The sequence below is a fragment of the Zingiber officinale genome, chromosome 6B, assembly GCF_018446385.1.
Source record: "Zingiber officinale cultivar Zhangliang chromosome 6B, Zo_v1.1, whole genome shotgun sequence".
Lineage (NCBI taxonomy): Eukaryota > Viridiplantae > Streptophyta > Magnoliopsida > Zingiberales > Zingiberaceae > Zingiber > Zingiber officinale.
Genome location: NC_055996.1, coordinates 30,557,929 through 30,630,017, shown reverse-complemented (window position 1 = coordinate 30,630,017; position 72,089 = coordinate 30,557,929). Strand labels below are relative to the sequence as shown.

The window sequence follows — 72,089 nt, the reverse complement described above, 5'->3', positions numbered from 1 at the left end:
AGCTATATATTATGAGGATGGGTCTCAAGGTTTGCCGAGTAATGTGCATATAGATGCAAAGCCAATACAATCTGATTTGCATGTCGTTGAAGCAAATTCCATTGAAGATATTGATATGGCTTTTAGCCAGCCTTTACATAGTACCAGCAATAAAGCCCCAGGAATTACTGAAGAAAGTCCAAGTGTGCCTATATCTTATGAGGTTGAGCCTCGAGATTCACCTAATCATGTGCATATGGATGCAGAGACAATGCAATCTGACCTGCATGTTATTGAAGCAAATTCCATTGAAGATATTGATGTGGCTTTTAGCCAGCTTTTACATAGTATTAGCAATAAGGCCCCAAGAATTACTGAAGAAAGTCCAAGTGTGCCTATATCTTATGAGGGTGAACCTCGAGATTCACCTAATAATGTGCATATGGATGCAAAGACAATGCAATCTGACCTACATGTTATTGAGGCAAATTCCATTGAAGATATTGATGTGGCTTTTAGCCAACTTTTATATGGTACCACCAGCAACAAGGCCTCCAAAATTACTGAAGAAAGTCCAAACTTGCCTATTTATCATGAGTCTCGAGATCCACCTGATAATGTGCATAAGGATGCAAAGACAATGCAATCTGACCTGCATATTATTGAGGCAAATTCCATTGAAGATATTGATGTGGCTTTTAGCCAACTTTTATATAGTGCCACTAGCAACAAGGCCTCCAAAATTACTGCAGAAAGTCCAAACTTGCCTATTTATTATGAGTCGTCTCGAGATCCACCTGATAATGTGCATATGGATGCAAAGATGATACAATCTGATATGCATGTTATTGAAGCAAATTCAATCGAAGATATTGATGTGGCTTTTTGCCAACTTTTATATAGTACCAGCAACATAGCCCCAAAAATTAGTGAAGAAAGTCCAAGTGTGCCTTTATATTATGGGGAGTCTAGAGAGTCACCTGATAATGTGTATATGGATGACCTGCATGTTATTGAAGCAAATTCAATAGAGGATATTGAACTGGCTTTTAGTCAGCTTTTATATAGTACCAACAACAAAGCCTCAGAAATTACTCAAGAAAGTCCAAGAATGTCAATGCATTATGAGTCTCAAGATAATGTGCTTATGGATGCAAAGCCAATACAATCTGATCTACATGTTATTGAAGCAAATTCCATTGAAGATATTGATGTGGCTTTTAACCAACTTTTACATAGTACCAGCAACAAAGCCCTAAAAGTTAGTGAAGAAGGTCCAAGCGTGCCTATCTATTTTAAGCAGTCTCAAGGTTCACACGATAATGTGCAGACGGATGCAAAGCCGATACAATCCGACCTGCATGTTGTCGAAGCAAATTCTATTGAAGATATTGATGTGGCTTTTGGCCAACTTTTGCATAGTACCAGCAACAAAGTCCAGGAAGTGCATACTGCTGATGACATTATTTTGAATTTAAAATAACCTTTTGCAACTGAAACTAGCTCAACCAGGGAGACTGGAAACGTTGGTGAAAAATCAGGAGATTAAGTATTGATAAAGTTTGCTGCCTGAAAAATAACAACACTTCGGAAGAAACAAGAAGAAGATTGAGGTTCTGTGTTTTTTTTTCCCATTGTTGAGTGTCAATTTTAATGTGTTTGTTTTACTTATCATTTTTTTTTTAAAAAAATTGTCAGTTAGTATATTAGATACGGCGTTGAAAGTTTTTGGGGTGTTCTTCGCCTTTACGATTATAATGCAGTTGTTTGCTTTATGTTTGTATTTGTTGGGTCCATAAATATGTTCTTATTCATCTCTTTATTGTTTGCTCATCATTGATTTAGTTAAGTTGTGAATATTACTTTCTACACATTAAATGCTAATATTTGTATTTACCTTTTTCTTTAATGAATGATATCGTTGCCCACAGGGTTTAGAGCTTAACTGATTCTTTTTATAATATTTTAATACCTATAGAAAAGTCAAAATAAGTAATGGAGGGTATCATTAGATTTCGTGCAGCTTCAGAAATCCACAAGATCTAAAATAATTGCAAGATCAGATCTCTAGGTTAATTATTAGATTTTGACCAAAGCCTATTGATGAACCTAGATAAGTCCGATTATATCTATTTTAGGTCCTATGCATTTTTAAGATTGCAAGGAGTCCAATAATGCCCTCCAATGCGTATTTCGGCTTCAGAACCGATGCGTATTTCGGCTTCTCTGAAGGTGTTAAAATATTATTTGAAGAATTAGCGAAAACCTAAATCATGTGGATTTGATATGATTCATATCAGGTCCACGAAGTTTAGAGTTTAGCTGATTTTTTCAATAACATTTTAATACCTCTAGGGAAGTTGAAATAAGCAATGGAGAACATCATTTGACTCTTTGCATTCTCAGAAATCTATAGGACCTGAAATAGTTACAATCTAAGGTTTCTAGGTCTATCAATGGACTTTGACCGAAATCTACTGATATACATAGATAGGTTCGATTGGACTTATTTCAGTTATGTGAATTTTTGAGGCTGCAAGAATATCAATGGTACCTTCCATTGCTTATTTTAGTTTCTCTAAAGGTGTTAAAATATTATTTGAAGAATTAGCGAAAATCTAAACCCCGTGGGTTTGATATGAAATCATATCAGGTCCACGTTGAGTCTGATATGATTCATATCAATGCTATAGGGTTTAGGATTTCACTGATTCTTCCAATAATATTTAAATAAGAAAAGCCTAAATAAGCAATGTAGAGTATCGTTAGACTTTTTGTAGCCTCAGAAATTCATAAGACGCAAAATAGTTGTAATTTAAGGTCTCTAGATCTATCAGTGAGTTTTAGTAAAAATCCACTGATCTTAGAGATCTTAGATTGCAACCATTTTTAATTTTGTAGATTTCTGAAGTTACAAAGAGTCCAATGGTGCAATTCATTGCTTATTTTGGCTTCTCTGGATGTGTTAAATGTTATCAAAATAATCAACTAAATCCTAAACTCCGTAGGTCTAATATGGAATATCAAGCTTACAACATCAGAAATCCACATGACTTGAAAATGGTTACAATATAAGGTCTCTAAGTCGATAGTGAGTTTTGACCGAAACCCACTAATGGATCTAGATAGATTTGATTAGACCTATTTCAGATCCTGTGGATTAATGGGGCTCCAAGAAGTCCACTGGCACCCTCCATTGCTTATTGTGCTTTCTACAAAGGTATTAAAATGTTATCGAAAGAATCAGCTAAACCTATATCAAGCCCAACATGGGCCTAATATGATTCCATATCAGGCTCACATGGTTTAAGGTTTAGCTGATTCTTTTGATAATATTTTAACACCACTTGAGAAGTTAACATAAGCAATAGAAGACACTGTTGGACTCCTTGCAACCTCATAAATCCATAGGACCTGAGTTGCAATCTAAGATCTTTAGGTCGATCAGTGGTTTTAACTAAAACCCACTAATGGACCTAGATAGGTCTAAGGCTGTAAGGAGTCTAGGTAAAAGTATCAAGACACTACGGTCTGATCGTGATGGCAAGTACCTCTCAGGAGAGTTTAGGAGTTACTTATCAGAGGTTGGGATTCAATCCCAATTGTCTGCACCTGGTATACCTCAACAGAATGGTGTGGCGAGTACTTGGTAGACCCACTTGAAGGTATTACGTCTATTAGGTACAAGTGGATTTTCAAAAAGAAAACTGACATGAATGATAATATAATTTCCTACAAAGCAAGATTGGTGGCAAAGGGTTATTGTCAAAGACAAGGGATTGACTATGACTAAATTTTCTCACTAGTAATTATGCTTAAATCCATTTCGATACTCCTGGCCATATCAGTTTATTATGATTATAAGATATGATAGATGAATGTAAAATATCTTTCCTTAATGGAAACCTACTTGACGACGTATATATGATACAACCCAAGGGTTTTACATCTATTAATAGAAATAAAGTATGCAAGCTTCAAAAGTCCATTATGGATTGAAGGCAAGCATCTAGGAGTTAGAATATTTATTTCGATGAAGTAATTAAAGAGTTTAATTTCTTACAAAATCCTGACGAACCTTGTGTATACCAAAAGGTTAGTGAGAGTATAGTCATATTCCTAATATTATATATTGATGACATATTTACTCATAGGATATGGCATGCACATTTTTATAGTCAGTTAAAGTTTGGTTGTCTAAGATATTTTCCATGAAAGACATGGGAGAAGCAACTTACATTCACGAGATGAAGATCTATAAAGATAAATTGAAAAAGTTGCTTGGTCTTTCACAGTCTATATATATAGAGAAAGTGCTGAAATGCTTTACCATGTATGAATCCAAGAAAGGTTTCATACCCATGATGCATGGAATTTATCTTTCAAAATCTATATGTCCATGCACAGAAGATGAGAGGATTTGCATGAATAAGATTCCCTATGAATCTGTGATAGGATTTATCATATATACTATGTTATGTACAAGCCCTAAGGTATTATATGCTTTGAGTGTCATGAGTAGATACCAGTCAAATCTAGAAATAAATCATTGGGCGGCTGTCAAGATAAGCCTTAAGTACATAAGATAAACTAAGAATATATTCTTGGTATATGGAGATGGTGATATGGTTATATACAGGTATACAGATGTCAGCTTCTAGACAGACAAGGATGACTTCAAGTCCTAGTTTGGATACATATTCACATTGAATCGAGGTGCAGTAGCTAGAAGAGTTCCAAGCAAGATACTATAGCAGATTCTACATATGAGATGAAATACATTGCAGTTGCAGAAGTAGCAAAGTAAGCGGTTTGGATCAAGAAGTTCATCACTGAACTAGGAGTGTTCTAACCATTGTTGAATCATTACTAGTCTACTACAACACTGGAGCTATTATGCATCCAAAGGAAGTCATGTCTCAGTAGCAATCCAAGCATGTGCTTCGCTGATATCATCTGATCAGGGAGATCATAATAGAAAAGAAATACAACTCGAACAAATTTTCATTGAAAGGAACATAGTGGATCCTTTCACAAAGGTTCTACCACAAAGCAAGTTTGAGAGTCATGTCCAGGCTTACGGATTATGACACCATAACAATTGACATTTGATTAAGTGAGAGTATGTTATGTTTGAGAGGTATCCTAAGGCAATCACCTTATGATTTTTACTATTTATTTTGATAAATATAGATTCACTATTTGAGTATATTTAGTTAAGTGTTTGAATGTTCTTAAACTCATTTACTGAATGTCCGCAATACAACTCATAGCATGAGAGAACTTGTAATTGGATCACAATTAGTGAGAGTATCTACATGTATAATTATGAAAGTATTAAAGCATTCCCTAGTCAATGAATTGATGTATTTGAACATCATTAATTCTGTGAGACTAGCATGTGTTATACTCTTTAGTCTAATTAAGCAGCTGCTACTCACTAGCTGGAGATATTGAGATGTCAAGAGTTGAACGTAGATGCTAGTTATGGTAACTAGTTTATTGAAGTGACCTGTTGTAAGACTTCATATGGTTCTCTACATATATGGATATGTCTATGAAGTACTTACAACAGTTCGAGTGCAAGTTTCCTTCGACTTGAGGTATTCAAGTCACCTTGATCATGGAGGCTTATACTTTGACATTTTAAGTAAAACATCACCTTGGAGATGTGAACCCTGGATGATTGGGTATAAGTCGAAGCGCTCGAAAGTATTTTGATAGTCCATAGAGGATTCACTGCTCCTGTGTGGAGACGTATACCCTATGACTACTTGTAGGGATTATTACTCAAAATCTTTACAAAACATCATATGTAAGAGTATGTGACTCTTAGACACATGTAGGAGTAATTTGAATCCACAGGATAAGGAAGTATTACTTGGGCTAGGTGTGACGTAGTTAATCTAGTAAGGATAGACACATAGACCATGTCCTAAACCGAGTGAGTATAAGACGAGTGAAAGGAATAAGGCATAACTCACTGTAGTTGTTGAAGGGTTCAAAACTAGTTTTAGAATCAATTGTGATTTTCTAGTTAATTGGGGATCATGATATACTACTAGGCGCTACCCATGATCGATCCATAATTAAATAGTTAATTATGGATGACCAAGATAAATCAGGAACCTATTGGGTCACACACACTATGAGTATCTAAAAGATATAAAACAAGTTTGAGAATTTAATTTTTAGATCAAGAGATAAGATATTTGGTTGGACCAGACAAAGGACAAATATAGAAGATATTTTGTTGAAACAGAAGTGAGAATGAAATACATCTCTTATGGAAGAGTTAGACCCTATTTGGCTTAGTAATGAACGAAATTGCTTTGGTATAAATCAAGTTGGTTTGTTTGTGAACCAAACCAAGAGGTTATTGGGCCAAATTTTGGTTAAAAAATTTGGGTCGGGTTTGGACTTTTTAATCTAACTCATCAAGAGAACCTATATATTGATATAGAAGGGAGACATTAATAACCCATTCATTATTCGTGAGTTTAGGTTTTTGCAAAACCTAGCCCCTCTCACTCCCTCTCTCTCTCCTCTCCTCTCCTCTCCTCTCTGTGTCACCACCCACCACAAGCTAAGAGAAAGAAGTTTTTCTTCCTCAAACTTTCATTTCTTCTTCCTTCTCTTGGATCACATCGTCTCCACACTTGGCTAGTACCAATCGGAGGCAAATCTTATTACTCACTGGAGTTGTCTTGAAGAACTCGGCGTAGATATGAATAAGGGCGAGGTTTGTAGATGTCACTAAAGTTGATGCCCTTTTCCCTACGCATCATCCGTAAGATATGCCTAGAATAATTATTATTTTTAAAATTTTATTTTACGATTATATCTGTGTGATTGTATCCTACATGCGTGTGGTGTGTTGTAATAAAATAGTTTTATTGTCATATTTTTGCTTCTGTTAAATGTTTTGCGAAACGTGTTAAGCACACACCGTATCAGGCATACCCCCAACCACAACTACACCAACAATCTTTTTCTTTTAAATGTAATGATAACCTAGGTTAAAGTTAGAAAAAAAATATGAAAAATAATAGTGAAATAAAATAATAGCATGAGAATTGTGTTATAATTTTTCTTGAAAAATAATAGCGAAATAAAATAACAGCATGAGACTTTAGTTATCTTATGATTTTTTCTTTAGTTAACTTAACCCATCATCCTCTCCTTTTTGACATTCATCAAAACATGCAAGTAGGAACAATAAATAGATATCTAAAATAACATATAAATATAATCCAAAAGCACTAGTAAATAAGCCAAATAGATAACGGAATCCATCACAAAGTACAAGCATATCCTAAATGTAACAAATCTACAATAAAGTCTAAGACTCATTAGTTGATCGGGGTGGAGGAGAGTGAATCAAACATAAGGCATGGATAATATCCTCCATCAGCTGATCCATCTGCTAAAATCTAGTAGTCGCCTCTGCACGGAGACTAGAAACCAACTGCTCGATGTGAGAGGAAGACTCCTCTAGTCTAGCAACTCGCTCCTCTAAGAATGGGGTAAGCGGAGGTGGGTTATAAGATGAAAGAGATGCAAATATGTCAGGGAATGTGAAGTCCGACATCTCCTCCTCTACTACTTCAACCGCCTCTTTGGCCTCGGCTGGGACAGCTGGCGGGATGCCCCCTCTCCAAGTCAGACCCCCCTGAGCAGCAACCTCTATATGGACTAATGATAACTTCCTTTGACCAAACACATCATACTCACTAAGTAGAGTGAGTGTGTCCTCAGTGACATCTACTCCTATGGCCAAAACATAGATGTCAACACGTGACAATAGGGCATATGGACTCGTTCCCTAGTAACAATACTAGATGCATAAATAATGTTTTGAAACATATGCAATTCAATGTCTATGTCCAACCTCTGGCATAATGCATAAAGAAAAAAAGAATGAGATGGATGTATCATAGCAACATTGCGAGATGTGATTGGCATGATACAGGCAGTAAGGACTTGATACAAAACATAATCTTGTGCCCTCAAGGAGAGGGATCTAAAGTCGATCACAGTAGATACCTTATTTTTCCAATAAAATACAAATGGATAGTATCCAAAGTAAAATAGGAATAGAGTGTGTCAAATGACATCTCCCTACTAGGGTAATAAAAAAAACGTACAAATAGACATCCTTAGTCCTAAGTGATCAACTAGTAGAGTAGGAGAAAAACTAAAATCTTTACCAGCTACTCTAGTAGAGCAGGTCAAATCATCTACCCTAACTATATTATTATAAAATTGGGCACATAGGGTTATATTGACTAACTGGTTATAGTAAACCAGTCAATTTAACCTGTAATATACGATAATCTCGATAATACTTGGATAATGACTCATAAAATAAGCCCTATTCATATATCTAGTTTTAAGGGATACATAATCTAAGAATCTTAGCATAAGATACTCGGTAGAAAATATATCATCAGTAGAAGGGATATCACTAGTAGAAGTCATAGGCGGAATAAGGATCCACTTTTTCCTAAACAAGCATATATTGAGAACAATCACACAAAAAACATTACTTTGAAGGAAAAAAATTGAGTGGAGGGATTATCCAGGAGACATGTTGCTAAAAACACATGAAAGGGGATTGAAAATATGGAGATTTATATAGGTAAGGCACCTTCATTCGAAGAGAACCAATGAAGAAGACGAAATGGCATTCGGCTCTATCTGAAGTTATTTTTGAATTGGAGACACCTCTGTTCAATGGAAAGCACCTTTAATCTCGGAACTGGGACACCTCCAGTGTTTGAAGGAGCCTTAGTCGTGTTCTGCTTGGAATTTTGCTGCCTCTATGGGAGGTGTCTTGGTTGTTCCAGGGTGCCTCGAATAGCCTAGCGATAGTTTTTACCGCTTTGATTGGGGGGGGGGGGGTCAATTAAGTTTACGTTAATTAAGTTTTAAGTTTTAACTTTAAGTTAATTAAGTTTCAAGTTTAAGTTAATTAAGTTTTATTGAGTTTAATTAAATTTAAATTTAACTTTAATTAAGGTTTTAATTAAATTTAATTGAACTTAATTAAAATTTTAATTTAGGTTTTAAATTAAGTTTAGATTAAATTATTCATCTCATCCGGTCTAAGTTTTTAACCAAGATAATCCTATAATTTTATGAGATGCTTAGTCAATTTTACTTGACAGATTGTTTGATTTTGTATTAGATTTAGGTTTAATCATCAGTTAGTTAAATATACATTTCAAAAATTGGTTTCCAAGCTGTGGCGAGACACAAGAGTCTTCTTGGATATCAGAGTAATGACCACTTCTATATAAAGTCTTTTAAAGAAATTATACATTTAAGCTTCCTATTAAAAATCTTTGGTCTAACTAGTATAAGTTGTGATGAGGTAGCTTTGATTAGTTCCACTTAGCTAAGTAGACTAAGTATGATACGCCTTATCCTACTTGACTTCCTAGACCAAGCTTTCCTAACATATTATCATCTCACCCCACCCTGGTACTATGTTAGACAAGAATCAAATTATTATTTCTGTTGGTGCAATATCCCTTAGGTCAAGGTTGACCTGGTTGACCAAGCTTGAGTCTTGGTTTGGATTTCGATGTTTGACAATGAAAGGTTGATTGCAGAAGAGTCAAGTAGGTCAAGGTTGACCGGATACTTGACTGTGGAAGTCCTGGTGAGTGAAGCCAGGCAGAAGGAAAATCCTGGTGAGTGAAGCCAGGTGAAAGACCTAGTGAGTGAAGCTAGGCAGTATGAAAGTCCTGGTGAGTGAAGCCAGGTGAAAGACCTAGTGAGTGAAGCTAGGCAGATTGAAAACCCTAATGAGTGAAGCTAGGTGAAAGTCCAAGTAGGTCAAGAGAGTGACCGGATACTTGGCATGAAAGAAAAGTCCAAGTGGGTCAAAGGGATTGACCGGACACTTGGTGAGGGAGTCCTAGCAGGTCAAGGGAGTGACTAGATGCTAGGCATGACGTACCAACAGGTTAAGGTTGACCGGATGTTGGTTTGGGAGGTTTGGGACTTGGTTTTGGGCAAAATCCAAGTGCTGGATCGATCAGTGGATCAATCCAGACCTTTCCCAGCAAACAGAAAGCCTCTGGATCGATCAGTGGATCGATCCAGAGGTCTCAATCGATCAGTGGATCGATTGGGACGCTGTTGCTTCGCGCGATAAGCGCTGGATCGATCGTGGATCGATCCAGACGTTTTTCCAGAGCACAGAGGCGCTCTGGATCGATCCGTGGATCAATCCAAAGCCTCCCCGATCGATTGGGAATAATCGAATCGATTGGGATCCGACTGTTGCATCGTATTTGAGCCGCAGGCGAGCGTTGTCTTCGGCATCTCTTCACAGATTCATTTCAGATCTTCACCAGCTCCTCCACAGCTCTTCTCAAGCTCGAGATCGCCAGTTCTTGAAGGTTCTTGGAGGCTCTTCCAAGTCAAGAGGCGGATCAAAGCAAGAAGAAGAAACTAGGGTTAGGGTTTGTGCACTCATTGTAAGCTTGTATTTATTTACTACCCTTTCTTCTTCTTGTATTGAGTCTTGTAGGGCATCTCCGCCCTTGGTAGTTACCATAAAGGAGAGTTTCATTAGTGGAGGGTGCGTGCGTTGTGTGGATCCTTGGATTAGTCACCTCCCTTGGAGGTGGATACCAAGTAAAATCCAAGTGTTAGCGTGTTTGTATTTGTTTCTTTGTATTTCCGCTGTGCATCCTTGAAGAAACAAGCAACGCCAAGCACCGAGCACGCGACGAGCTATTCACCCCCCCTTCTAGCTCACTTTTGGTCCTAACAAGTGGTATCAGAGCAAGGTTGCTTTTCACCGGAATCATCGCCGGAAGGGTCAAGCATAACAAGAGAAGCTAGAGGGTGAAGAAGTTGAAGCAAATTGTCAAAGTCAAAGAAATTCAAAAGCTCAACTTCTACAATGGAATTCCGAGATCGGCTCGGGTTTGACACGAGGGTGGCTCCACCATACACTTCCACGAGCTTCGATTCTTGGAAATCAAGAATCGAAAATTTTCTTATGATGGAGATAGAGCAATGATTTGCTCTAATGGAAGGATTTGAAGCTCCAACAAACTCCAAGGGAAAGCTTCTCAAGAAAAGCAAATGGAGCTCGGAGCAAATTCAAAGAAGCGAGGCAAATGATAAAGTGACCAAGCTCTTGGTAAATTTATTGCCAAGGAACATTTTGGCTCAAATTGGAGAGTTTGAAGATGCCAAGGAGCTTTGGAGCAAGTTGGCAAAGATACATGAGATCCCCTCCACTGTACCAAATCAAGGAGAATCCAAAGAGGGCGACTCAATGAATCAAGATCAAGAGGAGGACTCCGAAGTTGAGAGATGCTCAACTTCCGAAGAAGAAGTCCAAGAAGAAGCTTTATCCTCAAAGGAGTGCAATCAAAAGAGCAAGGAAGTAGTATATTCCTTGTTTCATGTACAAGAGGATGAAGAAGAAGGTGAAGCCTCCACCTCTAGGATTGAGGGGGAGCAATCTTCATTGACACCGGATCAAGAACAAGAAGAATCCTCCACATCCGGGTCAAGAGAAGAAGAGGATGAAGAAGCTTCCACCTCCACAAGTCAAGCAAAATCAAATGGAGGAGTATCAAGTTTGGATCAAGAGGAAGCTTCTACCTCCAGATCCAAAGGAAAAGATGCCACCCCTACAAGAAAAGATATAAATATTTCAATTAATAATAAAAATCATATTATATGCTTTGAATGTAGGGAACATGGGCACTACAAGAGCAAGTGTCCCAAATTGGCCAAGAAAAAGGGCCAAATGACACAAAAAGGCAAGGAGAAGCTCAAGAAGACCATCCCCGGAACAAAGAAGAGCAAGGAGCACATTGTGTGCTTTTTGTGCAACCAAAAGGGGCATTACCGAAGTCAATGCCCCAAGGGGAAGAAGATGGTCAAGGCTCAAGGAGGCATTAGTCAAGGGGGAGCCTCCAAGGTAAAGAAGAAGGTAACATTTATTGAGCCAACCCCTTTAAGTTATGGTAAAAAGCATGATAATTCTAATTTTTATCATTTTAATGCAATTTACAATAAGAATAGAAAGCATGAGGGCATTAAGGAAAAGCATGTGGCCCTACATGCCAAGACTACCCAACCTAAGGTTAGGAAGGTAGATAGACAGTTGGGCAAGAACACTAAGGATAATAGATACAAGCCCAAGAATAAAAATGCTTATGGATCAAATGAAAAATCAAATACTAAGGACTTAGTGAGGGAAAATCAAGTCTTGAGGTCAAGACTTGATAAATTAGAAAAGACCCTAAAACGATTGGAAAATGTCCTATTAGGGCAAAACAAGCATAACCTAGGTTTAGGGGTACAAAAGCCATCCAATGGCCATAGAGGTTTGGGATACAAACCCAAAGCTAAAAAGGATGTGCCTAGTTATCATAGGGTTCCATATAGTTATGGAACAAACCCTAAGTCTAGAGGTCAAGTCAAGGATACAAGGGAAGATATCCCTAGAAGTATCTTTGCAACCAAAGTGACTAAGACTTCTAAGAAGTCTAAGAAAGTCACTAACAAGGTCACAAGGGAGGCTATCCTTAGGGTTGACTTAGAAAATGTGACCAAGGCTTCTAAGAAGACCAACAAGGTCACTAGGAAGACATCTAGGGAAGTTATCCCTAGTGAGTACCTAGAACATCCAAGGAGCACCAATAGGTTTTGGGTTCCTAGGAGCATCTTCTCTACCCCATAGATGGGTTAGAGAGTGTCAACTCCGATTAGAAGGGTAGTTAACCCAACTTTGAGGAAATTGACACTCAAGGAGCATTTTCAAGGTTTTTGTTAACCTTTGAAAATGAAATGGAATTATTAGTTACTCTTTGGTAGAGTAAAATGTGTTAAAATTGAAGATATTGATTTTAATCTTAAATGGCACATATTGGGAAATTCATAAGAACTACCAAGTTGGGATTTTGGTATGTTCTTAGGGAATTGAAGGCATTTTAAGTCTTAATTTAAAAGTGCTACTCTTGTGGAAAAATGAAATATGTCAACATTTGAGGAATATGCTTAATTTCAATTGGCATAAATTAATCAAGAGAATTAGAAATGCCAATTTAGGTTTTGACATTTTCTTGAAGCACTTATGGGCAATCTAAAGTTTAATTTTAAGTTAGCTAAGTTTAAGGACACCTAGATAGGTAATCTAGGTATTTTATTAATGCTAAATCTTGCCATGATTGTTTGCTCATTATATGTCATGACATCACATTTGGTTTTGTATTTTGCATTCATTCCTTTATTATGAAAAATACAAAAATACCATGTCATGTCATACATACATCATGTAGTTATAGGAATCTTTCTTTTGAAAGCTATTTTATTTTGATGTATGCCAATAGCATTATCATGCATTATATTTATTTCCTTATAAATAAGGACAAATGGCATTCATATACAAGTTTTCCAACAAGTGGTATTATACACAAGTTGTTTCAAGTGGTATTTATACACAAGTGAAATCAACTAGCAACATCCTTTGTGGATGTCTACCACTCAAAATGCCTAGATAGATATGCATGATCCCTAGAATAGGGCAAAACCAAAATCTCACATCTCACAAGGACTATAAGGTGACTTGTATGTGTTTTAGTGCATATTAGATACAAGTGAGATGTTAGGATGATGAACAAAACTCAAGATGTTGATTTAGTGCATTCGTTTGAGTTTTTTTAAGTTCATCAAAACACATAGTTATGTGTTTTCCCATCATTGGGAAAGCTAATGTACAAGTCATGTGCATTAAGCCCAAGGAACATGGTGGGATATTGGTTTGAAAATGTTTTCAAAATGATTTTGGAAAACCTTGGTGAAGGCTATCTTTTGATAGTAATCACCATTGAATAGTTAGACACAAACTTGAAGAAAACACTAAAGTTTTTGTAAGTTTTCAAGTTTGTGTCAATATTTGAAAATATGAAGTATTTTCATAGAAAACTATTTTTCCTTGATAGTATATGCCCTAAATAATGCCTACACAAATTTCATGATTTTTGGATTTTTGTAGAATTTTCTAGGGGTTTCTGAAGTTGGCTGATTTTGAAATTCAGCAACTATCAGAGCTCCGATCGATCCATGAATCGATTGGAGTGCCTGAATCGATCCGTGGATCGATTCAGAAGGCAAGTCTCCCGCGAGCAGAAGCTCGCTGGATCGATCAGCCGATCGATCCAGGAAGTCTGAATCGATCAGTGGATCGATTCAGAAAGGTTCAATCGATTGGAACCCAACTCCAATCGATCCAAGTTGCTGATTTTGGCTCGGAAAGCCTGATTTCAGCATCTTTAAACCTATTTTAGTCTAGGTAACCTTTCCAAACCCCTAAAAATACATTTGTATACATAAAAAGGGTGTTTTCATGTGAAAACAAGGATGGATTGGTTAAGGAAGGCTAAGTTAAAGTTTAGGTTGAGGTTTGTTTCAGATTTTGAATATTTTGAACCTCAAAACTTCTACAATTGAGTTTTCTAAAGTTTTAGGGATTCCAGGTCATTGTTGGTGCAATGACAGAAGTTACCACCATGTCTTTAGGGGGAGGTACTCTTTAAAGACATGAAAATTATTTTTCATGAACCTTGAAAGGTGGTTAACCTTCTGTTTGAAAATGCTCAAGGTTGAGCGTTTGAACTTAAATGGGGAGTGGATAACCTCATTGTTCAACTGGTTTCCAGTGGATAATGCTCAAGGATGGGCATTTGCCTACATTGAGGAAGAAATGTAGGGTTAAGGATAAATGAAGGGTATGGGACTTTCATTTAGGTCATTGGACTTTGTTAATGCTCAAGGGTGAGCATTGGTGATAATGAAGGGTATGGAACCTTCATTATCGTGTTGATCACAACGAGTAAAGTTGTGAACAACGATGGCAACTCTTCAGGGGGAGAGTTTTCAACAAGTGGATTTGTTGATGTGTGCCCAAGAATGGGGCATGGGTTGATGTGTGCCAATAGGGGGAGAATGAAAGGACTTATGAAAGGGGGAAAGTTAGGCTTTCATTACCTAGAGGGAGTTTGCCCTCTTAGGGGGAGAATGAAGAGCTTAACTTATGTGTTCATTACCTAGTGGCATGAAGAAGGAGGCTATGGGATTAGCCTAACTTACATGTGGTATTGTAAGTGTTATTGTTGTATTGTCAAACATCAAAAAAGGGGAGATTGTTGGTGCAATATCCCTTAGGCCAAGGTTGACCTGGTTGACCAAGCTTGAGTCTTGGTTTGGATTTCGATGTTTGACAATGAAAGGTTGATTGCAGAAGAGTCAAGTAGGTCAAGGTTGACCGGATACTTGACTGTGGAAGTCCTGGTGAGTGAAGCCAGGCAGAAGGAAAATCCTGGTGAGTGAAGCCAGGTGAAAGACCTAGTGAGTGAAGCTAGGCAGTATGAAAGTCCTGGTGAGTGAAGCCAGGTGAAAGACCTAGTGAGTGAAGCTAGGCAGATTGAAAACCCTAGTGAGTGAAGCTAGGTGAAAGTCCAAGTAGGTCAAGAGAGTGACCGGATACTTGGCATGAAATAAAAGTCCAAGTGGGTCAAAGGGATTACCGTACACTTGGTGAGGGAGTCCTAGCAGGTCAAGGGAGTGACTAGCTGCTAGGCATGACGTACCAACATGTTAAGGTTGACCGGATGTTGGTTTGGGAGGTTTGGGACTTGGTTTTGGGCAAAAACCAAGTGCTGGATCGATCAGTGGATCAATCCAGGCTCTGGATCGATCAGTGGATCGATCCAGACCTTTCCCAGCGAACAGAAAGCCTCTGGATCGATCAGTGGATCGATCCAGAGGTCTCAATCGATCAGTGGATCGATTGGGACGCTGCTGCTTCGCGCGATAAGCGCTGGATCGATCCGTGGATCGATCCAGGCATTTTTCCAGAGCACAGAGGCGCTCTGGATCGATCCGTGGATCGATCCAAAGCCTCCCCGATCGATTGGGAATAATCGAATCGATTGGGATCCGACCGTTGCGTCGTATTTCAGCCGCAGGCGAGCGTTGTCTTCGGCATCTCTTCACAGATTCATTTCAGATCTTCATCAGCTCCTCCACAGCTCTTCTCAAGCTCGAGATCGCCAGTTCTTGAAGGTTCTTGGAGGCTCTTCCAAGTCAAGAGGCGGATCAAAGCAAGAAGAAGAAACTAGGGTTAGGGTTTGTGCACTCATTGTAAGCTTGTAAGCTTGTATTTTTTTACTACCCTTTCTTCTTCTTGTATTGAGTCTTGTAGGGCTTCTCCGCCCTTGGTAGTTACCATAAAGGAGAGTTTCATTAGTGGAGGGTGCGTGCGTTGTGTGGATTCTTGGATTAGTCACCTCCCTTGGAGGTGGATACCAAGTAAAATCCAAGTGTTAGCGTGTTTGTATTTGTTTCTTTGTATTTTCGCTGCGCATCCTTGAAGAAACAAGCAACGCCAAGCACCGAGCACGCGACGAGCTATTCACCCCCCCCCCTTCTAGTTCACTTTTGGTCCTAACAATTTCTTCAATCTATCCTTACTCAAATGGGTAGGTTGTGTTTTTGACGTTCCAACTATTTTGGTATCTCTCCCTGAATTATAGAATCTTTGTTTTGTATTTAAGTAATGAATTTCACTTATAGGTACATAGTATTGATTTTATCCTATTTACTTGGCTAGGTAAGCTTTTAGAACTCATGCTATTTGTTTCTTATTTTGACTAACAAGTGAAATAAATATTTTATTAGTTGAGTTGGATTTGTATTTGAGTATGGACTTGTTGTATGCATCTCTTTGGAATCCAACTATCATATCTAGATACTTGGATCTTATAGTGAATTTTTTAGAAGTTCTATAAATTTTTCAGCTTCACATTTCAATATTTAATTTTCGTCCTCCAGTTTTGCAACTTGAGTTGAGTTTCCATATTGAATTTGTTAAGTTGAGGAGTCTAAGTTAAGTTGTTCCTTAAGATCTTAATTTTTTTTAAGGAGCAATTTAACTTGTTTTTAGAATTAGTTAATGTTTTATTTAAATATGCAATTATTTAAAAAAAAATTATAGTGAAAATAAGTTCTACCTTATTGGAAACTTCATAAACCGGTATAGATCCGTGACTTGATTCATACTCGGACTCATCTGCTTGGTCTAAATCATTTTTCGACTAGGGTTTGGTTGCCATCAGCATGAGATGGCTTGTATGCTTTGGTTCTTCAGCATCTGATTCTTTCGAAGAAGACTGGTCTCAGGTGGTTTTGAGCACCTTCTTGCCTTCTTGAGCTTGTCTTCTTTCATATTTGAACACTCGTACTTGAAATGACCTTTTTTGTTACAGCCAAAGCAGGTGATGTTTGCCTTTGCATTGTTGGTTGTAGACTTAATCATCTTCTGTAGGTCATTCTTGGTGAAGTTCTTTTTCTTCTTAGTAAACATCTTTCTTACCAGGTTCAGTAGTTGTCTTCTTCATCTGATTCTAAGTCAAACTCAATACTTGGCTCCGATTTGGTTTTGTCTTTCATCTTCACCTCCTTGGAAGAACCTGCAAGGAAAGCTATATTGGTGCAATTTGTACTACTAATCAAACTTAGGTTTTGATATATGACAAAAGGTTAAAGTTAGATAGTGTATGTCATACCCCGAGAGTATATTTGTCTGCCAAATCGGACGATACCCCCTAATGACAATATAGGAAATAATCAATATCAAACCATCTAAAGCTAACACAAACACTAAAGCGATATAAAATCACTAAGTTATTAAAAGTTGATGTATATATGTATGCATATATATGAGATCATACTAAACTACACAAGATAAAAGTCATATTATTCTATCAAAAAAACTGATATAGTAAGAAAACTATAAACACAAGCATCAAGAAAATAAACCAAGCAACTCAACAGAAATCTAAACTCTAGTGGAACCGACAACCAAGACTTCTGAGTGACACAACATATCCTCTATCTACTAACCCGAAAGTCAAAGGAAAAGTAAGGTGTAGTAAGTATAATAACTCAGTGAGTATAAGAAGATAGTATATAATACTATATATAAGGAAATCAAATGATGTAGTCTCAGATAATAATACTTAATACAAAAGTCTAGTATAATCATCTGCTAACCAAAATCATAAACAACTACATAATTCTCCACTAATCTATACAACTAATAAATTGGGAGTACATACAGTACATTTAAATCCTGCACAAATAAATACACAACCAACATAAAACAAGCTTTGACTATAGGAGAAATGTTCTACCACAAATGGCCTTGTGGGTAGTCAGGGTAAGTAAATATTCAGTTTGCGGTTGAACTCGCTACCACATAAAATCTCATGGGCAGACATAGTATATACATAACTATCCAGCTATGGGCTACACTCAAACTCGTTATCACGAATATCTCATGGCCAGTTGTCTGTATCATGATCACTGACGACTCTCTCAACCACAAATGAGATATAGTGGTTGATAGAATATACCAATAAAATAATAAACAGAAAGTGAATAATTACATCCAATATAACATTCTATAACCTCACTTCAGTCTAACCTCACTAGCGTATAAGCATGAGAATAAATAACAAGCAAAGGTCAATAGGATATTCGATATCTTACACTACGATATAATCTTACTAATATGTATATGCACGAGCCTATATAACAAAAAAAAAGATCTAGTAGAATCCTCGAGATCCTATACTACGGTATAATCTTACTAATATGTAGGCATGAGCCAACATAACAAGTAAAGGTCTAGTATGATATTCGATATCCTACATTACGATATAATCTTACTAATATGTATATGCATGAGCCAACATAACAAACAAATGTTTAGTAGGATACTCAATATCCTACACTATGGCATAATCTTACTAATATATAGGCATGAATTTACATAACAAGCAAAGGTCTAGTAGGATACTTGACATCCTACACTATGGTATGATCTTACTAAAGTATAGACATGAGCTTAAATAACAGACAAAGGTCTAGTAGGATACTCAATATCCTACACTATGGTATGTTAGCATTAGTACAAAGGCATGAATAAATATCAAGCTAGTAACCTAGTTCAATATTTTATAGCTATGCTATGGTCTAGTATCACTAGCATGAAAGTACAAGCATAAATGACCAGAATTAGCATGGATAACAATGAGACTATATGGATATTAAAATAAACTAAAATAAGTGCAAGTCAAAACGGTCAACTCAAGGAATACATAGAGTGGAGTCAAGATAACATCAGTAACTATTACATACTAAATATAGATAATAAAATCATGAACTAAGATCAAAGAAACTATAGAGGTCAACGCAGAAACTACCCACCTCTAATGTAGAGTGCCCTATCTGTCTTCAAGTCCAAAGGTCATATCGAGCTCAAATCCTACTAGCATATGATATTAAGTCAATCTAAATATTAAAGTAATTCTATTAAAATTCTAGTTAACTATCAAGTTAACTCATTACATGAATTAATCTTACTTCATTACACTTATTAATAATTATTGATTAATCACTTAATTATTTTTTATTACCTTTAATTAATCACATTTTGTTTAATTAATCAAATAAACTCTACTTAACAATCTGATTAATCTATGGAATAAATCAAATAATTCAATGTTCATTAATAAACTCTAATTATCTTATCTTATCCAACGATGACTGTGGGAATCAGCCGATGATGGGGTCATCAGTGTAAGGAACAGAGAGGGGGCAATGATCAGAGCAAATGTGCAACACGTGTATGTCGCTTGCGCTTAGGAAGGTAACGAAAAGATAGTGGTGGTCTAAAGGTCGGGCAGTGGCGGCACTGATGCACCAACACACCAACAGCCATAGAAGGTTGCTTCGTCATGGATAGAGTAGGTGACGACCTAAGGCAGTTGGGAAGGGCACACAACATCACAACGGATGATGTGCGTGCAACAGCCACACGGCGTTGCGACAACGCGATAGTGGGCTTCTACGACGGCGTGCACTATGAACATGAATTCATCGAGAGGAAGTGGCGTAGAGGAGCGACTTGCGGTCAATGAGGAAAGGGTGTAGTTGTTGGTGCGGGAAGCATCCGACGATCGAACTCGTGTTTTGATAACGGCAAAGAATTCGAAGTTAAGATGTTTTTTAGTCTAACAAGCCTACTTGAGGATTTCAGGAAAGTCCTAGCTGCGGTTAGGCAAAGGGAAAACCCTAGAGGGCGGTAACCCTAGGTCATAGGGGGTGGTAACCCTATGCGGAAAGTCTTGGCAGGTCGATGGCTTCAGGCAAAAGTCCTAGGGGGTGGTAACCCTAGGTGAAAAGTCCTGGTGTCGCGAACTAGGTGAAAGACTGGACTAGCCGGGGAAGCGGATGTCCAGCAGAAAGTCCGGAAGTATCGAGTGCTGAGCAAAAGTCCAGTCGATCTGGAGGATCGACTGGCAACAGGTAAATCTCCTGAGTGGAGTAGGTGAGGACGCGTTCCCCGCAGAGGGAACAGTAGGCGTCGGGTCGACCTAGGGCTTCCGGCTGGAAATCCAAAGTCAGACTCGGACAATCCGAAGACTATCAATTATTATTTACTGTGTTTTATCAGATTCTAACACTGTCTTGCAGGGTATTTTGCTCGGACTAACCTTTGTTTGCAGGTGAGGAGCCTGCTGGAAAAAGGCTGTCCAGGCGCCCGGGATGGATCCGGGCGCCCGGAGGTCCGGGCGCTCGGGACCAAACTTTATCCCTACCGCGACTTCGCCACGTGGAGCATCCTGGTTGGTTGGCCACGTCACACTCCAGGTGCCCGGAAGGGATCCAGGCGCCCGGAACCGCATATAAAAGGAGGGTTGAGGTGCAGCTTCAAAGAACAACGAATTCTAAGTGATCTTTCATCAACACGCTGCTCCAAAAGATGCTCCGAAGTGCTACTACAAGTGCCCGACGACCCGAAGCTTCAGAATTAGCATTTCTTGTTGTCGGTATAATTTTTTATAGCTTTTATTTGTACTCATAATTGTAATCCTTTAACGAGCTTATAGTTGTTGCCCACCGGAAGCGATCAAGGATCGCGGGCCTTCGAGTAGGAGTCGACTTAGGCTCCGAACGAAGTAAAATCGATCTGTCTCTTTGTGTTGTCTCTTTATTTTATTTCCTCTTATTCCGCTGCACGTTTTAACTCCTATAATTTTTCGATAATCGAACGAAATAGCCACGAGCGCTATTCACCCCCCCTCTAGCGCTTCTCGATCCAACAATTGGTATCAGAGCGGGGTTGTCTTGAATCAGTGCAACCACTATTCGAGACAAGTTTTTCGTGGTTTTGTTCGGAGTCGATTAGAATTTAGCCTCATAGCTATATTCTAATCTCTTTTTACGAATCGATTTTCTGCTAAAAGCTGGTCAATACCACTTGAGCCTGTTATTTTTTCTTCCTCCCGCACTACTAATCCAAGACTTAGTCTTGGAATAGATCTTGTTGTTTCTATTTTTTTAGATCTAAATGGCCCAACAAGAAGGATTTAGCACCGTTCGTCCCCTATTATTTTCCGGAGAAGACTTCGGATATTGGAAGGGGCGAATGGAAATTTATCTAAAGATCCAGTTCGACACCTGGATGATCGTCAAAACAGGATTACAACTACCAACTGGTACAGACGGTAAGCCTACATCCTGTGAAAACTGGGAGCCAGCATTTATCAAAAAGGTAGAAGCCGACGCCAAAGCCACCTGCACAATCCAGTGCGGCCTTACCAAAGAAGAGCTCAACAGAGTCGGTCCATTCTCCTCCGCAAAGGAACTATGGGAGAAACTGATCGAACTACACGAGGGCACCTCAGAAACCAAGGTGAGTAAACGTGATTTGTTACTAAATAAACTATATAATTTGAAAATGCAGGAAGGTGAGACGGCAAGCTCTTTGCACGCCCGAATTCAAGATATCCTGAATTCTCTACATGGAATCGGGCAGAAGGTAGAAAACAGAGATATAATAAGGTATGCCCTTAACTCATTCCCTAGGAGTACACTATGGGCATCAATGGTAGATGCCTATAAAGTCTCTAAGGATTTGTCCTCCTTGAAATTAGACGAATTATTTAGTGAATTCGAACTCCATGAACAAACTAATGCACAGCCATCCGAGAAAGGGATTGCTTTGGTTGCAGGAACGAATCGAACACGGGAATCAAGAGGACGGCGAAAAATTGAATCGGAATCAGAAGATGAACTGACCAGCGAACTTGTGAATCTTGTAAAGAAGCTCTACAAGAAGAAGAAGGGCTTCAACAAGAAAGATCTAAAGAAGGCAGTCCAATCCAGGGAGGCCCAACAAAACTCAAAGGTAAAGTTCGAAGTCACATGTTACGGGTGCAACCAGAAAGGGCATATCAAGGCCAACTGTCCCAACCAAAAGGAGGCCAAAAAGCAAAGAAGAAAGAAGGCCCTAAAGGCAACCTGGGACGAATCTTCTTCAGAGGACGAAGACGATGAACTCGACCAAACGAGTTTACTCGCATTGATGGCCCGGGACCAGATCATCGAATCCGAAAGCGAGTCAGAAGCCGACTCCGAGCAAAGTCACGGATCCGCATCCGTTTCCGAAGGGCCAGACTCCGCTGTAAGTATTCCTAGGCTTAATAATTTAGTCAATTATTTACTTCGCAAATTAGCCAAGTCAAATTTGAAAATTAAGTCACTTTTAAAAGAAGTAACCATTCTTAAAGGAGTAACTAACTCAAAATCTTTAACTGAAGATTCAACTCAAGTACAACAACTTGAGAAAGAAAATTCAAATCTGAAAAATCAGTTAAATGATTTAAAAATTACTTTAGAAAAGTTCTCTCTGGGCTCCAAGAATTTGGATCTAATTCTTGGGACACAAAGAGCCGTCTACAATAGAACTGGGCTAGGATATAAAAGTAAAAAGAAATATAAATCTTATTTATCCTTAATAAACAAACAAAGTAGTAAATCAGTCCAAGCATGGGTCCCCAAGTCCAAATTGATAAATCAAATTGGACTTGGCCAATACTGGGTTCCGAAGGATCAAATATACTTCCTCGACAGACCATATCGAGGCCGTGATCCAGGGAAAGCTAAAATGAAAACGATCGTAAGTTAAAATTCGAAATTAAATTAAAAATCTAAAATCAAATTCAAAATTCAAAATTCGAAATTAAATTAAAAATCTAAAATCAAACTCAAAATTCAAAATTCGAAATTAAATTAAAAATCTAAAATCAAATTCAAAATTCAAAATTAAATTAAAAATCTAAAATCAAATTCAAAATTCAAAATTTGAAATTAAATTAAAAATCTAAAATCAAATTCAAAATTCAAAATTCGAAATTAAATTAAAAATCTAAAATCAAATTAAAAATTCAAAATTAAATTAAAAATTTAAAATCTAGAATCAAATTCAAAATTCTAAAATTCAAAATTAAATTAAAAATTTAAAATTAAAAAATTAAACAAATCAAAATTATAAATGAAAAATAGAAGGAGGGTCCAAACTAGCTGGCACCTCCAACTGAACTACCCGACAGGGTAACTGAACCTAATTTACCCGGAATGGGTAAAACAAGAATGGATTACCCGGCAGGGTAGTTAAGGTTAGATTAAAACGGGATAAGTTTAACTTGAACCACAGTACTGGTGAAGTTTTTGGATGATAGTACGTTAGGGAAACTTGGGCATCGCATGTCTAGGAAGATATGGCTTCGACCTGGTGCATTTGGCCAAGTGGAACTGACCGAAGCTACCCTTAAATGGATCCTAACTAGTTAGACCAAGTTTTAGTATTAAGTTCAATGGGTAGGACTATTTGGAAAACCTCGAAGGCATGGTTACTTTAATGAGCTCCTTGTGACTCACCATAGCCCAGAAGTTTATCCAAAGAATGCTTACTTGTTGAATCCAAAGCTAAACCTGAATCTAATACAAGACTAAACAAAACCCTTAAATTGAACCTCAATTCATCTCACAAAAAATTATAGGATTCTCTGATTGAGAAATTAGATCGGGTGAGATGACTAAGTAATTTAAAAACTTAAATTTCATTTCAAAACTATTTTAAAAAAAAACTTATATTTCAAAATTATTTTAAACTTAAATTTCAAAATTACTTTAAAAACTTAAATTTCAAAATTATTTTAAACTTAAATTTCAAAATTATTTTAAAAACTTAAATTTCAAAATTATTTTAAAAACTTAAATTTCAAAACTATTTTAAAAAACTTAAATTTCAAAATTATTTTAAAAAAAAAAACTTAAATTTCAAAATTATTTTAAAAAACTTAAATTTCAAAATTATTTAAACTTAAATTTCAAAATTATTTTAAAAACTTAAATTTCAAAATTACTTTAAAAACTTAAATTTCAAAATTATGTTAAAAACTTAAATTTCAAAATTATTTTAAAAACTTAAATTTCAAAATTATTTTAAACTTAAATTTCAAAATTATTTTAAAAACTTAAATTTTAAAATTACTTTAAAAACTTAAATTTCAAAATTATTTTAAAAACTTAAATTTCAAAATTATTTTAAACTTAAATTTCAAAATTATTTTAAAAACTTAAATTTCAAAATTATTTTAAACTTAAATTTCAAAATTATTTTAAAAACTTAAATTTCAAAATTATTTTAATAACTTAAATTTCAAAATTATTTTAAAAACTTAAATTTCAAAATTACTTTTTAAACTTAAATTTCAAAATTATTTCAAACTTAAATTTCAAAATTATTTCAAACTTAAATTTCAAAATTATTTTAAACTTAAATTTCAAAATTATTTCAAACTTAAATTTCAAAATTATTTTAAACTTAAATTTCAAAATTATTTTAAACTTAAATTTCAAAATTATTTCAAACTTAAATTTCAAAATTATTTTAAATTTCAAAATTATTTTAAAAACTTAAATGTCAAAATTATTTCAAACTTAAATTCCAAAATTATTTTAAACTTAAATTTCAAAATTATTTTTATCTTGAATACAATAGAATAGAAAATTTAAGGAGACAACAAACATAGTGTCTGCTTCAATCATGCTATCTTTAATCCATTAAAAAGAAACCAATTCAACTACTTCATGTGTAGGAATTGGATCAATGGATGTTGGATAGTGGATGCTCCAGACATATGACTGGAGACAAGTTGAAGTTTACCAAACTCAAGTACAAGAGTCTAGGATCAGTTGCATTCGGCAACAACGGTAAACTTAAAGTAATCGGAAAAGGTAATATTGAACTTAGTTCCGATTTCGTTATTCGAAATGTTTTATTGGTTGATAATTTTAACTTTAATTTACTAAGTATAAGTCAATTGTGTGACAGCGGATATCTAGTTAATTTCGATAAATCTGGATGTCTAGTTAAAAATATTGAAAATCCAGAAATTAGACTTAAGGGACTTAGGAAAAATAACATCTACACAATTAATTTATCAATATCCTCTATAAAGTGTCTTCTGACATAACAAGAGGAAACCCAACTGTGGCACAGAAGGCTGGGTCACACACACACAAGACTTATTTCAAGAATAAGTCAAAATGGTCTAGTTAGAGGTTTGCCCAAATTAAAATTTATTGAAAATTCAATCTGTGATGCATGTCAAAAAGGAAAACAAACCAAGTCAACCCATAAGTCAACTAACCTAGAAAGATCCAACACCATACTTGAGCTCCTTCACCTTGATCTATTTGATTCACATGGAGCCAAATCACTAAACAAGAACCAATATTGCTTAGTAATAATTGATGACTACTCCAGGTACACTTGGGTAAAATTTCTAAAAATAAAAGATGAAACCTATGAAATATTTAGTAATTTTTGCAACTTAACGGAAAATGAAAAAGATACTAAAATTAAAAGAATAAGAAGTGATCATGGAGGGGAATTTGAAAATCATAAGTTCACCCAATTTTGTAAAATAAATGGATACCAACATGAATTTTCATGTCCTAGAACCCCCCAACAAAATGGACTAGTAGAACGTAAAAATAGAACACTACAAGAAGCCGCTAGGACAATGTTAAACGAATATGAGTTAAGTCACCAATTTTGGGCTGAAGCAATAAATACGGCAAATTATATTCAAAACAGAATTTTAATAAACAAATATCACAACAAAACACCGTATGAACTCTACTATCATAAAATTCCCAATCTAAATTATTTAAAAGTATTTGGTTGTAAAGTTCACATTTTAAATACTAAAGATTACTTAGGAAAATTTACACCCAAATCTAACCAAGGAATATTCTTAGGATACTCCTCTACCAGTAGAGCCTTTAGAGTATATAATCAAAATACATTGAAAGTTGAAGAAACAACTAATGTAATATTTGATGAAGAAAACAACTTACCTAATATAAATGCAAATATTAACACTAATCCAAGAGATGTAGATGATGATGAAATCCAAACTAATCTTAATGAGTCTGAAGAACCAGTTTCTGACTCACAAATAAGACCAACTAGAATAAGCACCTCTCACCCACCTGACCAAATATTGGGTGACCCAAACCTAGGAGTCAGAACTAGATCGTCCTATAGAAACCTTAGTCAGATTGCTCTAATTTCTAAAATTGAACCTAAAACTATAGAAGAAGCCCTGCCTGATCCTGATTGGATCATTGCAATGCAGGAAGAATTAGCCCAATTTGAGAGAAACCAAGTCTGGGACCTTGTACCTAAACCCATAGATAAATCAATAATAGATACTAAATGGGCTTTTAGGAATAAGTTAGATGATCACGGTGATATAGTAAGAAACAAGGCAAGATTAGTAGCCAAAGGGTTTAGTCAAGTCGAAGGCCTAGACTATGATGAAACCTATGCTCCAGTAGCTAGACTAGAGTCCATTAGGATGTTATTAGCTTATGCAGCCAATAAAGGATTCAAATTGTACCAAATGGACGTTAAGTCAGCTTTTTTAAATGGTTTTATCAAGGAAGAAGTCTACGTAAGCCAACCTCCAGGGTTTGAAGACATAGACTACCCTAATCACGTTTTTAAATTAAAAAAGGCACTATATGGACTAAAACAAGCCCCTAGAGCATGGTATGAAAGATTATCTAATTACTTAATATCCAAAGAATTTAACCAAGGACAAATTGATCCTACTTTGTTCGTGAAAACTATAGGAAAAGACATCTTTATAGCCCAAATCTATGTTGATGACATAATTTTTGGCTCAACTAACTCAAAATTCCCAAAAGAATTTATTAAGTTAATGGAAAGTGAATTTGAAATGAGCATGGTTGGGGAACTCAACTTTTTCTTAGGCTTACAAATAAAACAAACCAAAGATGGAATCTACATTTATCAAACTAAGTATGCTAAGGAGTTAATCAAAAAATTCAGCATGGAAAACTCAAAAATTATAAATACTCCAATGGCAACCAACATAAACATTGACTCTGACCCCGAAGGAAAACCTGTAGACCAAAAATACTATAGGAGTGCCATAGGGAGTTTACTTTATCTAACTGCAAGTCGACCTGACATACTGTTTGCAGTAGGTATGTGTGCAAGATACCAATCCTGTGCAAAAGAGTCACACCTAACATATGTTAAAAGAATACTGAGATATATTAAAGGAACTCTAAATGTAGGACTTTGGTATCCAAGAACTTGCACTTTTGACCTTTATGGTTATTTTGATTCAGACTATGCCGGGTGCAAGCTAGACAGAAAAAGTACAAGTGGTGGCTGCCAGATTCTAGGTCAGTGCCTAGTAAGTTGGTCAAGCAGAAAACAACATTGTGTTGCTCTATCCACTACAGAAGCTGAATACATAGCTCTAGGAGAATGTGCATCTCAATTGTTATGGATGATGCATACACTAAAAGACTATCAACTAGACTATAAAAATACTAAAATCTTTATTGATAATATCAGCTCAATTAATCTGACCAAAAATCCTATACACCACTCTAGGACCAAACACATAGAGGTAAAACATCACTTTGTAAGGGATCATGTAGCTAAAGGTGAAATTGCACTCAACCACGTTGAGTCCAAATCAAACCTAGCTGACATTTTTACAAAACCCTTACCTGAACTTGAGTTCAGTGGACTTAGAAGGCAAATAGGAATGTGTTGGGTAGAATAGATATCTTACTACTATTATTTTGTTTTTAACTTCTAGGTAAAACAGTTTTTAAAACTCCAATTTTACTAGACTTTCAAAAATTGGGTTTAGTCTAGGATTTCCCCCTAGATATCATGTTCCCCTAGAATTAAGCCAGAGCATCTCACAAAACAACTAGGTTTACCTTGATTGTGATTGAAAAACATAGAATGGCGTGAGATGCATAGGGTATAGCCTGGACTCAAGAATGCTTATATCTGTGCATCAATATGAGTCTGGGCGTTAAATATGCAATAAACATTAATCAAGTTAAAGTTCTCCAGCTCTAGTCAAGTCTATCTGGACCTAAATAACTTAACTTGACTAACCTGGTAAAAGCTATTGTCCTATAGACAATCAGCAAGTAGCTAAAGGTTAGACAGTTGGCAAAGGATACTCAATTTCTTTTTTAAGAATGTTTTGTTCTCTATGGCTCTGATACCTAATATATAAACATGACTTGTGCTTGGACTTAAGGACCAACTGAACTTAAAAGAATAATCTTGTTCTAAAAACTTAAATTCCAATTGACCTTAAAACTTCCAAACTCTGTTGAATATTGCTAACTTTAATCATGTACAACTCTTTATACATTGCCCATTTTTTTAATTATGGCAAAGGGGGAGAGTAGCAAAAATGTAAACATAAAAAAATTCAAGTTAAAAATTAAGGGGGAGCAAAAATTAAGGGGGAGCCAAAGTTAAGGGGGAGTATATAGGACAAAATTTACTTTAGTTACTTTGTTCATCTATACTTAGCAAAATTTTGCCTGTGTTTAAAATGACTATCTATTCGCTTGTTTACTTAACTTCGAATTTGTGTTGCCATAATCAAAAAGGGGGAGATTGTTGGTGCGGGAAGCATCCGACGATCGAACTCGTGTTTTGATAACGGCAAAGAATTCGAAGTTAAGATGTTTTTTAGTCTAACAAGCCTACTTGAGGATTTCAGGAAAGTCCTAGCTGCGGTTAGGCAAAGGGAAAACCCTAGGGGGCGGTAACCCTAGGTCATAGGGGGTGGTAACCCTATGCGGAAAGTCTTGGCAGGTCGATGGCTTCAGGCAAAAGTCCTAGGGGGTGGTAACCCTAGGTGAAAAGTCCTGGTGTCGCGAACCAGGTGAAAGACTGGACTAGCCGGGAAGCGGATGTCCAGCAGAAAGTCCGGAAGCATCGAGTGCTGAGCAAAAGTCCAGTCGATCTGGAGGATCGACTGGCAACAGGTAAATCTCCTGAGTGGAGTAGGTGAGGACGCGTTCCCCGCAGAGGGAACAGTAGGCGTCGGGTCGACCTAGGGCTTCCGGCTGGAAATCCAAAGTCAGACTCGGACAGTCCGAAGACTGTCAATTATTACTTACTGTGTTTTATCAGATTCTAACACTGTCTTGCAGGGTATTTTGCTCGGACTAACCTTTGTTTGTGAGGGCGCCCGGAGGTCCGGGCGCCCGGAGGTCCGGGCGCCCGGAACAGGTCCGGGAGCCCGGGACCAAACTTTATCCCTGCCGCGACTTCGCCACGTGGAGCATCCTGGTTGGTTGGCCACGTCACACTCCAGGCGCCCGGAAGGGATCCAGGCGCCCGGAACCGCATATAAAAGGAGGGTTGAGGTGCAGCTTCAAAGAACAATGAATTCTAAGTGATCTTTCATCAACACGCTGCTCTAAAGACGCTCCGAAGTGCTACTACAAGTGCCCGACGACCCGAAGCTTCAGAATTAGCATTTCTTGTTGTCGGTATAATTTTTTATAGCTTTTATTTGTACTCATAATTGTAATCCTTTAACGAGCTTATAGTTGTTGCCCACCGGAAGCGATCAAGGATCGCGGGCCTTCGAGTAGGAGTCGACTTAGGCTCCGAACGAAGTAAAATCGACCTGTCTCTTTGTGTTGTCTCTTTATTTTATTTCCGCTTATTCCGCTGCACGTTTTAACTCCTATAATTTTCCGATAATCGAACGAAATAGCCACGAGCGCTATTCACCCCCCCTCTAGCGCTTCTCGATCCAACAGTAGTGTCAGTGTGGCCTTGCACACATCCATGAAGGAGCAGTGTCGGCTGTTCGGCGACACAAGTCTTTCTAGTAGCGAAAACATTGCGTGTGCATGGGCAAAGCAACGTCGACAGTCAGTGAGGTTTCGACTGGTGACGGTTGACACGGGGCGATGGCGAGCAGCGCATCTGGGTTGCGTGATGTGTCACGTGAAAGAAACGAACAATAGTGACCAAAGTTAACTTACAGTTTGATAATCCCACCTTAGCTTATATACTTAATCAACTTTCATTTTAATTGGGTAATCTAAACAGACTTTATTTCTGACCCCTTTATCCACATGAAATATAAAATGATTCATTTAATATCTAGAAAAAAATTCAGTAATTTCTATTAATTTGTATAAATTTCTTTGCTTATTAATTATCAATTATTGTGTTATTATTTTCCTAAATAAATTCATTTATATCAATTTTTTAACCATTTCCTTATTATCTTTGGTATCCACTAATAAAAATTTGATCCCTAAATTTACTTCTCAAATTGTAATACTAATATATTCTCATCTAAGGGTAACAACTAAGCAGGATACCCCTATACTAGTCCATTCTAATACCATGGGAGATCCTAACTGTTAGGAATAGGATTTTCTTATAAGTATATGCTGATCTATTCTAAAGTAGATAATTACTACTCTATGGGTTATGAGCCCATCTGCTTCCCCTATACCTATATTATCGTCTAGCTAACTGTTGTGGGTAAAATTTACTAGGTGTAAATGATCTTCTCGTTGACTTCGAAGTTCATCTTACATGCTCAAAGTAAGTCATTCAATTAGTGAATGGTTGTTGGAAACTGCACCAAGTGATCCAAAGAGTCAGTCTAACATCCTTTTTATTCGATCATAATTAAAAGCTTATGCATCCTCTGTTTTACCTACCTTACAAAGTCCATCAATCATCTCAGTATATGTCGACATTTCAGAACAAACTCTCTAACATTTTGGAGAGAACTTTCAAAGCAAGATCGAGGTTTATCCTTAAATAACCTATCAATAGGGGAGTGGTATATATATACACCAGGAATATAACCATTTTGAGACGTTCTAACAAATACCTCCTGTGCATCATCAAGTTTGCCAACTTTGCAAAACCCATTAATGAGGGCATCATAAACAATCTGATTAGTCTCACAACCAGCAGATGACTTTGCATTGAGTAAATCACGAGCCTCAGCTACTTTATGAGCTTTACATAAGCCATCAACCAATGCACCATATGTGAAAACATTTGGCTCCAAGATTTCATTGATTCCATCATTAAAGTAATTATCAGTAATTTTCTCCTCACAATTTCCTCTCATCTTGGCATAGATATGACAAGAACTATCAATCAATGTAGTGTATGTGATGATGTTTGGAATATAATCCATGCTAATCATGCTCTTGAAAAGTTCATTATCCTTGGAGACTTGTTTTGTTTTCAAATAAGCATGTATAAGTGCAATATAAGTCACTACATTTGGGGTACAACCATTTATCTGCATTTCATTGAACCATATACTAGCCTGTTTATTAGTCCCACCTTGCAAAAAGTGTCAATTAAAATTGTATATGCATAAACATCAGGCACAACACCATTCTTCTTCATTTCTTGAAATAAAAGGAAAGCCGCCTCTAATTTACTTGTTTGGTAAAGAACATCAATAATCTTTGTGTATGTGCTAGAATCAAGAGCAAATCCCTCTCTCATCATCTCCTTTATAATCTGAAATGCCTTATCAAATTTCCCCATATGACAAAGGCATTGTGTAAAATTGCCTACATTTATTTTGTTTAGCACAAATCCTCATTCAGCATCTTCTCATATGCATGTTTTGCCAACTCTAGCAATTCAGAAGTTAGGAACTCTTTATTTCCACATATTCCCCCAATAAATATGTTATAGGTCACATAGCTTGGTCAACAACCACAAGCAATCATCTTCTTTAGTAGCTTATATGAATAAGCATAGTGTCTTATAGAACAGAATCCGTGCATTATAGAATTAAATAAAGATGGACTTGGATTACAACCCTAAGTAATCATCATTTTAATAATTCTTTTACTCCAGCCAACCTGCTTCTTCTTGAGAAACCCTGACAGCAATGTCCTAACAACATTAGGGACACACGAATTAGACCTCATCTTATGAAGGAAAGAAATGACTTCCCTACAATCTCAACAAAATTCCTACAGCCAACTACTCAAATTGCACACTCCCCACCAATGTTCTAATTTTGTTAATCACTCTACAATATCGTTTACACTAACTCAGCATCATCAGCAATCATCAAAACTACTCTCTATAAATAATTCAATCTAAAATATCTTCAACTTATAACACTCATGCTATTAACTGCGGAAAGCACTCTAAAACAGAGCTTCCCTTAATTAGACATTATCTATCAGACTCACGCCGAATAGTATGTAACGTCTAAAACTATATAATCACAAACACAAAACTATTCTACATACACTACATGCAAGGACACTAAGACAGTACAAGATCATAACTTCACCATAATTCAACTCATCACTCCATAGCAATTTCTGCTTGTTCTTCTTATCTGTGACTCTAGCACTATAAACCAAGCTACCTCTCGTCATTATAGAAGCCATCAACAAACAATATATATTTCCTTGCTCGATAGTCGATTGCAGCATGATAAGTAACCAACCAATCTGTGCCAAAAAGAATGTCAAATTCTATCATTTTTTCTAGTACCTGTAGTTCAAACGACTACCAAGGTCCAAGGGGTAACCCTTAACTTTGTGACTAGATGTCAGTGTCTACTATGTGGCATCACTACAACTTTCATAATCTTACACATAATGTTCTCCAATAAATGCCGACAAAGGGTCAAACATTTTGATCTGAATATATATTTCCCAACCTTAGGTGAATGAATATATGGTCAAGGTCTTGAGCTACTTGGTAAGGCCACATCTAACGAGTTGACTAAACTCTGTCTTGAAATCCATTGCATTATGGTCGGATCTCATAGGTGTTAAACAATTAACACCACATTCTCTACATTCTTGCGGGTCATATATCCTGCCCCCAGGGTCATGGTGCCGCGGTAGGACATCCAGGTTATCTCCCAGGCACTCGCGGTTCGAACCCTAGCTACGGCGTATTTGCAGGAATTTTCCGTCCAAATGGGGAGTGTAATCAAAGGATGTTGGGTTTCTGGGCAGGCCGCCGCGTGCGCTTCCCGATTTATCCTAATGGTCGGTGAGAAACTTCCGTGGGACCAGACCGGTCACCCCCAGAGATAGTCAATGAGGCTAACTGGATTATCATTTTTTTTTTGCGGGTCATATATCCCAATGTATCATCGAGGTTATCTAAACATGTACAATTGGCCCATGAGTCAAAATCTTCCATAGGATATCGTTAGGTGAGTTGACTAATCATCACTTTGTAAACCATTATGTTGTGATTCCTCCACTTATGACGACCTATACAAAAGGAGGTAGAGTAGTACCATCTCTCAAACATTAGATGTACCTTCTAAGTTATCTAACCATGTACGAGCGGTCGATAGGCAAAATTCTCATGGAATAGGATATATCAATCCTCTATTGACTGGGATAGTATGAGTATGCACTTCTTGTCCATTACCCAAATGGTAGTGGCAAGAATGGTATGGTTGTTGGTATTTCCTGATACTATGCTCCTTGATCTTCAATAGGTTGTTGACAGGCCAAACCTCTACTTTCTAACTCGATATCAGTTGGTGCCACAGAAGAATCTACATCCTTTGCATCAGTACGGATCATAAGTGTCAACTGGTCGCGTCCATGGTCGACCCCGACCACGATTGTAAATAAGACTTACTCACTAAGTATCACCATGTAAGAAATGAATAAATGAGTACCCAATAGACATGTATAGAAACAACTACACCATCCAACATAATTGAAGAGTCTAACAGTAAACCGATCAAAGTAATGAACCCAAAAGGTAAGATAACCACTAAAGATATACCTTATTCTCCTATAGCTCAGAGATGTTCTTTGGCTTACCTGGCATCCCAAACTTGGGAAATCGTAAATTGAAACAAGATGCAAATCCTAAAACACAGCCTATAATCAAAATTGAACCATGCTATGATACTAATAAAATTATCACGTCCCAAGGATATACTTATCCACTAAATCAGACGGTACTCCTAGTGATAATATATGAAATGATTGATATCAAACCATCTAAAGCTAACACAAATACAAAAGCAATATAAAATAACTAAGTTATTAAAGTTGATGCGTATATGTATGCATATATATGAGATCATACTAAACTACACAAGATAAAAGTCATATTATTCTATCAAAAAAAACTGATACAGTAGGAAAACTACAAACACAAGCATCGAGAAAATAAACCAAGCAACTCAACAGAAATCTAAACTCGAGTGGAACCGACAATCAGTACCTTTGAGTGACACAACATATCCTCTAACTGCTAACCCGAAAGTCAAAGGAAAAGTAAGGTGTAGTGAGTATAATAACTCAATGAGTATAAGAAGATAGTGCATGATACTAGGCGATGGTCTGAGGCAGCTTGGAAGGGTGCACAACGTCATTACGGATGACGTGAGTGTAGCGGCGATGCAGCGATGCAACTTTATGGCAACGTAACAGTCAGCTGCTACGACGGTGTGCACTGCGAACGTGAGTTCATCTAGAGGAAACGACACAGAGGAGCGACTTGTAGTGAACGAGGAATGGGCACAACGCTGGTGCGAACTTGCACACCTCGATGAAGGAGCAGTGCAAGTTGTTGGGTGGCACTAGTCTTTCTAGCAACGAAAACGTCGTATGCTCATGAGTAGAGCTGCACCTACAATCAGTGAGGTTTCGACTAGGCGATGGCCGGCACGCGACAGTGGTGGCGGTAGTGAGTAGTGCATGCGGGTCACGCAATGTGTCGCGTGAAATAGATGAATAGTAGGGTAGAAATTAACTTAGGGGTTGATAACCCAACCTTAATTTATATATAGTTAATCAACTTCCACTTTAGTTGGATAATCTAAACAAACGTTATATCTTACCCCTTTATCCTCATAAAATATAAAATGATTCATTTAAAATTTAGAAAAATTCCAATAATTTATATTAATTCATATAAATTTATTTGATTATTAATTATCAATTAATGTGGTATTATTTTCCTAGATAAATTCATTTATATCAACCTTTTAATCATTTTCCTTATTTTCCTTGGTGTGTGTAGCGTATCATACATTGTATGTTCTAAATCTATTTATCAAGTGTGTAGGACTGAAAGATGTGATGAGACCTAACACTAAGTTGAAGTCCAGTTTGGTTTGGGAGGCCTAATAACTAGCAGGAAGACCAGATAGGTTGATATATGATTGGACGTCCAGTTGGATCTGTGGGGCTTGACAACTGCTAAAGTCTAGATGAGGAATTTGACATGAAGTCTTGATGGATCTTGTCAAGTAAGTCTACAATGGTAAGTAAGATAAGCACTAAAGGAGAGTGATCCAGTGAGGATGAGTCCTAGTGGGACAGTAGGTGTTGGTCCAGCTTAGATCTATTTTCAAAGTTTTAATTGAGATCATGAATAGATCCTGGTCTTTGTAAGACAAGATTTAATTAATAATTTTATTTTTATTACGCTAACTCTGTTTTACATGATACTTTTGTTATTTGGACTAACTCTATTTTGCAAGAGCTAAAATGCATAACTCAACCTTGGATGAACATGCTTGAGGTGCCTCGGAGCTATGGAGAGGCACCTCGGAGCTTAGTGGAGGTGCCCTGGACATGATGGAGGTGCCCTCGCATGGATGAACTTTGGGGATAGAAGTTCGCTGAGCGAAGGCACTCGGGAGAGCATTGGAGGCGCCTCAGAGTGCATTAGAGGTGCCTTAGAGCCATTGAAGGCACCCTTGTGTGGAAAGAAACCGAAGACCTCGGATCAGATAAGCGCCATTGGAGGCACCCTGACCCATTGGAGGCGCCTCCAATGGTGTATAAAAGAGTGTCTTAGGCCAACAAAAAAAGACAACTCTTACATGAACTATTGTGATCATTTCTGTTGCTTCATTACCACTTTGCTATGCTTGATTACTTCAGTCAGAACGACACCGAATTTGAGCCACGATCTTCAACCACAAAAGTCAGTATAATTTAAAGTTGTACTTTCATATTCATTAATTGCATAGGAAAGTGTAGGGTCTTATATTTTCATTAAATCTTGTATTAGATTTTGTGAATAATAGTGAATTATCCATCAGAAAGGTCTAAAGGGTCTGGGTCTTGGAATAGCAGTCGTCGAAAGCTCTGAAACAAATAAATCAGTGTGTTTTGCTTTCTCTTCTTTCTTACTTAACTATTTTGATTTCTGCTGCACACTTATTTTTTAATGTTCGGAGAAGAAAGATTTTTAAAATCACATGATTCACCCCTCTCTTACGTGCACACAATTCAACAAGTGGTATTAGAGGAAGGTTCACCTTGAATTGGTGTAACCACCAATCAAGTAGGGGATTTTTCTTATTATTTTTTGCTTTGCTTTTGTTCAATTTTGAATTTTTTGATCTAATTCAGATTGGTGCAATCACCTCTTCAGATAATATTTCTCGCTTTCTTTTGTGAAATACTTGAAATTAGTGTAACACTAAATGAGTCATTCTTTTCTATTTTATTCCCTCCCACACTACTATTTCAAGACCTAGTCTTGGGACTTTTTCTCTCAGTTTCTTTTTGTGTGTGCAAGTTCTTTCCTAATGCCCAAAGTGAAGGCTGCAACATTGCTCAACCTCCAATCTTCAGCGGGGATGATTTCCCTTACTGGAAGAAAAGAATGGAGGTATACTTGAAGACAAACATTGACTAGTGATTTTCAATCCGATGAGGATGCATGGTGCCAATTGATGATGCAACTAAATTCCCTCTTAATCCGGAAAACTGGAACCCAGAAATGAAGAAGACTCAAGTTGATTCAAAAGCTCTGAACACCCTTCAATGTGGACTGACCAAGGAAGAACTCAACTAGGTCAGATCGTTCGAGAACACAAAGGAACTCTCGGATAAGTTGAACTAACTACATGACGACACAAGTGATGCTAAGGTAATGAAACATGATTTGTTATTAAATAATTTATTTAATATTAAAATACAGGATAGAGAGACAACAACTCAACTACATGCAAGGATTAAAGACATCCTGAATGGACTTCATTTGATAGGTCATCAACTAGAAAATAGGGACGTCATAAGGTAAGCCTTAAACTCTTTTCCTTGAAATGCACCGTGGGCATCTATAGTAGATGCCTTTAATGTTTCAAAGAATTTGAATAAATTAAAATTAGATGAGTTATTTTATAAACTTGAACTCCATGAATAGACTAACTCAAATCAGGTCGAGAAGGGTATAATGTTTCTTGCAGGTTCGACAAAGGAGGAGAAAATAAGAACCCAAACCAAGCCTGAATTAGAAGATGAATCTAATTCAGAATCAGATGAAGAACAACTAATGAACCTAATAAGGAAAATGTTCACTAGAAAGAAAAAGAACTTCACCAATAATGATATCTAGAAAATGATCAAGTCGACATCCAATGATGCAAAGATAAACATCACATGCTTTGGATGCAACAAGAAGGTACACTTCATACACAAATATCTAAATCTAAAGGAAGATAAGTCGAAGAAGATGAAAAGGAAGAAAGTCCTATAAGCCACCTGGGACGAATTTATAGGTCATGTGTAGACCGGCTAGGGGGGGTGAATAGCATCCTGTAATTAAATTTACTAATTCTCTTGCTTCTCACTTAACAAGGATACATGCACATTAATTAGACAAAAAATAACATAAAATAAAAAAAAAAGAATAAGAGGTTTTTACTTAGTTACAGCCTAGGTGGTTGTTAGTTCAAAACTTTAAAAGTTCTATTAAAAATCTCCTTCTGACGGAGTAACCTCTTACAACAATTAAATATACAAAAAATGGAAAGCAGTAAACAATAGAAGAGAGTGTATATGGAAATCCAGGTTCACAACTCTATTTATAGCTCTCCTAGTCGAACTGACCGTTTAGGATCAGTTATCATGATCTGAAGTTTATTGGTCAACTGATCCTTTTGATCAGTCGATTGAACCTCTTGAACCTAGCCGACTTTAGTCAAGATTTAGCTTTTGTTTGGATAATTCATTATTCGATCGATCGAACCTTTTTATCAGTCAACCGACCCCCCCGAACTTCGTTCGCTTCCATTGCACTAAATTCAAATCTCTGAGCGTAAACTGGAGAAGATGATAAATAGTAGATGTGTGCACACGTGTAATGGAAAACGTATCTGGCCAATGGAGAGGACCCTCCTTTTATACTACCTCTGATAACCTCCACGATAATAAGGTGACAAAGAATATCTGATGCCAAAATATATTAGGTAATGGAAGATGCATAGTTATCCTCCGAGAAATCTTCTGTTACATGTATATGAACAATCTTTTATAATCTTTGCAATAAATAAGGTGGCTAAGAATGTCAGATGTCATGTACTGGTAGATGTATAGCCACCCTCATATATAGGAAGGTTCCATCGTAGATATATGTTATAGTAGCGGAACATTCCCTGACAAGTAATTATTATTCTCTGCTAGGTTGTTATGACTTCCTGACAATATTGTCTCCTGGAGGCAATCCGATCAGTCTGGTGTATGATGGTAGGTTAGCATATAAGAAGGGGGGAGCTTGGCCCCATAGATCCGTCTGGCACTTTAGGCCGATCGACCATATACTAAGTGTCCTGGCACTGAGGAATAGGGAACTATGCCTTATAAATCTGACTAGCCCTTGGGCCGAACAAACGACCATATGATGAGAATTGCCTTAATGCTGAGAGATAGGGACCTAGGCCTTGTAAACCCGACCGACCCTTGGGCTGACCGGCCATATGCTGATAGTTGTTATAATGCTGAGAGATAGGGAACTGTACCTACAACCTGATTAGCCCTTGGGCCGATCGGCCATATGCTGAGAGTTGTATTGTAAAAGCGGGGAGTTGGGCCCGTATGCCCTATCGTTGCGGGAGTTGACTAGGTTTATCCTGTGTATCTTGGCACTGAGGTGTGGAGGGCTGAGGCCCTTAAGTTCAACCGACTCCATACTGAATGCCTAAGCGTTGAGAAGTGAGGAGCTGAGTTTCGGTGAGAGTGACTCGTCCATCTACTTATATTTTGACCCTGATTGTCATCCCACCCTAGCTTTCACCGCCGCCTCACGTACCTTGACCTTAACCACCACCTCCCATTGGGTCCGCTCATAACATACCATATCATTATTGTTAATACATACTTACTTAATCCTATTGTATTTAATATTTAAATATCAATCAGAGTGGCGCAGCGAAAGCGTGGTGGGCCCATAACCCACAGGTCCCAAGATCGAAATTTGGTTCTGATAAATTTTTTTTTACTTAAAAATAATTTGAAATTTTTTACAATTAAAATAGTAGATAAATTTAAAGAAAGTTTAGAGTTAGCTTGTGAAAAGGAGTGTTATGAATTGATTTTCATAACCATTTTATTTTACAAAGTAAATTTTCATAAAATTAATTTCTCGGGAGTACAAAATTAATTCAAATGAAAAATTATTTTTCAAATATATTAAACTTGGCACTAAGTTTTTCAAATTATAAAAATCATGCATTAATTTTCTCAAGATGCTCCATTTTTTTTTTGTCTCTCTAACTAATTAAAAAAAACTGGCACTTAGGAATAGGGAACTATGCCCTATAAATCAGACTAGCCCTTGGGCCGACCAAACGATCATTTGATGAGAATTGCCATAATGCTGATAGATAAGGGACCTAGGCCTTGTAAACTAGACCGACCCTTGGGCCGACCGGCCATATGCTGATAGTTACCGTAATGCTGAGAGATAGGGAACTGTACCTATAACCTGATTAGCCCTTGGGCCGATCAGTCATATGCTGAGAGTTGTATTGTAGAAGCGGGGAGTTGGGCCTGTATGCCCTACCATTGTGGGAGCTGACTAGGTTTATCCTGTTTATCTTGGCACTGGGGTGTGGAGGGCTGAGGCCCGTAAGTTTGACAGGCTCCATACTGAATGCCTTAGCATTGAGGAGTGTTTCGAAGAGAGTGACTCGTCCATCTACTTATATTTTGACCCTGATTGTCATCTCACCCTGACTTTCACCGCCGCCTCACGTAACTTGACCTTAACCACCACCTCCCATTGGGTCCACTCATAACATACCATATCATTATTGTTAATACATACTGACTTAATCCTATTGTATTTAATATTTAAATATTAATCAGAGTGGCGCAGCGGAAGTATGGTGGGCCCATAACCCACAGGTTCTAAGATAGAAACTTAGCTCTGATATTTTTTTTTTACTTAAAAAAAAATTTGAACTTTTTTACAATTAAAATAGTAGATAAATTTAAAGAAAGTTTAGAGTTAGCTCGTGAAAAGGAGTTTTATTAATTGATTTTCATAACCATTTTATTTTACAAAGTAAATTTTCATAAAATTAATTTCTCGGGAGTACAAAATTAATTCATATGAAAAATTATTTTTCGAATATATTAAACTTGGCACTAAGTTTTTCAAATTATAAAAATCATGCATTAATTTTCTCAAGATGCTCCGTTTTTTTTTGTCTCTCTAACTAATAAAAAAAAATGGCACTGTGGAATAGGGAACTATGCCTTATAAATCTGACTAGCCCTTGGGCCGAACAAACGACCATATGATGAGAATTGCCTTAATGCTGAGAGATAGGGACCTAGGCCTTGTAAACCCGACCGACCCTTGGGCTGACCGGCCATATGCTGATAGTTGTTGTAATGCTGAGAGATAGGGAACTGTACCTACAACTTGATTAGCCCTTGGGCCGATCGGCCATATGCTGAGAGTTGTATTGTAGAAGCGGGGAGTAGGGCCCGTACGCCCTATCGTTGTGGGAGCTGACTAGGTTTATCCTGCATATCTTGGCACTGAGGTGTGGGGGCTAAGGCTCTTAAGTTTGACCAGCTCCATACTGAATGCCTTAGCGTTGAGGAGTGAGGAGCTGAGTTTCGGTGAGAGTGACTCGTCCATCTACTTATATTTTGACCTTGATTGTCATCTCACCCTGACTTTCATCGCCGCCTCATGTACCTTGACCTTAACAACCAACTCCCATTGGGTCCACTCATAACATACCATATCATTATTGTTAACACATACTTACTTAATCCTATTGTATTTAATATTTAAATATCAATTAGAGTGGCGCAGCAGAAGCGTGGTGGGCCCATAACCCACAGGTCCCAAGATTGAAACTTGGCTCTGATAATTTTTTTTTACTTAAAAATAATTTGAACTTTTTTACAATTAAAATAGTAGATAAATTTAAAGAAAGTTTAGAGTTAGCTTGTGAAAAGGAGTGTTATGAATTGATTTTCATAACCATTTTATTTTACAAAGTAAATTTTCATAAAATTAATTTCTCGGGAGTACAAAATTAACTCAAATGAAAAATTATTTTTCGAATATATTAAACTTGGCACTAAGTTTTTCAAATTATAAAAATCATGCATTAAGTTTCTCAAGACGCTCCATTTTTTTTTGTCTCTCTAACTAATTAAAAAAAACTGGCACTGAGGAATAGGGAACTATGCCCTATAAATCTGACTAGCCCTTGGGCCGACCAAACGATCATTTGATGAGAATTGCCTTAATGCTGATAGATAAGGGACCTAGGCCTTGTAAACCCGACCGGCCCTTGGGCCGACCGGCCATATGCTGATAGTTACCGTAATGCTGAGAGATAGGGAACTGTACCTATAACCTGATTAGCCCTTGGGCCGATCGGTCATATGCTGAGAGTTGTTTTGTTGAAGCGGGGAGTTGGGCCCGTATGCCCTACTGTTTTGGGAGTTGACTAGGTTTATCCTGTGTATCTTGGCACTGAGGTGTGGAGGGCTGAGGCCCTTAAGTTTGACCGGCTCCATACTGAATGCCTTAGCATTGAGGAGTGTTTCGAAGAGAGTGACTCATCCATCTACTTATATTTTGACCCTGATTGTCATCTCACCCTGACTTTCACCGCCGCCTCACGTAACTTGACCTTATCCACCACCTCCCATTGGGTCCACTCATAACATACCATATCATTATTGTTAATACATACTTACTTAATCCTATTGTATTTAATATTTAAATATCAATCAGAGTGGCGCAGCGGAAGCGTGGTGGGCCCATAACCCACAGGTTCTAAGATCGAAACTTGGCTCTGATATTTTTTTTTTTACTTAAAAAAAATTTGAACTTTTTTTCATTTAAAATAGTAGATAAATTTAAAGAAAGTTTAGAGTTTGCTTGTGAAAAGGAGTGTTATGAATTGATTTTCATAACCATTTTATTTTACAAAGTATATTTTCATAAAATTAATTTCTCGGGAGTACAAAATTAATTCAAATGAAAAATTATTTTTCGAATATATTAAACTTGGCACTAAGTTTTTCAAATTATAAAAATCATGCATTAATTTTCTCAAGATGCTCCATTTTTTTTTGTCTCTCTAATTAATAAAAAAAAATGACACTGTGGAATAGGGAACCATGCCTTATAAATCTGACTAGCCCTTGGGCCGACCAAATGACCATATGATGAGAATTGCCTTAATGCTGAGAGATAGGGACCTAGACCTTGTAAACCCGACAGACCCTTGGGTCGACCGACCATATGCTGATAGTTGCCGTAATGCTTAGAGATAGGGAACTGTACCTACAACCTGATTAGCCCTTGGGCCGATCGGCCATATGCTGAGAGTTGTATTGTAGAAGCGGGGAGTTGGGCCGTATGCCCTATCGTGGTGGGAGCTGACTAGGTTTATCCTGTGTATCTTGGCACTGAGGTGTGGAGGGCTAAGGCCCTTAAGTTTGACCGGCTCCATACTGAATGCCTTAGCGTTGAGGAGTGAGGAGCTGAGTTTCGGTGAGAGTGACTCGTCCATCTACTTATATTTTGACCCTGATTGTCATCTCACCCTGACTTTCACCGCCGCCTCATGTACCATGACCTTAACAACCACCACCCATTGGGTCCACTCATAACATACCATATCATTATTGTTAACACATACTTACTTAATCCTATTGTATTTAATATTTAAATATTAATCAGAGTGGCGCAGCGGAAGCGTGGTGGGCCCATAACCCACAGGTCCCAAGATCGAAACTTGGCTCTGATAAATTTTTTTTACTTAAAAATAATATAAACTTTTTTACAATTAAAATAGTAGATAAATTTAAAGAAAGTTTAGAGTTAGCTTGTGAAAAGGAGTGTTATGAATTGATTTTCATTACCATTTTATTTTAAAATGTAAATTTTCATAAAATTAATTTCTCGGGAGTACAAAATTAATTAAAATGAAAAATTATTTTTCGAATATATTAAACTTAACACTAAGTTTTTCAAATTATAAAAATCATGCATTAATTTTCTAAAGATGCTCCATTTTTTTTTGTCTCTCTAACTAATAAAAAAAAAAAGGCACTGAGGAATAGGGAACTATGCCCTATAAATCTGACTAGCCCTTGGGCCGACCAAACGACCATATGATGAGAATTGCCTTAATGCTGAGAGATAGGGACCTAGGCCTTATAAACCCGACCGGCCCTTGGGTCGTCCGACCATATGCTGATAGTTGCCGTAATGCTTAGAGATAGGGAACTGTACCACAACCTGATTAGCCCTTGGGTCGATCGACCATATGCTGAGAGTTGTATTGTAGAAGCAGGGAGTTAGGCCCGTATTCCCTACTGTTGCGGGAGGTGACTAGGTTTATCCTGTGTATCTTGGCACTGAGGTGTGGAGGGCTGAGGCCCTTAAGTTCGACCGACTCTATACTGAATGCCTTAGCGATGAGGAGTGAGGAGCTGAGTTTCGATGAGAGTGACTCGTCCATCTATTTATCTTTTGATTCTGATTGTCATCTCACCCTGACTTTCACCACCGCCTCAAGTACCTTGACCTTAACCACCACCTCCCATTGGGTCCACTCATAACATACCATATCATTATTGTTAATACATACTTACTTAATTCAATTGTATTTAATATTTAAATATCAATCAGAGTGGCGCAGCGGAAGCGTGGTGGGCCCATAATCCATAGGTCCCAAGATTGAAACTTGGCTCTGATATTTTTTTTTTACTTAAAAATAATTTGAACTTTTTTACAATTAAAATAGTAGATAAATTTAAAGAAAGTTTAGAGTTAGCTTGTGAAAAGGAGTGTTATGAATTGATTTTCATAACCATTTTATTTTACAAAGTATATTTTCATAAAATTAATTTCTCGGAAGTACAAAATTAATTCAAATGAAAAATTATTTTTCGAATATATTAAACTTGGCATTAAGTTTTTCAAATTATAAAAATCATGCATTAATTTTCTCAAGATGCTCCGTTTTTTTTTTGTCTCTCTAACTAATAAAAAAAAATGGCACTATGGAATAGGGAACTATGCCCTATAAATCTGACTAGCCCTTGGGCCGACCAAACGACCATATGTTGAGAATTGCCTTAATGCTGAGAGATAGGGACCTATGCCTTGTAAACCCAACCGGCCCTTGGGCCGACCGGCCATATGCTGATAGTTGCCATAATGCTGAGAGATAGGGAACTGTACCTACAACCTGATTAGCCCTTGGGCCGATCGACCATATGCTGAGAGTTGTATTGTAGAAGCGGGGAGTTGGGCCCTTATGCCCTATCGTTGTGGGAGCTGACTAGATTTATCCTGTGTATCTTGGCACTGAGGTGTGGAGGGCTAAGGCCCTTAAGTTTGACCGTCTCCATACTGAATGCCTTAGCGTTGAGGAGTGAGGAGCTTAGTTTCGTTGAGAGTGACTCGTCCATCTACTTATATTTTGACCCTGATTGTCATCTCACCCTAACTTTCACCGCCGCCTCACGTACCTTGACCTTAACAACCACCTCCCATTGGTTCCACTCATAACATACCATATCATTATTGTTAACACATACTTACTTAATCCTATTGTATTTAATATTCAAATATCAATCAGAGTGGCGCAGCGGAAGCGTGGTGGGCCCATAACCCACAGGTCCCAAGATCGAAACTTGGCTCTGATAATTTTTTTTTACTAAAAATAATTTGAACTTTTTTACAATTAAAATAGTAGATAAATTTAAAGAAAGTTTAGAGTTATCTTGTGAAAAGGAGTGTTATGAATTGATTTTCATAACCATTTTATTTTACAAAGTAAATTTTCATAAAATTAATTTCTCGGGAGTACAAAATTAATTCAAATGAAAAATTATTTTTCGAATACATTTAACTTAGCACTAAGTTTTTGAAATTTTAAAAATCATGCATTAATTTTCTCAAGATGCTCCATTTTTTTTTTTTGTCTCTCTAACTAATAAAAAAAAATGGCACTGAGGAATAGGGAACTATGCCCTATAAATCTGACTAGCCTTTGGGCCGACCAAACGACACTATCATGGGAATTGCCTTAATGCTGAGAGACAGGGACCTAGGCCTTGTAAACCCGACCGACCCTTGGGTCGACCAGCCCTTGGGTCGACTGGCCATATGCTGATAGTTGCCGTAATGCTTAGAGATAGGGAACTGTCCTACAACCAGATTAGCCCTTGGGTCGATCGGCCATATGCTGAGAGTTATATTGTAGAAGCGGGGAGTTGGGCCCGTATTCCCTACCGTTGTGGGAGCTGACTTGGTTTATCCTGTGTATCTTGGCAATGAGGTGTGGAGGGCTGAGGCCCTTAAGTTCGACCGGCTCCATACTGAATGCCTTAGTGTTGAGGAGTGAGGAGCTGAGTTTCGATGAGAGTGAATCGCCCGTCTACTTATATTTTGACCCTGATTGTCATCTCACCCTGACTTTCACCGCCGCCTCACGGACCTTGACCTTAACAACCACCTCACATTGGGTCCACTCATAACATACCATATCATTATTGATAATACATACTTACTTAATCCTATTGTATTTAATATTTAAATATCAATCAAAGTGGCGTAGCGGAAGTGTGGTGGGCCAATAACCCACAGGTCCTAAGATCGAAACTTGGCTTTGATATTTTTTTTTTACTTAAAAATAATTTGAACTTTTTTACAATTAAAATAGTAGATAAATTTAAAGAAAGTTTAGAGTTAGCTTGTGAAAAGGAGTGTTATGAATTGATTTTCATTACCTTTTTATTTTACAAAGTAAATTTTCATAAAATTAATTTCTCGGGAGTACAAAATTAATTCAAATGAAAAATTATTTTTCGAATATATTAAACTTAACACTAAGTTTTTCAAATTATAAAAATCATGCATTAATTTTCTAAAGATGCTCCATTTTTTTTTGTCTCTCTAACTAATATAAAAAATGGCACTGAGGAATAGGGAACTATGCCCTATAAATCTGACTAGCCCTTGGGCCGATCAAACGACCATATGATGAGAATTGCCTTAATGCTGAGAGATAGGGACCTAGGCCTAATAAACCCGACCGGCCCTTGGGTCGACCGACCATATGCTGATAGTTGCCGTAATGCTTAGAGATAGGGAACTGTACCACAACCTGATTAGTCCTTGGGTTGATCGACCATATGCTGAGAGTTGTATTGTAGAAGCAGGGAGTTAGGCCCGTATTCCCTACCGTTGTGGATGGTGACTAGGTTTATCCTGTGTATCTTGGCACTGAGGTGCGGAGGGCTGAGGCCCTTAAGTTCGACCGGCTCCATACTGAATGCCTTAGCGATGAGGAGTGAGGAGCTGAGTTTCGATGAGAGTGACTCGTCCATCTATTTATCTTTTGATCCTGATTGTCATCTCACCCTGACTTTCACCACCGCCTCAAGTACCTTGACCTTAACCACCACCTCCCATTGGGTCCCCTCATAACATACCATATCATTATTGTTAATACATACTTACTTAATTCAATTGTATTTAATATTTAAATATCAATCAGAGTGGCGCAGCGGAAGCGTGGTGGGCCCATAACCCATAGGTCCCAAGATTGAAACTTGGCTCTGATATTTTTTTTTTTACTTAAAAATAATTTGAACTTTTTTACAATTAAAATAGTAGATAAATTTAAAGAAAGTTTAGAGTTAGCTTGTGAAAAGAAGTGTTATGAATTGATTTTCATAACCATTTTATTTTACAAAGTATATTTTCATAAAATTAATTTCTCGGAAGTACAAAATTAATTCAAATGAAAAATTATTTTTTGAATATATTAAACTTGGCATTAAGTTTTTCAAATTTTAAAAATCATGCATTAATTTTCTCAAGATGCTCCGTTTTTTTTTTGTCTCTCTAACTAATAAAAAAAAATGGCACTATGGAATAGGGAACTATGCCCTATAAATCTGACTAGCCCTTGGGCCGACCAAACGACCATATGTTGAGAATTGCCTTAATGCTGAGAGATAGGGACCTATGCCTTGTAAACCCAACCGGCCCTTGGGCCGACCGGCCATATGCTGATAGTTGCCATAATGCTGAGAGATAGGGAACTGTACCTACAACCTGATTAGCCCTTGGGCCGATCGACCATATGCTGAGAGTTGTATTGTAGAAGCGGGGAGTTGGGCCCTTATGCCCTATCGTTGTGGGAGCTGACTAGATTTATCCTGTGTATCTTGGCACTGAGGTGTGGAGGGCTAAGGCCCTTAAGTTTGACCGTCTCCATACTGAATGCCTTAGCGTTGAGGAGTGAGGAGCTTAGTTTCGTTGAGAGTGACTCGTCCATCTACTTATATTTTGACCCTGATTGTCATCTCACCCTAACTTTCACCGCCGCCTCACGTACCTTGACCTTAACAACCACCTCCCATTGGTTCCACTCATAACATACCATATCATTATTGTTAACACATACTTACTTAATCCTATTGTATTTAATATTCAAATATCAATCAGAGTGGCGCAGCGGAAGCGTGGTGGGCCCATAACCCACAGGTCCCAAGATCGAAACTTGGCTCTGATAATTTTTTTTTACTTAAAAATAATTTGAACTTTTTTACAATTAAAATAGTAGATAAATTTAAAGAAAGTTTAGAGTTATCTTGTGAAAAGGAGTGTTATGAATTGATTTTCATAACCATTTTATTTTACAAAGTAAATTTTCATAAAATTAATTTCTCGGGAGTACAAAATTAATTCAAATGAAAAATTATTTTTCGAATACATTAAACTTAGCACTAAGTTTTTCAAATTATAAAAATCATGCATTAATTTTCTCAAGATGCTCCATTTTTTTTTTTTGTCTCTCTAACTAATAAAAAAAAATGGCACTGAGGAATAGGGAACTATGCCCTATAAATCTGACTAGCCTTTGGGCCGACCAAACGACCATATCATGGGAATTACCTTAATGCTGAGAGATAGGGACCTAGACCTTGTAAACCCGACCGACCCTTGGGTCGACCAGCCCTTGGGTCGACTGGCCATATGCTGATAGTTGCCGTAATGCTTTGAGATAGGGAACTGTACCTACAACCTGATTAGCCCTTGGGTCGATCGACCATATGCTGACAGTTATATTGTAGAAGCGGGGAGTTGGGCCCGTATTCCCTACCGTTGTGGGAGCTGACTTGGTTTATCCTGTGTATCTTGGCATTGAGGTGTGGAGGGCTGAGGCCCTTTAGTTCGACCGGCTCCATACTGAATGCCTTAGTGTTGAGGAGTGAGGAGCTGAGTTTCGATGAGAGTGACTCGTCCGTCTACTTATATTTTGACCCTGATTGTCATCTCACCCTGACTTTCACCGCCGCCTCACGGACCTTGACCTTAACAACCACCTCACATTGGGTCCACTCATAACATACCATATCATTATTGATAATACATACTTACTTAATCCTATTGTATTTAATATTTAAATATCAATCAGAGTGGCGTAGCGGAAGTGTGGTGGGCCCATAACCCACAGGTCCTAAGATCGAAACTTGACTTTGATATTTTATTTTTACTTAAAAATAATTTGAACTTTTTTACAATTAAAATAGTAGATAAATTTAAAGAAAGTTTAGAGTTAGCTTGTGAAAAGGAGTGTTGTGAATTGATTTTCATAACCATTTTATTTTACAAAGTAAATTTTCATAAAATTAATTTCTCAGGAGTACAAAATTAATTCAAATGAAAAATTATTTTTCGAATATATTAAACTTGGCACTAATTTTTTCAAATTATAAAAATCATGCATTAATTTTCTCAAGATGCTCCGTTTTTTTTGTCTCTCTAACTAATAAAAAAAAATGGCATTGTGGAATAGGGAACTATGCCCTATAAATCTAACTAGCCCTTGGGCCGACCAAACGACCATATGATGAGAATTGCCTTAATGCTGAGAGATAGGGACCTAGGCCTTGTAAACCCGACCGGCCCTTGGGCCGACCGGCCATATGCTGATAGTTGCCGTAATGCTGAGAGATAGGGAACTCTACCTACAACCTGATTAGCCCTTGGGCCGATCGGTCATATGCTGAGAGTTGTATTGTAGAAGCGGGGAGTTGGGCCCGTATGCCCTACCGTTGTGGGAGCTGACTAGGTTTATCTTGTGTATCTTGGCACTGAGGTGTGGAGGGTTGAGGCCCTTAAGTTCGACCGGCTCTATACTGAATGCCTTAGCATTAAGGAGTGAGGAGCTGAGTTTCAGTGAGAGTGACTCGTCCATCTACTTATATTTTGACCCTGATTGTCATCTCACCCTGACTTTCACCGCCGCCTCACGTACCTTGACCTTAACCACCACCTCCCATTGGGTCCACTCATAACATGCCATATCATTATTGTTAATACATACTTACTTAATCCTATTATATTTAATATTTAAATATCAATCAGAGTGGCGCAGCGGAAGCATGGTGGGCCCATAACCCACAGGGTCCCAAGATTGAAACTTTGCTCTGATAAATTTTTTTTTACTTAAAAATATTTTGAACTTTTTTACAATTAAAATAGTAGATAAATTAAAGAAAGTTTAGAGTTAGCTTGTTAAAAGGAGGTTATGAATTAATTTTCATAACCATTTTATTTTACAAAGTAAATTTTCATAAAATTAATTTCTCGGGAGTACAAAATTAATTCAAATGAAAAATTATTTTTCGAATAAATTAAACTTGGCATTAAGTTTTTCAAATATCTAAATAATGCATTTTACTTTTCAAATTATAAAAATCATGCATTAATTTTCTCAAAATGCTCCATTTTTTTTTGTCTCTCTAACTAATAATTATTTGAATAGGTGGCTGAGGCAGTAAAATCACAATCAGACACTTGAGTTAGTATCAAAATCACAGCCAAGTTTTCGAGTTGGTCTTGAATCATCGTCAAGTGATTGATCGAGAATATAGTCGTGATTTGTAATCAATTTTTCGTGATTTCTTGGCTACAAAATTGTAACATAGTGGTTGAGCGGCTGCCTACAATTAGATGCATATTCTAGAATGAAAAAAAAATCCCTACAAGACAGACAGATGATCATTATATGGTGAATTGGCACCAAGAGATCTAAAGGTCAAAATATATATATATATATATATATATATATATATATATATATATATATATATATATATATATTATTTTCCCTGTATGCAGCCTTCTCTTTTCCTTTTTTTCCACTGTTTCTCAGCCACTATCTTAGTTTTTCTTCTACTTTCGGCCACCAAAATAGCCATTTTATCCCATTTTGTGCTCTCCTTGTGTTGCTACAAGAGCTGCTAGAGTGCGTCGAAGCTAACTAAAGTTGCTAATGCTAATGAAGAAGGTAAAATTTCATTCTCTCATTGATAGCTGTAGTTTTCCTTATCCACTTCTTTGCCGCTGGTCAAGTGTAGCAAGGACTAACTACCTTCTTTTATAGGACTTTATTTCCGCAACTGTAGACCTCTCCATTTCTCTTTTGCTCCTTGTTTTCTAGGATTTTTGTTTGCCTCATAAGACCAACTCGGTGTTGTCTTTCCTTATTATTTTTTTGGGTGTAATGGTCGAGCTCACCGGAGCTATCTGAGGATTTTGAATGAGGATGGTAAAAAAAATTTCTCCCTCTTCTCTTCTTTTGTCAGAACAGTAACATCTTCCCTTTATTTTTCTAATCCTAGTGATCGAATTACCCTTTGTCCAACCACAACAACAAAAGAAGTTTTCATTTATTTCAAGCAATATTAGCCTTGGATATCTCCTACGTAGGCAATTTTATTTTGTTAATTGCACGAATAAGGTACTAAACAATTGGATTGTCGTGTTTTTTTTTTTTTATAAATTTAGAGGATATCTATGTAAGGTTTTGTATAAGTGGATTTCAAATCGAAGAAGAATTCTTCATATAAGGTCTTATTGTTCTTTGCTTATTGCTTATTATATTTATTCATAATTATCTATCATCATGAAACAACTTTCTGGATATCAAAAAAGATTTTAAAAAAATAGAGATAGCCTAAAGTTTAAAAGATTCATTGAATAAATATTTTAATAAAGAATAACATGACACAATGGAAAGTCTAGTTCATATTTTAACTAATAAATCCAATGCAAATGAAGATTTTGTTGAAAACAAGAATGATAAAAATGAAAATTCTGTGAGAAACGAAAGTGATGAGAATGAGTAATTTGTAGAAAATGAGAATGAAGATATTGGATATGGATGAAACTGAAATTGACAAAACTAAAGATATTGATAATTGTTGTGATGATGAACATATAAATGAATATAAATGTTCGACACTTAGATATGATTTGAACATATTTGATACAAGAATTTGAGATAATCTTGATACAAAATGAGAGATTTACTTATGGAAAGAGGTCCTAAAAGAGAAGATATGCTCAAGTTTCCTTTAGATAAAGAATTTCGACACTTTTCTCATATTTACTATGTTCAAATGTTACCACATGGTGAGACTCATGATCGAAAATGGTTAGTGTACTCGAAGGAGTTGGACAAAGTATTTTATATTTGTTGTTAGTTATTTAAATTAATACACACCAAAAGTAATTTAGCAAGATATTGAGTTAATGACTGTAACATTTATGTGGAAAGCTTAAACAACATGAAAATAGTGTTGAACACCTCACTAGTATGAGGGCTTTTGTTGAAGTACAAATTAGATTAAAGAAAATATTAACAATTGACAAGGAAATTCAAGAACATATTAAAAAGGATACAAAACATTGGAAACACATAATACTAAGAATAATTGTTATTGTCAGATGTCTTGCTACATAATTTGGTATTTTGTGGTACACAACAAAATTTATGAAGATGGTAATGGTAATTTTTTGGGTCTACTTGAAATGATTGCAGATTTTGATTGAATAATACAATAGCATTTTTGACTCATTCAAGCTAAAAAGATTCATCATCATTATTTTAGTCATAAAATTTAAAATGAGTTAATATCTATTCTAACTTCCAAATTCAAGAATGTAATAATTAAAAAAGTAAAAAGGGCAAAATATTTTTAAGTAATTCTTAATTGTACACTAGATGCAAGGCACAAAGAACAAATGACTATCATATTAAGATGTATAGATGTTTCAGACCCTCCAATTAAAATAGAAGAGTACTTCTTAAATTTTTAAATGTAGAAGGTACAACTGGTTTAGGTCTTTTCAATGAATTGCAAGTTGTTTTACAATCTTTAAAACTTGATATTGATAATGTGAGATGGTAAGGTTATGATAATAGTTCTAATATGAAAGACAAAAATCAAGGTGTGCAAAGGAGATTGCTTGATATTAATCCTAGAGCATTTTACTTGCCATATGGTTCTCATTCTCTTAACTTGTTATTTGAGACATGCAAATTTTTGTACTAAAGCAAAATCATTTTTTGGAGCATGTCAATGTATGTACATTGTGTTCTCTAATTCAACAAAAAGATCAAATGTTTTGCTTGAATATATTGATGATTAACTTTAAAATTATTGTCAGCTACAAGATGGTAAAGTCATATTGAACAGTCAAAGCAATACTATCTCAAGCTTCACAAATCAGAGAAGCTTTATTCAAATTAGCATAAATAAGTGATGACAACAAATTAAGTAGAGATGCTGAAACTTTAACATCTGGTGAACTTTCAAGTTTTGAATTTATATTAAGCCTTGTTACTTAGCATGTTATTTTACATAAAATTAACTTATCAAAAAAATTACAGTCAGAGGATTTGTGTCTTGAAGTTGCTACAAAATAATTATCTGGTCTTGTTTCCTTTTTCAAAAATATAGAGAAAATGATTTTACTTCTGCTATAGTTGATACAAAAAAAATAGCATCTAATATGAAAATTGAGTATGTATTTCCAATAAAATGTAAAATTTGTAGAAAGAGGCATTTTGATGAGATTGTTAATATTGAAAGGGAAAATTAAACACCGAAAGAATATTTTCAAATAGATTTTTTTATCTTAGTGGTCGATATTGCTCTTGGGCAATTGAGAGTAGGTTTGAATAATTGTAATATTTTGATTTATATTTGGGTTCTTGTATGATGTTGCAAAATTAGTTTCATTGGATGATGATAAATTGATGAGTTCTTGTGTGAATCTTGAAAATAATTTAAGAAATGGTGATGTTAGAGTGTATACTAAAAGCCTAGTTTTTGTAAGCATTTATTTTTAAATAAAAAATCACATTGGTAAAAAATATCTACATGCTAAGTATAGTTGTTCAATTAATTTATATTGTAGATAACATGGTGTGTGGTGTCACACACAGAAGATCATGCTATCAGTTCCTTATATATTATAAACAGTAGCTCACGACCGAGATGGAAAGGAACAAACCATCAGAACAGTCGTAGTGTAGTTAGGTTTTAGTTTATCTTGACTATATAATTACACTAGTACACTTAGAGTGTATTGAGTAGCACCATTGAGGCAGTTTCTTTTTATACTGATTAAATAAAAGACCAAGACCTCGGTTATTATGGAAGTGTGTGCTCTTAATCCTAATATAATGACAAGCATATATATTTAATATTTATTTCTTTAATTTATCAATGGGTGAGATTTGGTTCGATAAATCAAAAGGGCGATAAGTTGGGAAATGATATTACTTATAGTGTGTGTTGTTGATTATAGAAGGAAACTGTGTCCTAGTAATCTAGGTTGATAATGTCCCCAAGAGGAGCTCATAAGGATTGCCATATTAAACCCTGCACGTGGACTTAGTCCAACATGACAATAAGGTTGAGTGATACTACTCTTGGACTAAGACATTAATTAAAATGAGTTGTCAGTAACTCAATTAATTAGTAGGCATCCGATATCTTAAACACAGGGAGATTAACACACTCATGATAAGAAGGAGTCCATAATGTAATTTGGGATTGGTGCGGTAGTGCAATAATAATTCTCTAGTGGAATGAGTTATTATTGATAAACTTGAGTTGTGTGTTCAGGGCGAACATGGGATACTCAAGCTCGTCGAGAGGTCAAAACCAATTTCTCCTCTAGGTTCCTGTCATAGCCTCATTAATGCCTCATATCCACTCACTAGAAGCCCATCTTGGTGTCCAAGAAGGGGTTGACCCATGGCTTGGTGACCAAGCCAAAGGGGCCGACCATATTCTCCTTAAGGTGGCCGACCATATGCTTCATGAAGGGGCCGACCACATAATTCAAATTAAGAGGGGTGTTTTGAAATTTGGAAATCTTCTCTTTGTAGATATCTATAAGTTTTAAAAGAGAGATTTTAAAATTATAAAACTTTCCTTATTTGAATTAGGCCACATGGTTTAAAAGTTTTAAAACTTTCCTTTTTTAACCGTCCACATGGTTTTTAAAAAGAGAGTTTTAAATTTTAAACTTTCCTTTTTTGTAACCATGATAAAAAAGGAAATTTTAGAAGAGATGTTTAAAATTTTAAAACTTGGTTTTAATTTTTAGAACTTTCCTTTTTTAAACATCACATTAGGAAATTAAAAGAGAGCTTGTAAAATTTTATAAGAGCTTTCCTTCTTTGCCTATAAAATTTTTACAAAATATTTTTCTCCCTCTTTATAGGGGCCGGCCACCCTTGCTTGGTATCCAAGCAAGGGGCCGACCATTAAGAGAATAAAAGAGGAGGAAAATGAAAATAAAAGGAGGAAAGGAAATCAAGGGGAAGATTTTAATTTTTGTAAAAAAATCTTTCCTTATTTGCCTTGGGCAAGTATTATAAAAGAAGGGGAGGAGAGGCCTCATGATGTATCAATTCTTATTCTCTTGCTTGTGCTCTCTCTTGTGCCCGACCCTCTCCCCTTTCCTTTCCCCTTGCTTTCTTTTGTTCCTTGGTGGTGGTTGTGGCCGAAACTTAGAGAAGGAGGAGGAACTTTTGGGTGGTGTTCATTTTGGAAGTTCGTCGCCCACACGACGTCCAAGAGGAGGCGAGGAATACGACAGAAGATCAAGAGGTCGTTACATACAAAGAAAGGTATAACTAGCAATTATTTTCCGCATCATGCTAGTTTTTCTTGGTATGATTTCCAAACATAAGAGGCATATGATTCTAGAGTTTCGAATTTATGATTCAAGTTTGTATTTTTTTTATTTTTTCAAATTTGTGATTCGATTGTTCCTTTTGGTCAAACCTAGAGTTATATAAGGAAATTAAATATTATATTTCCTTAAAAGGCTTTGTCTAGGCGGTGGTGGATGATCCCATACCCAAGAAGGACTAGTGCCTCGCCATGCAGTCCTGGAAGCCAATTTTGGAAATTAATATTTAATTAAATTTATAACATAGCTGGATTTGGATCAATAATGTTAAGCATCATTTGCGATCCAAATCTAAACCATTAAGAACAGATAAGTTAAATTTGGAATCAATAATGTTAAGTTCCGTTTGCGATTCCTAATTTAATTTCTAAAGAACACAATAGGTTGTTTAGGAGAGATTCGACACTTGTACAAAATTTTTGTACAGTGGAACCGGTACGATCTTCCTAGGACCAACCAACAATTGGTATCAGAGCTAGGATTTGCCTCTGTCTGTTTGATTTTCAATTTAATTATGCACATGTCATACATAATTTAGGCAGAGTAATAGTAGGATGTACTAACTCTGTGGTTGCAGGCTCCAACTATTATGGCTTACAGATATTGTGTGTGATTGGACCCTTGGACATGTCAAGGGAATTTTTGTGTGTGCATGATTGTATATATTAAATACAGCAGGAGCTGTATTAGTTTTAGGATTTTACATTTTTGTTTCGATCTAGATTACATGTACATTCCTTTGTGGAATATAGGATCGATATATGTAAAATTCTATTTTTTTTATCGTGGATCGTATCCTTATAAGGCGTGGTACTATTAGAGGACCAGAAGCGCAGCGAATAAAGGAAGCTCGATGGACCCGACGACATGAACCCTAGGGTTGGCAGCATGTGAAGGACAGTGATGGAAAAGACCATAATAGTTGAAAAATAATTTCCATATTTATTGCTTTTATTTACTGTTATGTGTGTGATGTGTGCTTACTAGGTCAAAATTCCTCACCTTAAATAACTAAGTGGGAGAGGGATTTTTTAATAAATTTCACGGTCTCCATTTTTGATTTGTAAGTGATGTAAACAAACTTGCGCGTTGGCTATGAGTGCCTTCCTCCATATCGGATGAGTTTGTTTGTGGATCACTAGATCAAACTTCCATTTTGGATGACTATAGGAAATTAATTAGGAGCGTGTGATCTTCCCCATTGGAAGGGGCACAATCTTATTTAATGGGCTAAGTGTCAAGTAATGGTATACACTTAGGCACATCTAATAGTATCCTCCCTATCGGAGTCATTGCTATTATTTGTGTGACCAAAGGAAAACCAACTATTAATTTTATTTGTCATAAAGTTAGGTTGACAAAAATAAAATTAATGGGTAAAACCTCCTCTTACAAATGTTTGATTTTGTATACGTCCACACTATCGTAGCATGCAAAATTCACGGTGATTTGAGGTGTTGGTTAATTTAAATAGTATTATTTGAGAAATCAATATTATTTTAAATTTAGAGTCTTGACCAAAGTTTATTTTGTGATTCTTAGGATGACTTTCAACCACTGGCCATCATACTGAAAGAGAACAAATTTACTAGTCCCAATTATATAGATTAGAAAAGAAACCTGGATATTGTCCTAATTGCTGAGGGCTATAAGTTTGTACTGTCAGAGGAGTGCCCTAATGCGCCTAATAGTGAGTCTACCCAAGAGGAGATTGAGAATCATAGGAAATGGGTAAAGGTAGATGAGATGGCGTTGTGTTACATTTTGGCTTCAATGTCAAATGTGCTACAACATCAGTATCAGGATTTACCAACAGCTTATGATATAATGAACAATCTCAAGGATCTCTTTGGTCACCAAGATCGGGCCGCTAGGCAAGAAGCTATGAGAAAGTTAATGACATCCACCATGACAGAGGGGACTCCCATAAGGGATCATATCCCAAAGATGATGGCGTATTTAAACGAAATACAAATCCTTGGAGGAGAAATCGATGGGGAAACCCAGATCGATATCATTCTCCAAACGCTACCCAGAAGTTTTGAGCATTTCCGCCTGAACTATAATATGAATAAAAGGATGTATTCATTGGCGAAACTATTGACAGAACTTCAGGCAGCAAAAGGGCTATTTCGTCATAATTCTCAGATTCACTATGCTGAAAATGGTTCTACTTCTAAGTCGAAAAGCAAGAAGAAGAAGAAACAGGCTGTTTCAGCAAAGAAGGTGAATAAACCTTAAGGTACAAGACAAAAAGCTGGAATGAAGAAGCCGAAGGGTAAGTGTTTCATCTGCAAGCAGTAATGACATTAGAAGGCAGACTGTCCTCGTAGGAAAGAGAACAATAAAGGTATATCTCATGCTCTAGTAGTTGAAACATGTTTAGCGGTGTTATCTACCAGCACCTGATGTGTAGATATGGGAGCCACTGATCATGTCTGCAACTCTTTGCAGGGGTTCCAGGAAACCCGATGACTATTTGAAGGAGAGATAATCATCTACATAGGCAATGCTACTAAGGTGGCGGCTGTTGCAGTGGGAGACGTTTACTTATCTTTTGATAGGAATAGAAGTTTGGTTTTAAGAAATTATCTTTATGTACCCAGTTTCAGAAAGAATTTAATTTCAGTTTCTAAACTATATTTGGATGCATGGATATTCTGTTTCTTTTAATAACAATGTGGTTATAAAGAGAAATAGGATTATTTTCTGTTCTGGTGCATTGGTTGGCAATTTATATACTTTAAATCCAATTTCTTCCACAAAGCAACAAATGGAAATTAATAACACATCTTCTAATTCCAATAAGAGAAAGGAACCTTCGGAAATAAACCAAATATATCTTTGGCATCTAAGGCTTGGTCATATTAACTTAAGTAGGATTCAAAGGATTATAGCTGATGGACTCTTGGGTTCATTAGTGGTGGAAAACTTTCCTGCCTGTGATTCTTGCTTGGAAGGTAAAATGACCAAGAGACCTTTTAAGGCCAAGGGGTATAGAGCCAAAGATGTGTTAGAACTAGTTCATTCTGATTTGTGTGGTCCTATGTCTATCTAGGCAAGAGGTGATTTCGAATACTTTGTCTCTTTTATAGATGATTATTCGAGATATGAATACATTTACTTGATATGCCACAAGTCTGAGTGCTTTGATAAGCTCAAAGAGAATAAGGCTGATGTGGAGAAACATCTTGGTAAAAGTATCAAGGCACTACGGTCTGATCGTGATGGCGAATACCTCTTAGGAGAGTTTAGGAATTAATTATCAGAAGCTGGGATTCAATCCCAATTATCCGCACCTGGTACACCCCAATAGAATGGTGTGGAAGAATGAAGGAATAAGACTCTTATGGAGATGGTTAAATCGATGATGAGTTATTCAGAATTACCAAATTCATTTTGGGGATATGCTCTGGAAATGGCAGCGCACATTCTGAATTTGGTACCTTCTAAATCAGTACCCTCTACTCCCACAGAATTATGGAATGGGCGAAAGCCTAGTCTGAGACATATTCGGATTTGGGGTAGTCCAACACATGTGCTGAAAGCAAATGCTGATAAGTTGGAATCTCGTACAGAAGTTCGCGTGTTTGTGGGGTATCCTAGAGGAACGAAAGATGGTTTATTTTATAGTCCTAAAGATCAGAAGGTCATTGTTAGCACCAATGCCCAATTTTTAGAAGAAGACTATATAATGGACCACAAGCCCAAAAGTAAAATTGTTCTAGAAGAAATGAGAGAGAACACGTCTACTTTAGTACCAACAGTACAAGATGAAGTACCACAAGAAACTGCAACACGTGTTACAAATGATGCACAGTTACAGACAGTGCCTCGTCGTAGTGGGAGGGTTGTTAGGCAACCTGAGAGATTCATATTTTTGGGAGAATCTTCGGACTTGATCCCGGGTAAACATGAACCTGATCCCCGGACGTATGCCGAAGCACTCCAAGATAAAGATGCAGTATCTTGGCAAAAGGCGATGAATTCTGAAATAGAATCTATGTATTCTAATAAGGTCTGGGAGCTTGTAAAACCATCAAATGGTATAAAAGTCGTTGGATGCAAGTGGATCTACAAAAGGAAAAGAGGGACAGACAGGAAGGTAGAAACCTTCAAAGCAAGGCTTGTTGCGAAAGGGTACACTCAGAAAGAGGGAATCGATTATGAGGAGACCTTTTCACCGGTAGCTATGCTTAAGTCTATCCAGATACTCTTATCCATTCCTGCTCATATGGATTATGAGGTTTGAAAAATGGATGTCAAGACAGCTTTCCTTAATGGAAGTCTTGAAGAAAACATCCATATGAAGCAACCAGAGGGGTTCATTGAAAAAGGCAAAGAGCATCTAGTGTGCAAGCTCAATTGGTCTATTTATAGATTAAAGCAAGCTTCAAGATCTTGGAACATTCGGTTTAATGAAGTAATCTAGTCATATGAATTTATTCAGTGTCCGGATGAGTCTTGTGTATACAAGAAGTGTAACGGAAACGTGGTGGTATTTCTTGTACTATACGTAGATGACATTTTGTTAATTGACAACAATATCAAAGTGTTATCAGACGTAAGGGTATGGTTGCCCAAACAATTCGATATGAAGGACTTAGGAGAATGTGCACACATTCTTGGGATCAAAGTCATAAGGGATCGCAAGAAAAGGATGCTGTGCCTATCTCAAGATTCATATATAGATACAATCCTTGCTCGTTTTAGCATGCAAAACTCCAAGAAAGGTTTCTTACCTTTTAGACATGGAGTAGCTTTATCTAAAGAGATGTCTCCGAAGACATCAAAAGAGATAGAGGATATGAAGGCAGTTCCTTATGCTTCGGCTGTGGGAAACCGAATGTATGTAATGCTGTGTACGAGACCGGATATCTATTTTACCGCGGGCATGGTTAACATATATCAAAGTAACCCTGGACAAGGACATTGGATTGCTGTAAAGCATATATTGAAGTACCTGAGAAGGACTAGAGATTATATGCTAGTTTACCAAGCAGATGATTTGCTCCCTATGGGTTACACGGATTCAGCCTTCCAATCAGATAGGGACAATAGTAAGTCTACATCAGGCTATGTGTTTACTTTAGGAGGTGGAGCCATTGCATGGAGGAGCGTTAAGCAGAAATGCGTTTCAGACTCAACCATGGAAGCTGAGTATGTGACAACCTCTGAGGCAGCCAAAGAAGATGTATGGCTTAGGAACTTCCTAATGGGCTTAGATGTGATTCCTGGTTTGCCCAAAATCATCACAATTTATTGTGATAATAGCAGTGCAGTTGCAAACTCGAAGGAACCACGAGCCCATAAGGCGAGTAAAGATATAGAGCGCAAGTACCACCTGATACGAGACATCGTCAAGCGAGGAGAAGTTGTTGTCGCCAAGATTGCATCAGCAGATAACCTGGCAGATCCTTTTACTAAGGCCCTTCCGACGAAAGCTTTTGATCGGCATGTGGAGGGGATGAGAATCAGATGTATGGCAGCGGATATGACAGCTTAGTCTTTTAGTATAAGTGGGAGATTGTTAGAGTGTATACTAAAAGCCTAGCTTTTGTAAACATTTATTTTAAAATAAAGAATCACATTGGTAAAAAATATCTACATGCTAAGTGTAGTTGTTCAATTAATTTATATTGTAGATAACATGGTGTGTGGTGTCACACATAGAAGATCATACTATCAGTTCCTTATAAATTATAAATAGTAGCTTACGACCGAGATGGAAAGGAACAAACCATCAGAACAGTCGTAGTATAATTAGGCTTTAGTTTATCTTGACTATATAATTATACTAGTACACTTAGAGTGTATTGAGTAGGACCATTGATGCAATTTATTTTTATACTAATTAAATAAAAGAACAAGACCTCGGGTATTATGGAAGTGTGTGCTCTTAATCCTAATATAATGACAAGAATATATATTTAATATTTATTTCTTTAATTTATCAATGGGTGAGATTTAGTTCGATAAATCAAAAGGCCCGATAAGTTGGGAAATGATATTACTTATAGTGTGTGTTGTTGATTATAGAAGGAAACTGTGTCCTAGTAATCTAGGTTGATAATGTCCCCAAGATGAGCTCATAAGGATTGTCATGTTAAACCCTGCAGGTGGACTTAATCCAACATGACGATAAAATTGAGTGGTACTACTCTTGGACTAAGACATTAATTAAAATGAGTTGTCAGTAACTCAATTAATTAGTGGACATCCGATATCTTAAACACAGGGAGATTAAAACACTCATGATATGAAGGAGCCCATAATGTAATTCGGGATTGGTGCGGTAGTGCAATAATAATTCTCTAGTGGAATGAGTTATTATTGATGAACTTGAGTTGTGTGTTCAGGGCGAACACGGGATACTCAAGCTCGTCGGGAGGCCAAAACCAATTTCTCTTCTAGGTCTCTGTCGTAGCCTCATTAATTCCTCATATCCACTCATGAGAAGTCCATCTTGGTCTCCAAGAAGGGGCCGATCCATGGCTTGGTGACCAAGCTAAAGGGGCCGGCCATATTCTCCTTAAGGTGGCTGGCTATATGCTTCATGAAGGGGCCGACCACATAATTCAAATTAAGAGGGGTGTTTTGAATTTTGAAAATCTTCTCTTTGTAGATATCTATAAGTTTTAAAAGAGAGATTTTAAAATTATAAAACTTTCCTTATTTGAATTAGGCCACATGGTTTAAAAGAAAGTTTTAAAAGTTTTAAAACTTTTCTTTTTTAACCGTCCACATGGTTTTTAAAAAGAGAGTTTTAAATTTGAAACTTTCTTTTTTTGTAACCATGATAAAAAAAGAAATTTTAGAAGAGATGTTTTAAATTTTAAAACTTGGTTTTAATTTTAGAACTTTCCTTTTTTAAACATCACATTAGGAAATTAAAAGATAGATTGTAAAATTTTATAAGAGCTTTCCTTCTTTGCTTATAAAATTTTTACAAAACATTTTTCTCCCTCTTTATAGGGGCCGACCACCCTTGCTTGGTGTCCAAGCAAGGGGCCGACCATTAAGAGAATAAAAGAGGAGGAAAATGAAAATAAAAGGAGGAAAGGAAATCAAGGGGAAGATTTTAATTTTTGTAAAAAAATCTTTCCTTATTTGCCTTGGGCAAGTATTATAAAAGAAGGGGAGGAGAGGCCTCATGATGTATCAATTCTTATTCTCTTGCTTGTGCTCTCTCTTGTGCCCGACCCTCTCCCCTTTCCTTTCCCCTTGCTTTCTTTTGTTCCTTGGTGGTGGTTGTGGCTGAAACTTAGAGAAGGAGGAGGAGCTATTGGGTGGTGTTCATCTTGGACGTTTGTCACCCACAAGACGTCCAAGAGGAGGCGAAGAATACGACAGAAGATCAAGAGGTCGTTGCATACAAAGAAAGGTATAACTAGCAATTATTTTCCGCATCATGCTAGTTTTTCTTGGTATGATTTCCAAACACAAGAGGCATATGATTCTAGAGTTTCGAATTTGTGATTCGAGTTTGTGTTTTTTTTTTATTTTTCGAATTTGTGATTCGATTGTTTCATTTGGTTTGTCACACCCCGGGAGAGTCCCTGCTAGAAGAAATTTCGGCAGCATCTCCCCTGTACAGGTGACAATTTGAAACTTTATACACTGCCCCCAGGGCCACATATACATTGGCCAACACGACCGGAACAATAACAATAATGTAAGGCAATCACCCACGCAGTTAATAATTAACAAATTAGAACAGTGATAAGAAGACTCAAAAACAACCCTACTCAACTACACCCATAAAGCTCAAAACCGATATCCTACTCCACTATACTCGTAAAACACAAATCACAACGAACTTACCTCTTCTGTCATCCAGGCAGGCATGCAGCAAAACACATCCAATCCACACCCATTGACAAGTAAAAATCCATACAAGATCCAAATGTATCAAAACAGAACAAGTCTAATAAAGAAGAAACCAGAAGATCAACACACGTCCTCGTGTACTGCAGGGGACTAGCGACTTGAACTCTCCGGACAACATCAACCTGAAAATAGCAACGGAGGAGGGTGTGAGTCCAACACTCAGCGGGTAACAACTGATATGCATAATAAAGAAAATAACAACCTGTAAAATACCGGAAAATAGGTGAATATTAATAAGGGAATTTTTCGGAATTTTTGAAAATTTTCCGGGAATTTTTCATATCTCGTATGGACGAGTTAACGGGGACAAAATGGGGTCCGGAAAAGCCTGTTTTGGCTACCCAATTAAGTGAGGAAAAGATTTATTTAATTATTTCTTTTTCCTTTTTCTTATTTGTTTTCTTTCCCTCGCCGTTTCTCTCTTACCCGAGCGCACCCTTTCTCCTCGCGCCGATGCCGATTCCTCCGTGCCCTAACCGCCGGCCACTCGGCGGTTCCCTCCTCTCCTCTCCCACGCATGCATAAGCCGGACCAAGGGAGAAGCTGATTCCTTCTTCTCTCTGTGCTTCTTCTCTCTGTGCTTGTACCCGTGCGACACCGCCGGTCCCTTGCCGCTGCCCTAGCGCCTAGCCACTTCGCGCCGCCACCACTGCCGACGCCGACTCTCTTTCACTTTGCCCTAGCGCCGACTGCCACCACAGTGCCACAGCCGACGCCGCTCGCTTCCCTCTTGCACCGACTGGTTAGCCGAGCACTACCGACGCCGAGGTTCATCTGTGCCCTAGATCGCCGGAATCCAGAGGCTTGAGTAGGTCTTTAGTTGGGAGTAGCAACCCAAGCCTTGGTGGTTCCGTCCGTGCCCTAATTCCACTGTTAAGTCTTCCTTCAGCCACCTCCTACAGTGAAGTCTCGGCAGAGGAAGCAACAAGCAGCCACCTTCTAGTGGCGGACAGCCCAATTCAGCCACAAATCTTGATCCAGCAGCAATAAGGTAAGAATTTGGTGATTTTAGGTAGCTGTCAGTGGAAGTTTTATAAGGTTGTGAGCTTTGTGTAATAATTGTGAGGTTTGCTTGTTTTTGTTTACAGCAGCAAAACAACCCTTCTCCGGTAGAAACTATCTGGCTGTGAGTTTGAGGTAAAATATAGGGTTTTGGACTTCGTTGTAGATGATTTCTAGTTGTGTTAGCATTACATGTTAACTTGGATTCATGTGTAGGTTTCAATTGAAATCGAATAGTGGAATGGTTAGGGTTAATGAAGCTAATCCTAATTGATTTTGAGTTCAATTTGATTAGGGTTCATTAATTGTGTTGGAAGGATTAGTTGGATCCAATTTAGAGTTTCTTTAATTGGATTAGAATGTAGTTTGGCTAATTGTGGTGTTATAGAAGTAGCTAAACTAGACATTATGTTTGCTATACAGGACCTTGACGCGAGACGAGTATCTCGACGTCGGATTTGGACTGATTGGACTTTTCCTATTGGAGGCGGGTACTTTTGACTTATGTCATTTGATATACATAGTAGTGAATTTAACAAGTTGCATTAATTATGTCCTTTATTTCTTTCGGTTAGTCACTACCCATTATCTGATACATGATTGATTGATTTCTTGATTTGCATCCCATGTATACTTTATTTGTTTATACATGCTTATAGGGGGTAGTGATATACCATGCTTCACCATGTTCAGGACCTAGGTTTTTATACCTTCTGTGTACCTTTGATTCGATATGATCCGTTGACCTAGGGTGCACTTTTCTATATATATGGATTAGGTTAGGATGTTTTTATGGTTATTGCCATGCACCATTTGCATGATTGCATGCTGTGCGATAGTCCGCTCCATTATTGTTGAGCACATCGCCAGTTACATGGATCTGCACACACCACCACTCATGGGTTAGTGGTCGATTCAGGCAGAGTGTGTTGCAGCAGGGACTCTGTTAGGCACCGTTGGTCCACTCATGGGTAGTGAGACACAACGTGTTATCCGGCAGGGATTCCTCCCCATCACTGTATACCGGGAGTTGAGAGCATTGCGCTCCCCCATTTATGATTTGGGGTAGGAGGATAGGTGTACTCCGACAGCATCCCGTCCACTCAGTCACTCATCAGGAGTAGTGACGACAGAGTGCACGGTGCACGGTTGTCACAGCCCTACCCACTCGGCCTCACTATTGTGTGAGATGATCGACTGGCGTGAGGGGTGACCAGGACGCATCATGGGCATCATATGCATGATGCATTTATTGCTTGTGCTTGTGTTTGCTGCATTTATATGCTGCATATTGTTTGGATACCTATGTTTGACATGCATATAGGATTTCCTTATCCCTCGGACTGTTTGACCTTATACTCAGGACCTGGTTAGTACAGTATTCTCCTGTTTACTTCAGATGCATTTTTTTTATCTTTCTTATCAGGAGACTGTACGCATGATTAGTGCTAGGTGTTGTTTCCCTACTTTGTATATCAATTGTACCTGCTGAGTGTTGGACTCACCCCGCCTCCATTGTTGTTATTTTCAGGTTGATGCTATCCGGAGGGAGTTCTAGTCGCTAGTCCTCACTGCACGTAGTGCTAGATCCCTGCAGACCTCGAGGATTTATTTACCATTTGGTTTGGTTTTTATTTGCTTATGTGTGTACTTGGTTATTTGGATACTTGGACATCGTATGTTTTCTTTTGATATTGATGGATGTTCTATTCGATATGTTTTTACTACATGCCTGCCTGGACGGCGGAAGAGGTGAGTTTCGTCGGATTTGAGTTTTACGAGTGTAGTGGAGAAGGGTGGATTTCGAGTCAGTGTAGTATTGTGATTACTATTATTAACTACATGGTTGTGACAGCCAGAGGCTGAATATCTATATAAACTGCGTGGTGATTGTTTTTATTTATTGTTATTATTCCAGCCGCCTGTGGCTGAGGTATATGGGTTATGTAGAAGTTTCAGATTGTCCGCCGTACAGGGGAGATGCTGCCGAATTTTTTTCGGATAGGGACTCCTCTGGGGCGTGACAATTTAGTGGTATCAGAGCTTAGGTTATACGATTCTTTGATTTTGTATTTTGGACATTTGGGATAACCTGATACCAATTTATTTGGTATCAGAGTGTCGAGGTTGGCGATACTTGTTTGATTTATTTTCGTGTTACGGATTTTTGAGATTTGGCTGATACCAATTTATTGGTATCAGAGTGGGTTATGACACCTGCTTTAGGTATTCTGGATTTTTGGATTAGCCCAAGTTTGCGAGTCAAACTGGGTAGTTGTTTGAGTGACAAGGATTTTTCCATTACGATTGTGTTTGGATTTTCATTTTGGATTTATATGGATTTCCGGTGATTTTTATGATCGGAAATTTTGAGGTCAAGTTGGGGACTGGACTGCGACGGAACATCTCCAGACGGCATATAGGTATGATGTTTAATTTTATAGTTTATGACAGGTATTAGCATTCTTTATTTAGTACCTGTCTGGTTGCTATAGCACATATTACTTGTGATGGGTTAGCCATTGAGGATGGTTGACCTTAATAGAGATAAAGGATTATAATCTCTGGTGATTTTTCTTATCATACCATCAGTAGTGTTAGCTTCTGTTACTACTCGTAGGAGATGGAGGCACATACTAGCCTCTGCTATTGTTAGCTGGGTATTGGATGATACCTACATATTCATGTTGACTTAGCCAGGAGAGTTTTATACTCATATCTTTTGGATATTAGGGTACCAGGTACGATGGAAATTGATCATTGGGGGTTACCATGTTTGATCATTGTTGAGAATGGTTTGAGGTTGAGGGATATTGTGAGATCAGATATTATGATATGTTGATTTCTAATGATTTATGAGAGAAAATGTTATGTGGTTGTCTGATGATCAATTACTAGATATTTGTTTTGATGATCTATTAGTGGATAACTATTTTGATGATTTATATTTGGGTTGTCATTGATGGTGACATAGTGAGTGTCATTTATGATATTCACAGGTTTGATGATTATGGTTGGTGATCAGATTATAAATTGGGTGCTGGAGAGTTTACGGTTGACTGTGCCTATGAGATTTTAATAAATCTGGTCGGTTATGGATAGTTAACAGGATGAAAAAAAAAATTGATATATGTTTCCTCTGATATGGGACTATGTGGATAAATAATGATTGATGTTTTGAATGCTAACTTGCCCTCATGGGGAGTAGAGATTTATTCATCTGATATAGTGTGGGCTAATGTTTTTGAGGATGAAGATGAGAGTGTCTTGATGTTCTTAAATTCTGACTTTTTCTTTTGGGTCGTACACATTTATACATATGATATTATGTGGTTGGATATACCTTAGTTGCTTGTGGAGGATTAAGGTATTCTTGATTAGTTAGTAGATGAATGATTTAGTTTTGTTGGTTGATCAGTAGAGGATTGCCATACTCTATTTTTAGAGGTTTGAACCTTTAGGTTATTTGTGCTTAGTTATGTATCTAGAGCACCTTTGAGTATATGTTTTGTACTGACGTGGGAAGGACTGATTTAGTCAGAAATCATTTTCAGCTTGGATAGTTTATAAAGGATCGATGTATCCTATTCCATGAAGACTTTGACCGTGGACTGTATATACCTGGTGGGATAACTTAGAGGGTGCGTTGGGATATGTGACCCCGCTGGTGTAAGGAAGTGTAGAGCTAATTGCTTAACACTTATGGGATACAATCGTTACTTGTGTAAACTGGGAGAGTACATTTGGATTTATGATGATAAAATTTTTCCCATGGGGTATAGTCTTGGTAGTGTATGACATTGACTGGCAATGTTATACCACGGTGTGTATATTTTTCTTGTCCGATACCAGTTCCTTTGAACCTAGAGCAGGGTTGTTACTGGATGATTAGGCTGCTTTATTTTGGGTTACCTTTGATTGATGTATTCATGCTTGATACATATGCATGAATTTTGTTTAGATATACCGGTAACCCATGAGTGTTGGTAGCATAAGGTTGGTCTCTTTGATTGAGCTGGTATGCTGATTTTGCATGTATATCATGATTGTTTTGGGTTGTAGGAGTCCTGTGGTAGACTGTCCATTTGCAAGTAGTATATGTACCCATGTTCTGATATGGTTTGAAGGTTCCTTGTGGATCATAGATATGCAGTTGGTTGTATGTATCTAGAGGTATTATTGAAGATATCTTGTTGATTAAATCCGAGATGTAGTATAAGTACATCGGTGGTGTTTTGATGGAGGTATTTTGTCGATTTAATCTGAGTTGTGATATGTACATATGTGTTTGGTGTGGTATCTGAGGTATCTTTTTGATTATGTTTGATATGTGAGTGCACCTGGGTTTAGTATGCTTTATTGGAAGTATATGTTGGTTATACTCTTGGCATAGGTGTATATATGCCATGTGAGGTTGTTTGAGGTGTATTGTCGATTATACCTATGTTGATATATGCACACGGGTTCGGTATGCATTGTTGGAGGTAGCACGATGATTTATGCCTATGTTGTGAGTATGTTTGGTGTGTACTAATTGGAGAATTATGTCGATCATACATATGTTGTGTGTGCATGTGTGCCAGGTGTATGGTGGGTAGCATCATGATGATTCTACCTATGTTGAATGTAGAATGCTGAGTGTCTACATTATGTTATTGGTTGTATAACCCTGTCAACTAATTCTCCTATTAGTGGGTGACCAACCCACTAGGATGATGATAGAGTTGACTATGGATTTGATTTGTTTACTAGGTTGTTTATACCTTTGGCTGCCCACAGTGATATGTGGTCGAGTGATCTCGTGCAGCCTTTAGTTGGATAGTTAGGTGCCTTGGACACTTATGGATCGTTTGTGGTGGAGCGGAGCTCCCACATATACATATTTCGGATTGCTTGTAGCGGAGCATTGCTCCCATATCTATTGCAGATACATGTTATGGATTATTTGTAGTGGAGTGTTACTCCTACATATTGAGGATTTCTTGTGGTAGAGCGTTGCTCCCCCATATGTGGTATTTTCTGTGATGGAGCGTTGCTCTCACACTGGAGGATCTATGCTTAGGTGATTTTTATCGTTGGTGATCATATTTCAGACTTATTGTCAGAGATCTTATGGATAGGAATGTCTGTGATACGGACATTATGTGTCTTGGTTTTTGCCATATAGGCTTACAGTACCTTAGATGTTTTCAGGGACTCGATGATCCTGGTATGTCGAGGATGTTTGGATAGGTTTCCATTATCTTTGTGGATGATGTTGTGATCTATTACGGATCCGAGGTGAGTCACGTACACTACCTTTGCATAGATCTAGAGATGATTCGGCGAGAACATCTATATGTGATTATCAGTAGTGCTGGTTTGGATTGTCTTTTGTTATGATGTTTGGGACACACGGTCACTAGTAGGAGTGTACCGTGGTTCCACAGGAGATAGAGGTTGTTACCGTTGGGAGCAGCCGAAATCAGTGTAGGAGATCCGTAGTCTTTTGTGACTCGCAGGATATTACAGACCTTTCGTCGAGGGTTTCTTCCGCATATCTATGCTACTTTCACGCGTGACCATGAAAGGCGTGAAGTTTACTTGGACTGAGGATTGCAAGACCAACTTCTAGGAGCTGAAGCGGAGACTAGTGTCGGCTTTGATTTTTTGGTTTTTACCTTCGGAAGAGGACGAATTTGTCCTCTACATCGACGCGTCTCTACAGGGTATGGGTGCTGTTCTGAGGTAGCACGGTAGAGCGTTCTTATATGCTTCTCGATAGTTGAGGGAGCCTGAGAAGAAAATACTCAGTACATGATCTGGAGTTGGCCGCTATTATTTTTGCCCTGAAGATTTGGCGGAAGTACCTGTATGATATTACATTGAGATTCTCACTGACCATCGGAGTCTCAAATATCTGTTCACACAGAAGGAACTTAATCTTCGACCGAGGACATAGATGGAGTTCCTGAAGGATTATGATTGTACCATTAGCTATCACCGGGGAAAAGCTAATGTGGTTGCCGATGCACTTAGCTAGAGGTCCAGAGGGACTTTAGCTTGCCACCGAGTTGTGGTCACAGATTTGATTCAGGATTTCTCTGAGTTAGACATTGAGGAGCAGGGACAGACAGAGCAGGGTATTCTTGTTACGATCGTTGCTCAGTCGTCGATCAGGAAGAGAATCCGAGAGACCCAGTTGTTGAGACCTCATGGAGCTCAACGTGAGGCAAAGTGGTCCATTTTATCAGCAGAGGATGTCAGAGGCATAAGACTGCCAGAAGTGTTATGCTGACCGGAGTCGGAGACCCTTAGAGTTCTCCATTTGCGACCAGGTATTTCTATGAGTTTCACCCACGAAAGGGGTGAAGAGATTGGCCTCAGAGGTAAGCTAGCTCCGCGATAAATTGGACCTTTCTAGATCTCGGAAAGGATTGGAGCAGTAGCTTATCGATTGGCACAATTGCCGTCCTTGGCAGACGTTCACGCCGTATTCCACGTATCTACGCTGAGGAGATACGTATCCGATCTGATACATGTGTTGATAGATAATCTCAGTTCTCCTTTCAGCCTGACATCACCTATGAGGAGGTTCCGGTATGGATTCTAGACCGGAAAGAACGTCAGTTGCGGAACAAGACTATTCGGCCGGTTAAAGTCGGATGGCAGCATCATTCGGATGAGGAGGCTACTTGGGAGCTTGAGGATACGATCCGAGCTCGATATCCCCATCTTTTTTCGTGAGGTATGTGATTCAGTTTACCGTTCAACATTTATACTTTCTATATCTGTTGTTAGTATTTGCTGATGGTAGATAACGAAATTTGGAGACCAAATTTTTATTAGTTGGGGAGAATGTAAAATACCGAAAAATAGGTGAATATTAATAAGGGAATTTTTCGAAATTTTTAAAAATTTTCCGGGAATTTTTCATAGCTCGAATGGACGAGTTAACGGGGACAAAATGAGGTCCGGAAAAGCCTGTTTTGGCTACCCAATTAAGTGAGGAAAAGATTTATTTAATTATTTCTTTTTCCTTTTTCTTATTTGTTTTCTTTCCCTCGCCGTTTCTCTCTTACCCGAGCGCACCCTTTCTCCTCGCGCCGATGCCGATTCCTCCGTGCCCTAACCGCCGGCCACTCGGCGGTTCCCTTCTCTCCTCTCCCACGCGTGCATAAGCCGGACCAAGGGAGAAGCCGACTCCTTCTTCTCTCTGTGCTTCTTCTCTCTGTGCTTCTTCTCTCTGTGCTTGTGCCCGTGCGACACCGCCGGTCCCTTGCCGCTGCCCTAGCGCCTAGCCACTTCGCGCCGCCACCACTGCTGACGCCGCCTCTCTTTCACTTTGCCCTAGCGCCGGCTGCCACCACAGTGCCACAGCCGACGCCGCTCGCTTCCCTCTTGCACCGACTGGTTAGCCGAGCACTACCGACGCCGAGGTTCATTTGTGCCCTAGATCGCCGGAATCCAGAGGCTTGAGTAGGTCTTCAGTTGGGAGCAGCAACCCAAGCCTTGGTGGTTCCGTCCGTGCCCTAATTCCACTGTTAAGTCTTCCTTCAGCCACCTCCTACAGTGAAGTCTCGGCAGAGGAAGCAACAGG

At 37.6% G+C, this 72,089-nt stretch overlaps 1 protein-coding gene, 3 non-coding genes and 1 pseudogene across 4 annotated transcripts in view; 4 read left to right on the top strand and 1 right to left on the bottom strand.

The window, feature by feature from the left end:
• LOC121992332 overlaps positions 1–1,793 on the top strand; it is a 7,081-nt gene extending 5,288 nt beyond the window's left edge. Inside the window, exon 3 of the mRNA XM_042546626.1 lies at positions 1–1,793. This exon is cut by the window's left edge and continues 1,321 nt beyond it. Within this exon, the coding sequence (XP_042402560.1) occupies positions 1–1,462 (1,462 nt within the window). The 3' untranslated portion in view covers positions 1,463–1,793.
• A 29,142-nt stretch (positions 1,794–30,935) lies between these two features.
• Positions 30,936–32,142, bottom strand: LOC121992101 (annotated as a pseudogene).
• Positions 32,143–43,265: 11,123 nt separating this feature from the next.
• Positions 43,266–43,337, top strand: TRNAM-CAU. The gene has a single exon. It is a non-coding gene; the product is annotated as a tRNA-Met (tRNA).
• Positions 43,338–45,174: 1,837 nt separating this feature from the next.
• TRNAM-CAU lies at positions 45,175–45,246 on the top strand. The gene has a single exon. It is a non-coding gene; the product is annotated as a tRNA-Met (tRNA).
• A 2,807-nt stretch (positions 45,247–48,053) lies between these two features.
• Positions 48,054–48,125, top strand: TRNAM-CAU. Its single transcript has one exon. It is a non-coding gene; the product is annotated as a tRNA-Met (tRNA).
• The last annotated feature ends 23,964 nt before the right edge of the window (positions 48,126–72,089 follow it).